The 72,089-nt window shown below is 38.6% G+C and overlaps 6 protein-coding genes across 6 annotated transcripts; 4 read left to right on the top strand and 2 right to left on the bottom strand.

Annotated features, from left to right (window-relative positions):
* Positions 1 to 14,446: 14,446 nt before the first annotated feature.
* Positions 14,447 to 17,189, top strand: LOC131690316 (trifunctional enzyme subunit beta, mitochondrial-like). Its single transcript, XM_058976007.1, has 5 exons — positions 14,447 to 14,688; positions 15,327 to 15,492; positions 15,553 to 16,450; positions 16,517 to 16,690; positions 16,763 to 17,189. The coding sequence occupies exons 1-5, from the start codon at positions 14,631 to 14,633 to the stop codon at positions 16,874 to 16,876; spliced, it is 1,410 nt and encodes a 469-aa protein (XP_058831990.1). The 5' UTR covers positions 14,447 to 14,630; the 3' UTR covers positions 16,877 to 17,189.
* Positions 17,190 to 17,759: 570 nt separating this feature from the next.
* LOC131690317 (small integral membrane protein 20-like) lies at positions 17,760 to 18,400 on the bottom strand. The gene is made up of 3 exons (XM_058976009.1): positions 18,102 to 18,400; positions 17,985 to 18,041; positions 17,760 to 17,915 (listed from the first exon to the last, which is right to left on the bottom strand). The coding sequence occupies exons 1-3, from the start codon at positions 18,220 to 18,222 to the stop codon at positions 17,863 to 17,865; spliced, it is 231 nt and encodes a 76-aa protein (XP_058831992.1). The 5' UTR covers positions 18,223 to 18,400; the 3' UTR covers positions 17,760 to 17,862.
* Positions 18,401 to 28,959: 10,559 nt separating this feature from the next.
* Positions 28,960 to 30,537, top strand: LOC131688898 (uncharacterized). Its single transcript, XM_058973511.1, has 3 exons — positions 28,960 to 29,306; positions 29,439 to 30,191; positions 30,245 to 30,537. Exons 1-3 carry the CDS (start codon positions 29,145 to 29,147, stop codon positions 30,488 to 30,490), a joined length of 1,161 nt encoding a protein of 386 aa, XP_058829494.1. The 5' UTR covers positions 28,960 to 29,144; the 3' UTR covers positions 30,491 to 30,537.
* On the bottom strand, positions 30,524 to 57,580 carry LOC131688902 (ADP-ribosylation factor-like protein 6). Its single transcript, XM_058973514.1, has 3 exons — positions 56,704 to 57,580; positions 30,926 to 31,054; positions 30,524 to 30,862 (listed from the first exon to the last, which is right to left on the bottom strand). Exons 1-3 carry the CDS (start codon positions 56,879 to 56,881, stop codon positions 30,591 to 30,593), a joined length of 579 nt encoding a protein of 192 aa, XP_058829497.1. The 5' UTR covers positions 56,882 to 57,580; the 3' UTR covers positions 30,524 to 30,590.
* On the top strand, positions 45,039 to 46,614 carry LOC131688901 (peroxiredoxin-6-like). Its single transcript, XM_058973513.1, has 6 exons — positions 45,039 to 45,211; positions 45,303 to 45,459; positions 45,534 to 45,691; positions 46,066 to 46,125; positions 46,210 to 46,285; positions 46,355 to 46,614. The coding sequence occupies exons 1-6, from the start codon at positions 45,129 to 45,131 to the stop codon at positions 46,484 to 46,486; spliced, it is 666 nt and encodes a 221-aa protein (XP_058829496.1). The 5' UTR covers positions 45,039 to 45,128; the 3' UTR covers positions 46,487 to 46,614.
* A 5,186-nt stretch (positions 57,581 to 62,766) lies between the features above and the next one.
* LOC131688899 (zinc finger protein 239-like) lies at positions 62,767 to 64,028 on the top strand. The gene is made up of 2 exons (XM_058973512.1): positions 62,767 to 62,849; positions 62,903 to 64,028. Exon 2 carries the CDS (start codon positions 62,918 to 62,920, stop codon positions 63,821 to 63,823), a length of 906 nt encoding a protein of 301 aa, XP_058829495.1. The 5' UTR covers positions 62,767 to 62,849; positions 62,903 to 62,917; the 3' UTR covers positions 63,824 to 64,028.
* Positions 64,029 to 72,089: the final 8,061 nt, after the last annotated feature.

Raw genomic sequence — 72,089 nt, 5'->3', positions numbered from 1 at the left:
GTGATGTTCGTGCTGTAGGTCCCGTCCCGTGTTTGTTGGCTCATTCGACAGAGATGTTTTGTGTCGCCTTGGAGTCGCATCAAACCATCGTGGGTGTATGGTACAGGTGGAAGAGTGCGCTTCTAAGAATGATAAGGAATATAAAGAGGGGCAGTTAAATTTGAATAGTGATGGTTTTTACGAAATGACATATAGAGGAGATCGCGGCTTGTCAGCACATCTCGAACCGGGACGTTGGTTGGACTTCCTCGGGCCCGCAGGGTATCCATTGGCCGGGACCTGGCGGAACTGTACTCGGTGCACGCTCAGACAATGTGCTCGATGTCGTGATTGTCGTCGCCACAAGCGCTGATACCACTATTCACGAGCCCAATGTGCATTCAGTGTATAATGGTTTGCCACGTGTCGGGACTTCACACGAATGAAGTCACGAACCACATCCATCCCCTTGAACAAAGGTTTCATCGACACCTTAGGGACTATCGAATGTAGCCACCTTCCCAGTTCACCATTGCTCCACGAAGTTTTCCAATTTTCGAGGGTTCTCTGATGTGTAATACTGAAAAATTCGTTGAAGCTAATAGGTCTTTCCTCAACGGATTGAAACAATGAGAAGGGACCCATACCAAGGTAATCTGGAAATATTTGTCAGATAAAGCACTCAGTAGCTCCCGTATTTTCCCCAAAAAATACGAGGAGTGCTTTCCATGGTTCATCGAGCGAATGGCTTCAATGGAACTGAGGCTATCCGAAACGATGAAGTAATGGTCTGCGGGTAATGTGTCAATGACTCCAAGGGTATACTGAATAGCAGCTAGTTCTGCGACGTAAACTGAAGCAGATTTATTGAGTTTGAATGAGGCGATGAGGTTTTGATTGAATATACCAAAGCCAGTGGAGCCGTCGAGACTTAACCCGTCGATGTAAAACATCTTGTTGCAGTGGACTTCTCGAAATTTACTATGAAAGATACTTGGGATCACCTGTGGACGTATGTGATCTAGTCTTCCACGAATCTCGTCTTTCGTGAATGTTTCGAAGAATACAGTTGAATCATAAGCATGAGGCAGATTGACACGGTTGGGGTAATATGAAGGATTGGTGTTTTGTGCAATGTAATCAAAGTACATGGACGTAAATCGGGTTTGAGAATTGAGCACGACAAGATATCGCATCGGATGAGCAATCGATATGAGAGGTCCCAAAATCGATTTTTCAGCTGAAGGACGCCCGCCAGCACTTCCAGACTCATCGTATGTGTCGAGTGCATGCAGCCCAAAGCAATACGCAAACAACAATATTGGATTCGCTCTAGTTTGATAAAATGTATGTTCGCAGCGGAGCGGAAACAGAAACTCCCATATTCCATCACCGAAAATATCGTTGTTTGTACGGATAAAGATGATCCTTTAATACTTCTGTTTGAGTTAGCTAATGTGACATCCTCAGGTACCTCTAGAGTCGAACCAGATTCCAAGATATTTGAAAGTTAAAAGCTGAGCAATAGTTTGATCCATTAATTGAAGTTTCTATTGTGCTGGTTCACGCTTCCTTGAAAATACGACTAGCTCAGTTTTCTCTTTGGAAAATTCGATGCCCAGTTGGAGGCCTCAGACAGACAAATTGTCCGAGGTATCTTGCAATGGTCCTTGCAAATCGACAGCTTTGGGAACCTGCAATGGAAACTACACCGTCATCTGCAAACTGCCTTAGCGTGCAGAAATTGACAAGTCATTCGTCAAAAGTATTCATGTAAAAATTACAGAGGAAAAGGGCTTAGACATGAGCAACGCAAGGCAATCGTTCGTCCCAGAAGCCAAATTGTGTATCTGACAGTAATCCATTTGCTTCGATCCAACTGTCGAAGCGAACAAGAACATTTTCTCGATTAACTTCCGAATACAGGACAGCATTGCAATCGGTCTGTACGAGTTGTCGTCGGAGGGTGGTTTTCCTGGTTTTTAGATGACGATAACACTGACTTGTCTCTCATCATGTGGGAAATTCAACAAGCGTCTTTTGGCGGAGTCTGGCAGATTCTTCAACAAGTTAAATTTGATTCTGTTTGGCGCTGGGGCTTTATTGTTACATGATAAGAGAGCAAGTGAGAACTTCACCATAGAAAGAGGCGTTTCGTTCGCGTTTTCCTCAGGGGACGCGGCGCGTTAGATATTCGGTGCCGTGGTGGAATTCGCACAAACCTTCCTGACGAAATCGAATATCCAATGGTTTGAATATTCCGCGCTCTTGTTAGTACTGTTTCGGATTCGCATACGTCGGGGCGTGCCCCAAAGAGTGCTCATCGATGTTTCTCTTGTTAACTCGTCGACAAACCGGCGCAACTGACTACGTCTCTTGGCTTTCATTTGCGCAAAACATTTGAGTTTTGCCCTTCAAAAAGCTGTCAAAAATTCATTTTACGTTCAAATCGCCTAAAATCTCGCAAAACATTTCTGATAGCTGATGCGATAAAAATACTAGCGAGACTATTGCATAATCTTCATATATACATTTATGTTCGGGCTCGTCCCACTGTGTATCAGCCTGTGCACGCTGGCGTGGCCGACTGGCGGGTCGGCGTGTGTTGACTTTCGCTGTGGGCCGTGTTTGCAAACATTGTTCCACAGTTTAATGGCAGTGTTGGGGAACACGGCTTGCAATGTCATTGTTTGTCGATTTATCTAACAGAATGCAATTATCGTTAATGGTAAATAAATATCATTTGCTAACATTTAGAGGAGTCAAGTAGTTTGATTGCATGTTACATGTGTTATTTTCTTCTACTTCACTGGTCTGCTTTTGTGGTAGTGTTAGTCTATTCTTGTTTTTCCACTACTCCTATATAGGGTGATGAGCCTATTTTCACCATACTAAGCAAGGTGCCTCACTAATTCGATAATTTCTTGCCTTACAATCAATAGAATGCGTAAAAATTGACATCAACCGCTTTGCTTCGGTGTTAAGAACCAATATAATAACACAAATGCGTTGAAAACAGTAAAATTCTCGTGTTTGAGCACAATGAAAACTCGAATCGAGTGCCCCTATTGTTGCGTTACCATTTGACTCAATGCGTTGAACAAAGATGGCAGACACTGCTCTAACCAACGGCTTCAAATGGGTAGGGTGATAATAGAAACATGGCGCAAATAGGCTCATCACCCTACCAAAAATAATATCGGTCAATTTATACGCTCCTGCTTAATCATTTTTTTATTTATTCGGCTTGTTATTTTTTCTATTATTACTATATCCTTAATGAGATTCATACCAACACTCACTAACACAGTCAATATTCTCTCATATACACTCACAATCTCTTATTACGAACGTACAAACGCCCTTGGCCTCCGCGATAACACAAGCCGTGTCACAAACTCGAACATGCAATTGAAATCATCCGCTCATGCACCTGCGATCTCACCTCGGTAATTAAGTGAACGTTTTTGCATCTATAAAATTACAAACCTTGTCTCAAGCATTAACCCACCACTGAATCAGTCACGTTCGGAAGTCTCTACCCCCGATCCTGGCCGTCTATACCCAAGCCTTCATTTGGACCAATCATGAAAATGACGCTCATATTCACTTAAAAACACGTTCCATGGCGACATGACCGCGAACTCTAGTGATGTGCAAGACCTCAGTTTCTTCTTCTAACATCTGAACCGTACACTGAAAATTAAGTAACAGATTCACGGTCTGTGTGATCATCCAAGAATATACGCGAATTTATACATGCTAGCACGCGAGACACACAAACTGTCGCGCGATCGAATACTTTAACCAAATACAAATTAAACATATTTGTATTTGCTTTAACACACAAACGCCCGTTTCTTTCGCGATGATACACAAAAACAAACAAGCAATCGCGATCATCGACGCAAACACAAAACTGCCCCGATAATTTAGTGAACGCTGTCACACTTATAATCTGATGAACGCGATCTCTAGCGCGCACATATAAATGCTCTTTTCCACGCGATAATAAAGTCTCTACACCCGCAGTTATTTGAATCGTACAATGAATATCACATTCAGAATCTGCAGTGTAGTCTGTAATAGTGAGTGACTTTGATGGGGAGCCCTGCCGAGACACTAGCTCTACAGCTCCAGTAGGACAACCCTCGAAAAAAAATTAACGCCACACTCATTCCCAAAAATATTTATTTTGTTCATTAAACCTTCATTCGCCTTCTCGGACACCAGTTAAATGCATTCTTCCAAACGAACCCATCGCCGAATACTGATAAAATATTTTGTTTCTTTTTTTTTATTTTAGAAAAAATGGATAAGAAAACGTACAACCGGTCAAAGAACTTTGGAGTTTCGGAAGAGGTAAGTGAATAGTAAGGTCAATCGTAAATTACAGAACATATTGATTTAATGCATCCATATTGTATGAACTAATTTTAGTTTTGTTTAATTGCTGCCGTTGTGGTGTATCACTTCCCGGTAGTTAGAGTTTGTACATATAAACAAGAGTTTCAATGAGTTTTAAAGTAATTTAATTGAATAATTCAGTAGTAAACGAGCTCGAGTTTGTTGTTCGGAGGTCGATTTTCGTTTTTTTTTATCTCAGGTGCTTAGTGCTCATTCATTTAATTTCGATACTTTTTTCGCAGGTTTAGGAACAGATCCTTTTCCCTTTCTTCAAGTGTGCGATCTTGTGTCCTATCAGATTCACTATTTCGGAATGTTTCTCTGGCTTACTCGACATTGACAGCACCGTTCTCAATTATTTTTCATGTAAGTGGAGAGTCATCGAGTGAGCGTCAAAATTGAAAGCATCCGCGTATCGATTGTACATACCAATAACACAATGCTTGTGCGCATTGCTGAACACATTTCGTCGGGTTCTGACCATTGGTGGATCCATGCAAGGAGTCGGTGTTTCGAATTACATATATACTCTAGGTTAAGCAATGATGAATAAGAATATACAAGCGGAACGATTGCTGTGTATAATTTATTTATATGAAATTCCTGGTAGTATAGTAAGGTTTCCATCAGCCATTAAATTGGTTTTTTAAAAACTTCTATTTATCGAATTCAATGCACTAATGAATGCAATATCATGTTTTCTAGCAAACTAATGTAATTTTTTACTATAATACCCCAAGGTAGTGGATTGCACTGGTGTTGCATTCTCTAGTCATAAAGCATGGACATGTTTTTTATATTTTATTTTGTATTTGATTATATTGTTTAGTTTGCATTACATTTCTAATTCAATATATTGGGTGTTCAGTAAGGGGTGAGTCGCTTAGAACAATATGCCATACACACTGTATCATCATTTCACTCGTTACCACAAAGAGGCAAACTTTTGACAACTCAAAAACTGTCAACAAAGTGTAGTTGAATAATAATAGCAACCATTGCTTTTGTTTTACTGAACACCATGGCACACCGTGGCACAAGCTACCACGCTGTTTGTTTGTGAGCACAATTCGATTTGTGCTAAGCGACTGACTTCTTGGTGTTCAGCCACAAGTGGTGACTTCATACCTATTGTTGACATGATTCGGTTAATTATTATTAAGATGTATGCTTTCCCAGTTAAGTGATTTTTGCAGTAAGAAGTTTTAAGCCTACTTGTCATGTGCACAAGAAGCTTAACAAATCCTATAACCACTAAACCAGGGCGGACTCTTCAAAAAAATCAATTGTGTTTTTGCAGCCTTAGCGGAAATTTTTCATTTTTTTTCAGTTAATCATTGAAAATATTCAAGCTTCGTTGCAGTCAACTGCAGATAATTTGAAGACTCCTACCTGTGGCAGAGATGCTAGTATCATCACAGAAAAGTGACCATTTACAGCCTGCGGATAGATTTGGGTGGTAGCGGTAAAAATAGGATTGGTGCAATGCTTGACCTCTGAGGAACGCCTGCTTTAACGAGGAGCTTATTAAATTTACTATTCTGATAAGATACTTGTAAGGCACGATGCGCAATATAATTTTTAAATATCTTTATTATGTAAATTGGAAAATTTATATCCCTTCCCTAATTTTAAATCCTTTCTGTCGAACACTGTCGAAAGCTTTTTCGATGTCTAGACGAGAAACTTTGAGATATTTGCCTTTATCATGTTAGCAAATATTGTATATTAACAATATCCCAGTCAAAAGGGGCAATTGCTGGCTAACGGGGGGCTATTTGCCAACTCGGATGCGCTAATTGCCCTTCAATTTGCCAGCAAATTGCTGGCAATTAGAGGGCTATTTCAAATGCAACATTTAGGCGATTTGCCGCTATTATTTTTTAGCCGCTCTACCCGCCCTTAAATCGCCCTTAATTGCCTAATATGAAAATTACAAATAATACTTATTTTCGGATTCATTATCTACTCACATAAACTTATCACTACACTAGGTAATCACCACCAAACTATAGGAAGAATCAATGGTGAAATTGGCATTGCACACCAAAACTTACAACAATCTGACTTTTATTAAGAGTTTAGGTCAGATATCTTGTTCCATTATATTTACACACGATTCCACAATTTCCCACATTCGTTGGCTAAATGAAGTGCACTAAACAAACAAAATTCAAGCGAGAACACGCCAATTGTTTCAAAAAACTATTTTAAGCTTAAGCCAAACATGAACCGCCATGTTTGAAAAACGCAAAAACAACCAAGTCCTTTTCAGCCGCCAGAACATTTATCTACCCAGTCAAAAAGGGCAAGTTGCTGGCGAACGGGGGGCTATTTGCCAACTCGGATGCGCTAATTCCCAGTCAAAAAGGGCAAGTTGCTGGCTAGCGGGGGGCTATTTGCCAACTCGGATGCGCTAATTGCCCTATTTTATATGCAACATTTGGGCGATTTGCCGCCGTCATTTTTTTGCCGCTTTACCCGCCCTTAAATCGGCCCTTAATCGCCCAGGGAACGCGCCATTTAATCGCCCTTAATTTCCTGATATGAAAATTAAAAATAATTATTTTCGGATTCATTATCTACTCACAGAAATTTATCGGTACACTAGGTAATCACCACCAGACTATAGGAAGAATCGATGGTGAAATTCGTATTGCGCACCAAAACTGACTTTCATTTAGACTCAGAGATCTTGTTCCACTATACATACACACGATTCCACAATTTTCCACATTCGTTGGCTAAATTAAGTGCACTAAACAAACAAAATACAAGCGGGAACACGCTAATTGTTTAAAAAAACAATTTTAAACTTAAGCCAAACATGAACCGCCATGTTTGAAAAACGCAAAAAACAACCAAATCCATTTCAGCCGCCAGAAAATTTGTCTAAGTATTGAAATTGCCTTTAAATCGCATTCGCAAATTGCATTTGTTCCTAGGGGCAATTAGCAGAGGCGAGTTGAGTTAAACGTCAAACTTTTTAAGTCGCCTGATCATGTTCGTCCGCATTTTTTTGACCGGGATTGTTGAAATGTAAATCCCATACGAATCATAAAGGACATCAATGTAGTGCCATCTGTAGACGAAAATGAATTCAAACCTCAACAAATAATCATTTAATTTTTGCGATTAACATGCGCTGCAGAATGAAATGTCAAACGCGTCCAAGAAGTAGAAGAGAAAGGGGGGCAAAATGTTCATTTCTCGCGTGTTTTTTTGAGAAGGGGCAATAAATAGGCTGTCAAAATTCACTTTGAGATAAAACCCCGGACAAACCTAGGGACAAACCGTAACTCGCCGAGAATGGATGTCAACATTTTACGAAAGAGAAATGTTTTCTTCTTCGTGCGTTGCTGTGATTTATAATCGTCGATTAATGATTTGTCCAGAATTTCCTCTTAAAGTGAATTTTGACAGTATGCTTTTTGGCCCTTCTCAAAAAACACGCGAGATTTCTTTACACATTATGACCCATCGAGACAATCTAGCATTTTGTCAAGTTCTTGCTATATGGGATACACTAGAGCACTCTAGTTAGAGTGTGGCCAAGAGGCCATGACGTATCCAAACGAGCATGGAATTTGACGTATACACAATAGATTTAAATTTAAATTTCATGTTCGTTTGGATACGTTATGGCCTCTTGGCCACACTCTAACGAGAGTGCTCTAGGATACACACGAGTGCGATCGAAACAAAAACAAACGTCAAAACGTTTTCTCACTCGCACTGATGCAAACTAGATGGGCGCGTAACTCAACGCACGGCCCGGTGGCGCATTGCTGAAAAGTCGCAATGTGGATTTAAGAAAAGATTCGCAATATGAAATTTCCTACGCAAAAATAACACATTTCTGGATCATACTTGTTCTACAATAAAGGCGTATTTAAACTTCTGGTCTTCTGTGAACGTTAATTAATACCCTATAATTTGTAATGTTCTTGTAATATTTGTAATAAGCTTTTTTTTATAAAACTCCATTGTGTTTTCGAATGTCAAAGTTGGACAAAATTCAAACCAAAACATGAACAATATATCATTCGTAATCGAGCGCCCTTTCAGTTTACACACGCGCGTTGTTTGTGTAACATTACCTTGAGTTAGGCGATATCGGTGAAGGTGGTTATCCCAGCAAGGGCTGGAGTATAAACATTATGAACGTTAAATTGCGTTAAGTAGTGCAGTTTAGTGCGGTACTAAACAGTTTTCTTGCCTGAAAGACGGCTTTTTTAGACGAGCTATACCAGCTCTCTACTGTGTGAAGGTCACGCGGGTGACGGACAGAAGAAACGAAGGATCAATTCACCTACCAGCTCGTCAGGAACCAACTGGTAAAGTTTTTTATATTTCTTATTGATTTTTTTATTATTGTTTTTGATTTTTTATTTTGACTTAAGTTAAATAGTGCGGTCGAGCGTGTTGCTCCCGCAACAAAATGGAACAAACAGAAGGATCACCCTCCGAAGATGAATATTATGGGAAAGAGGAGCGTGTATCTGATTCAGAGACAGATGATGTAATGGGCGATCCACTTCCCCCACTTTCCCCCAATGTCTCACAGCCCTCCCTGAGTCAAGGTTTAGCAGGATGGATCCGCTGGTCCTTGGGTGGTATACTTTCGGCCCAAAAATAAACCGTTAAACAGCATAACTGTTGCACGGGAGCTGACAAAACGTTACTCGGCCGTAACCGAGATTAAAAAGGTTCAGTCTTTACCCTGGAGTATCGCGTCTACATTCCTTCTCGTGATGTGGAGATCGACGGTGTGGTAAGTGATGCGGCTCTAACTGTCGATGATCTGATGAATGATGGGGTTGGTCGCTTTAAGGACCCTAACATTCAATCAGTTAAGATTTTGGAGTGCAAGCAATTGCATTCAAAGTCCATCGAAGATGGGAAATACTATCCATCAGACTCGTTTCGCGTAACCTTCGCCGGATCTGCACTTCCGAGCTACGTTGAAGTGGGAGGGGCTCGTCAACCTGTGCGTCTGTTTGTACCGCGGGTCATGAATTGTCTCAATTGCAAGCAGCTAGGTAACACGGCCACCTACTGTAGCAATAAGCAACGGTGCGGTAAATGTGGGGAACGCCATGTGGATGATACTTGCAGTAGGTCCGCTGAGAAATGTGTTTACTGTGGGGAGAGTCCGCATGAACTTTTGACATGCCCAACGTACAACCTTCGTGCGGGTAAACTGCAGCGATCCGCCGAAGATCGCTCCAGACGCTCTTACGCAGAAATGCTTAAAAGAGCTGTTCCACTTATCTCCGAAAACCCATTCGTTCTCTTGCCAACTGACGATAACGCCTCTAACGACCCTTGCGAGGGGCATTCTTTGGCTCTGCTTGGAAACTCTAGGAAAAGACCTAATCAAAACTCACCTGAACTTCCTCGTAAGGGTCCTAGGTTGTCCCAAACAAGGGTACAAAATAAAAATAATGCATCACCTGGAACTGCTGCAACAAATCCGAAGATGATACCTCCTGGTTGATTGAGATACAACCAGGAGTTCCCAGCACTCCCTGGGGCACCAAAAATCCCAAGTGCTCCCATTTTACAGTCAGAAATTCAACCTAAAACGGGATGTTTGTGAGAATGGCTATCACGACATCGAGCATGTTGTTTGGCTGTGCGCAGAGTACCGTGTTGCCAGGTCCCAACTAATAGATTCCCTTCGGGCCCGAGGTAGATCACCCTATGTGCCAGGCCGGGACGTCCTGGCAAGCAGTGACCACCCCTACATTTTTCTTATCTACATCTTTTTGAAAACTATTGATGTCCAAGTTTAATACATTTTCCCCTCTCATTCACAATAGAACCTCGTCAACCTCTCTCTGTATCTACAATATGGCATTGCTTCACGAGTCTACGATGCATACCTTTCTCGATAACCGTCCATCCAGAACATCATGACACATGTCACAAGAACATCATGACAGCATCGGAGTGCCAATAATCATCCGAAATATCAACCCTCCCCTCGCCCCTCCGATTTCAAGACGGAAACCACTACAATAAAGTGTACATATCCCCCACAATCATCAACCAGCCCACGAGAATGTCAATTTTACAAAATTTTACAATATGTATCCCACTTCCTACCTTTTTCCTTTACTAACATAAGAGGGGAGCAAGCCGCCCCTAAATACGGCTTTCTCTTCCCGAATAGAAATGTACAGTAACAAAACTATGATTTTCACTGTGACAGTACAGTAAGTTTTAGTGTTATGCTACAATACAAAAACAGAAAAAAAACGTTTTTACAGTAAATTTCAATGTAAAATAGACTTCACTCAAAAAAAGTAAACGTTATGCCTATTGATTTTACACAGATTTTTGCAATTAACGGAGGCATATAGACACTATTTGCTGGTACATAAACCCAATGTGTTCACATTTCATAACAATTAGGCACATAAAACCCCATTCTATAACAATATACACATATAACTTATGTGTGTGCATATATAGTTTATACGGTTGACACATAGAAGGTATGTGTGCGCGTGATAATATTAGCATTTCTTCTTCATATGAATTTTAAGCGGTTTGAAGCAAATAGAATTAACGTTTGGATTTTTTTCAGTGTTTTACAGTGAAAAAGGAGGGTGGTTATGTATCTTAACATTTAAAAAAATCAATTTTTCTCCAAACATGTTTTTCTCGAAAACTTTTTTTACGTCTCAAAAGGGTTATGGACATACTCAATGTGTTTCAAGCGTTAATTCAATTAGCTGGGTAGTTGAATGCATTGTCGTTCACAGAAAAAAAATGTTGGTAAAAATAAGAGTTTTTTACTCTTAGCAAAAAAAACCAATGCATACTCTTAGTTTGAAAATAAAACTTTTGTTTTGATTACTATTCTTCATTAGCTTAAAAGGAAAACTTTTATTTTGATTAATTCTTGATTATTTTAAAAGTTTTACTTTCAACCTAATAGTCAGCGTTGGTTGTTTTTTGCTAAGAGCGGAACACTCTTACTTTCACCAATATTTTTTTCTGTGTTTTTATATTTTGCATATTTCTTCGATGATTTGAGATTTTTAAAAAGAGAATACTAAAGAAAATGCTTTCTTATGATCTAAAGCACTCGATTATTAGAAATGATGTTTGATTGCGTTTGTCATTTTCAAACAAAAAAAGTAAAGGGCCAAAAAACCAAAACATAAATGTTTATTGGCAGTTTCCTCAAGTAAACGGCCAATGTATTATCGCACACCAAAGTAATATTGGCCGTTTACTCAATATAGCGATATGTTTTTCCATTATTTTTTATGGCGTTTGGGTTTTTACAGGTGATAATACTTTGAATAGAAATCCTGAATATGAAATAAAGCGAAAATCCCAAATTATGTTTATTGGCCCTTTTCAAAAAAAAGGCGAGATATACTTTATATTTACACGTAAAAATAAAACAACCTAGATTAAGTTCTTTCAACTTAATTTTGAGTTGTGTGTTGCTTTCGCACTTATTAGTGTTGTCAAAAACAACACGAGAGATTCGACTCATTCGAGGTCTTCCGTGTAGGAAGGTACTTTTAAGTTGTTTGGGGTATACTCAAAATTAGGTAAATTCAAATTAAATTTGAGTATAAAAACCTGTTTTAATCCACCTAAAGGTGCAATTGTGCCTTTCTCATTTATCCAAACTATGATTTAATAGCTGGTTCGTACAAGATAACATTATGGAAATGTCTATTACACTTGGTAAGCATATATAAGAGTACCTTTTTGCATTCATCGCGGTATCGGTTTGAATCGGAGTTTTCTATGTGATCGCACTCCACAACCCTTAACTCCGGAGCCGGAAGTCGGATGGAGATGGAATTTAATATCAGTTTCCGAGGACGCAACACCTTTCATTTGAGACTAAGTTGATCAAATCGGTCTAGCCATTTTTGAGAAACCGACATAACCGTTATTCTGAATTTGGATGCTTCCGCCGGGGCTTCCGGAGCTGTCGATGGTGGCCAGTGTGGCCAAAGAGACTTTGAATGACTGTTTGTGACCTAGATCTACAAATTCAAGCAGTTATGGTTACATTATGGAAAAAATTTCACCTTTTGACATCCATCGCAGAATTCGTTAGAATCGGGATTTGCTGCGTGATCGTACGTATCACCCTGTAATCAAGGAACCAGAACTCGGATCCACACAAAATTCATTAGCAGCTGATGGAAACGTTGTATCTTTCATTTAAAATCAAGTTTGTCAAAATCGGTTCAGAAAATTCCGAGAAACCGATGTGGACAAATCATAACAATTTTTTTTGTAACCATACTCTTCAACTCGTAATCCGGAACGAGATGTCGGGTCAAAATGAAATTCAATAGCAACCCATGGGAATATTATACCTTTCATTTGAATCTTAGTTTGTAAAAATCGGTTCAGCCATCTTCGAGAAACCGATGTGGACATTTTGTTAATAAATCCGCACATACATACATACATACATACATACATACATACACACATACATACACATATACATACACACAGACATTTTGCGATCTCGGCGAACTGAGCCGAATGTTATATGAGACTCGGCCCTCCGGGCCTCGGTTAGAAAGTCGGTTTTTGGAGCAATTGCATAACCTTTCTGTATGAGAAAGGCAAAAGAATAATATTTAATTAGCTTAATCAGCATGAGTTCAATGTTATCTTCATGTGATTATATTTTGAAATGTTGGTGGAATGGGTTTGAAAGTGGAGGGAATGGGGGGTTAGTAGAGTGGAAGTGGAGGATGCGTCAGAAATCCTTCATCTTATTTCGGTATACGGGGTTGATGAAGGAAATGCGGGCGTGAGGGTGGTCCAAGGGGAGGGGAGTGATGAAGGAGGAAGGTGTAAGGGCAAGGCGGGGGGGGGGGGGTCTAGGGGCAGCGACGCAATACTCAACTGCATAATTTGCCTTCCATTTGAGACTTGGTTTGAGAAAATCGGTTCAGTCATCACCGAAGAACCGATATGACTTTAATTGTGGAATATGCCCGGAATTCCGGAATCGTCGATAGTGGACAATATATTCAAAGAATGTTTGATTGGCAATCAGTGATCTAGATTTGGTGATCATTTCATTAGTTTTTAGCCTCTGAGGTATTACGATTGTACCGATTTATATGGGAAATTCCAGTGTATCCTTACTAACCAACCTGTAACTCCAGAAGCAAGAGTCCGAACCGAATGAAATTCAGCAGCAGTCAATGGCATTACTGTATCTTTCATTTGAAATCAAGTTTGTAAAAATCGGTAGAGAATTCGTTGGGGAATGGGTGTGATATTAGCTTAGGAACTTGGCGGGTTCCCCGGGGGCGTCATGAGCCGTCATAGGTGGCCAATGTGGTCAAAGCTGCTTTGATTGATCATTAGTGATCCAGACCCGCAAACTAGAGTAATGTTACATCTATTTTAATATGTTTTACATCATTTGAACATCATGGTGGTACCAGTTTATATGGGAATTTGCTGTGTGACCGCACTCTTCAACCCGTAACTTCGGAACCGGAAATCGGATCAACTAAAAATTCAATAGCAGCTTATGGGAGCGTTATACCTTTCAGATGAAACTAAGTTTGCGAAAATCGGTTCAGCCATCTCTGAGAAAATTGTGTGAGTTTAAATGACACACACACACATACACACACATACATACACACACACAGACATTTGCCGATCTCGACGAACTGAATCGAATGGTGTATGACACTCGGCCCTCGGTTAAAAAGTCGATTTTTACAGTGATTGCATAGCCTTTCTTTGTTTTTAAGTGTTATGTCTGTTAGTCTGTGGTTAAATGTAAACTACCATCACATTTTATTTAATTTTACCTTTCTCCACGATACCCCGAGATTGAGTCAAAAGAACTCAACTTAAGTTAGTTTTTCGTTTGCGTGTACCTTACTCCATTTTTTATACTTTGCTGAAATTTACCCAGTTTGTAAAGTTTTCTAGTTTTACCCAAACATGAAAAGCTCAAATGAAAGCTCTACCAAATGTCATCACAGTTCGTTTTTTCATTTTTCTCTTCGCGTTTTCCATTCCATTCATTGATGTCGACGCTTTTTGGAGAGGAGAGCCGCAGCAAAGTGATCTTCGTCATAGTAAATTGTAACGTTGTCTCGTGAAGTGATCAGTACCCGTAGCTCATCGAAAGGGCCTGCTGAAGTAATTGGATTTTATTTCTCTAATTTTTGTTATTCATTAGTACGGGATTACCCAAACGTGCAATATATACGATGGCATATCAGCTGACCAAATGTGGCTCCGTCCTATCCGGAAATCTGGCAAAAACGGGTGAGTATTGACGTTCCATTATAGGATAATTTAGATGACGATCGGTGAGATGAATCAGTTGACTTCGCTGATGGACTTTGGAATCAATGGCTAAAATCTGTTTAAAAGAAAAATATGTAATCGCAACCCGGTACGAGGTGAAAAGATTACGATAGTAGTAACGGGAAATGATACAGGAACAGTCTCGTAATGGAAATAAGGTGAGACTCATCGCCATCAGCGTAGAGTCCAAAGTCCATTTTGACTTGTTTTGAGCTGTAAAGCTGTATTATCAGTCTTTGTTGCTCACACACATACCTGTTTAAGCAGTTGCTGTTGCGCCAGGCTTAGCGGTGCTACCATATATTATGTCACGATTTTCCGATCGGTTTAGATATCAATCCTTACTGAACCATGGCAGTCAGTTCATATAATGAATTTTTGAATTTGAAATAAATTCAATAATACTTGCATGTAGAAAGGCTTCAAATCATGAAACCTACAATGTTTAATAAAGATCATCGTTATCAGTAGCTAAATCGGAAACGTTTATAATCACTATATGTAATAACACTATCACGTTTCTGCGCACATAGAAACGTGATCATCCATCCCGAGAATAGAAAGCGAAAAAATTACAAACTATATTCCACCCGCAGCTCTTAGAAGTATCAGCACGACCGGAGTCGTATGTGAGCCGAGGAAGCTTCCCGACAGAACCGGAAAGAATGTAGTCCTCGTGGACGGAGTTCGGACGCCTTTTCTTATGTCCGGAACCACCTATTCTAAGCTGATGCCCCATGAGCTGGCACGACATTCGCTACTGTGAGTGCTGAACCTAGCAATCCGAAAAAAAGATCCATTCTACTTGATCCATCTTTGCAGGAGCCTTCTTCGCAAGACCAAAATCGACAAAGAGGTCATCGATTACATCGTGTATGGTACCGTCATTCAGGAGGTCAAGACATCCAACATTGCCCGCGAGGCTGCCCTGGCGGCCGGTTTTAGCAACAAAACTCCCGCCCATACGGTTACGATGGCTTGCATTAGCTCGAATCAGGCCATCACTACCGGAATGGGACTGATTGCGACAGGAACGTATGATGCGATCGTAGCCGGAGGTGTTGAGTTTATGTCCGACGTACCGATCCGTCACAGTCGCAAAATGCGTTCGTTGATGCTACGCGCGAATAAGGCTAAATCCGCCGGACAGCGGTTGCAGCTGTTGGCTTCTATTCGACCGGATTTCTTCGTCCCAGAGCTACCAGCCGTGGCAGAGTTTTCCTCCGGCGAAACCATGGGCCACTCGGCTGATCGATTGGCTGCTTCCTTCAAGGCGAGTCGCCAGGAACAGGACGACTATGCGCTGCGATCCCACACCTTGGCAAAGGAGGCTCAGGATAAGGGATATTTTACGGATTTGGTTCCCTACAAGGTTGCCGGGGTGGATAAAACCGTCGACAAAGATAATGGGATTCGTGTCTCCACCAAGGAAGCCTTGGCTAAATTGAAGCCAGCTTTCGTTAAACCGTACGGAACGGTCACCGCTGCAAATGCTTCTTTCCTAACTGATGGTGCCTCCGCATGTATAATCATGACCGAAGCCAAGGCAAAGGAACTGGGTCTCCGTCCGAAGGCCTACCTGCGAGATTTCCTGTATGTTTCCCAGGATCCTATCGACCAGCTGCTGCTCGGGCCAGCCTACGGTATCCCGAAGCTGCTGAAGAAGGCTGGTCTCACGCTGAAGGATATTGATTCGTGGGAAATTCATGAAGCGTTTGCCGTAAGATGATATTGAGGAAAACTGCAAGAAAGTGTTTGCTTGATGTGAATTTTTTCATCTTTGTAGGGTCAAATTATCGCCAACTTGAAGGCCCTCGATTCCGACTACTTCTGCAAGACGTATCTCGGACTTAGTGAGAAGGTTGGCAATCCGGATCTGAGCAAGTGGAATAACTGGGGTGGTTCGCTCTCGATCGGTCATCCATTTGCGGCAACCGGGGTGCGTCTTTGCATGCATACGGTAAGTTACTACTTAGAGAAAAGACGGAATAAATTAAGTTCGATAACGTTTCGGCATTATTTCTTCCGATAGGCTAACCGGCTTGTACGCGAGAATGGACAACTCGGACTGGTGGCGGCCTGTGCCGCCGGTGGACAGGGTGTTGCTATGCTGCTCGAGAGGCACCCAGATGCCACTGCCGAGTAAGCGATTGCAATAGATACTTGGTTTGTTTTTTGTTTCCTTGTGCGAACGGGATGTATGATTTGATAAAGTAAGAGTGGTAAGGAATTTCCCCCCGGTTTCGTTGTGGTGATAAGTTCACGAGATATTTACTGGTCAGCTGGTGTGTATAATGTAACACCAGCGGATCCTGCACTTCCAAATGCTAAAACCGACTTTATTATACGACAATCACCTGTCTGTTTATTTTATTTCTATTCAGATTTGTTAATCTACTCTATGTAGTTCTCATTTTTATATTTTCATTACAAATGGTTATTCCTACTTTAGAAAGAAATTTGATGTTTGTATCCGAACCTCCAATTGGTGATAATGAGCTTAGGTACCGAAATGCATTTTTCTGAAGAATCTTACCATTATTGATAAGTGGTACGTGTGGTTTGTTAGACTTACGTCAACTCGCTGTTTTGTCGGGAAACCATCAGTCGCTACTACACAAAACTGAAATCTGCCTACAGTAGAGACCAGAATTATTTGTACACTCGCTCAGTTACTAACGCAGGAGCTGATAATACTCAGTTTTTAAATTGGTACAGATTAAATCTGTTCAATAAACGCTCTTCGAAATGATGAGATAGGAGCTGTGAATTATTGACGTCCAAAATCATGCGTTTGTCTAATAAAGTCCACACGATGACAGAGGAAAATTTTAATAGAAAAATACTGGAATAGGTAATATGCATCTTCGCTAGAGAACAAAAAGGATAAAAGATCAGGTTTTGTATTTCAAATTCCTCTCATCAGTAACCAACAGACCGGTTTGGCCCCGAGGCATTAAAACTTGACGTTTTGTTCCGTGGAGAAGAGCATAATATAGGCTTTTCTTTAATATAAAAAGCAGGTCCTGTAATTTTTTTCGGTTTAAATTTCTCTTAAAATGTATAGAACGTGCAAAAATACAACTAAAGACTGGATCTGCGAGCAGGAACGTTGAACTAAATACCACAGAATTATTTCGGTTGGTCCTCCCTAGGTTTGAATGGGTCGCTCCACACTCGCATGTCTGTGACGAATAAAACAAATCGTGTTAAATATTTAAAAGCTACAGCTAACTGCAGTCAAAAATACTCACTGCCGGGTTGGATCTGTTCCTGTTTTATAAAGGCACGATTCACCTGTTGTACTTTTTCTGCGAAAGAAACTTGGGATGAATTGTCTAAGCGGCAGTACTATAATATGAACTCCTTACTGTATTTTTCTGGATTCAGCATCGGATCAATGATGATTGGATAGCAAGCCAAACCGATCAGACCGACGATTCCACTGATGAACAAGGCATAATTGCGACCTTTTAGGATAATCGGGGCCATTGTTACGATTTCTGGTGATATTTGTAGGAACCACCTGATTTGAAGAGTACCAGCCAAATCTATAGATAATTCCGCTTAAAGATATTTTAAAGATGCGAAAACTATTACGCAAATACTGATTTTAAAGGTAATTTGCATATAAACATCTGATTTTGACAGTTCTTGTAAAATAACAAAATAAATTGTACACCCTGTGACTGCGGGTGCGTTTCCTTCAGCCTAACTGCTTTACCGACACGGTTAAATAAAACAACCTGCAGAAAAGTTCTTTTAACTTACTTTTGAGTTGTGCGTCGCTTTCGCACTTATTAGTGTTGTCAAAAACAAAAAGAGAGATTCGACTCAGTCGAGGTCTTCCGTGGAGGAAGGTACTTTTGAGTTGTTTGGGGTGAACTCAAAATTAGGTAAATTCAACTTAAATTTGAGTATGAAAAACCTATCAATGAGTTGTAATTTTTGCCGTGGTTAAATGGAAACTACCTTCAACACGGTTTACCTAATTTTAAGTTCCCCCACGATACCACGAGATTGAGTCAAAGGAACTCAATTTTAGGTAGTTTTTCGTTTCCGTGGATAAATGCATTTTTGCCGCAATTCGCAAGGATGCCAAATAAGTTAAAAAAACAATATTTTAAAAAGTCGAAATTTTCTGGATGACTTAAAATCTCTGCAAACATATGATTACGGCTTAAAAACCAACTGTCAAAATTCTCTTTGAAAGGAAATTCCATTCAAATCGTTACTGCCTAAACACAGTTCATAGCAGTTAATGAAAGAGAAAACTTTTCTCTTTTGTTTACTACAATCATCTGTGATTGGCGAGTAACGGTTTGACAGAAATTCCCTTTCAACGAGAATTTTGACCTAGGTGCAGATCACTTGTAATGCATTTGTAAAAATCAGCTAAATTAAATGCATTTCTTTCCATCAAAATAGAAATTCATAATGTATTTTGCGTTGTGTGTTAGACGTCAAAACCCTACAAAAAATTAGCCCTACATTCAACAAAACGTCAAACAAAGTGAATCAGCTTAGGACGTTTGTAAAAAAAAAATTCTGCTAGGGAGTGCAAAGTTGATGAAAAAATGGAAATTAAATGTTTTTTTTTTCTAATTTAATGCAAATTTGTTATACATTTCTAGAGTGATCTGCCCCTAGGTAAATGGCTCTAATTTTCATAACTTTCCCTACCCAGTAATCTCTAGCTAATTGAATGTCGTTAAAATGTAAAAACGAAAATGTGACTAACATAGTCGAAATTAAAAAGGAAAAAAGATACCCATAGATTTAAACTGTTGAGTGATTTATTTTGTTTTTGTGTAAATATATAATAATTTTATTTTGAATTTACAATCTTTGCTCTAGAGGTTACTTCAATCAGTCGAATTATTGGATCGAAAAGTGAAATAAAGAGCGAAAAATTGTGTAAATTGCATACCTGGAGGCAATTCCCTGCCCAATATTACGTCCCCAAAGAAAACAAAATTGACTGTATAGACACAAAATGTTTTCACCGAAATTTTCCAGGAATTGTTTTTTTGTTTGGATGATTTTCTTAAAGGGAATTTTCTTATCGTACAGTTACTGAAACAAGCTCTAATGGGCCAAAGTTTCCTCGTGGATCAAAGATACCCGCTTTACGTAATTTAAATGTGACTACTTAAGCAATAGCTTAACACATCAAGAGAGTGGCACTCGTTCACGCATTCTAGAAATTACAATTAGATACTTGGGGTAAATGGGTATAATACGCCCCACCGAGGCAAAATGCCCCTCTTCAATTCGCAGGATTCCCGAATTATCTAAAAAGTAAAAATGACTGACAACAGTATTGCTTCATGAAATCAACGTACTAAGTTTGTTTGGTATTTTTAATATGTTGCAAAACAGCAATATACACAAAAGAGCGACTTTGATGTAAGCTCCCACTTTTTCCAATAACATTCCAACCAATTAGAAACAGTCGGATTTGATAGAACTATTTCAAGTAGCTTACTAGAATATTATAGTTACTGTCTTAGTTTTCAGCTTGGCTTAAAACTTTGTGTGAGTGTAGAATGCAGGGAAACCAAGCCTTTTAAACTTTTCTATCGCAAGGGAGCAAGGCTCACTCGCGCTTTACAGAGAGCTGATATTCTCTCTGTTCTACAAAGATCTGCATCGGTAAAATCGTTTCCGAGCTTTATGGCCACGATTGCGCAAATGTCGTAATTCGGGTGTCCATCACAGCTGATTTTGGTTGAGAATTATCCAGCAACGTTTACGAGGTTCTCTTGAGTGCAGGATTTCAAAAAAGATTATCGTAGAAAATGGACGCTATATCATCTGTTACAGTGTCATGGAATAAACGATGACAAGCAGATCGGAATTAAGTGCATCAAAGTCGAATTTCAATAGATGTTCGCCAATATGACTAATGAATTCGAATTTCGCGTCAATTTTGACATTAAAAATGTCTTACTCCACTATCTGGGGCTAGGTGTCATTCTAAAATCTAAACTATCTCCCATGTAACGAAACTATGTAAGGTTTGCACGCTTATAACTCCGATATTACTAGATGGATTTTAATCATTCATACACCAACCGATTCAGAAACACCTAACTTAAATATTGGTAACAATTTAATATCTCCCCAATAAAAGTAGACTTTTGGAAAATGGTAAAATTAAAAAGTTCACGAAAAACGGGAAAATTACCATTCGTGAGGCAGATTTCTCAGACACAGCCGTCATAAGAGGGCAGCTTAGATGCTCAATGAAACACGAAAAGTCATAAATAGAAGCAACGCATGTCCGTTTAAATCAGTTGTTGCTTTTATTCCATAGGAGCAACATCGTCTCCGGGCGATGCAATAAGCGCTATCGATTTTCGGCAACGCTGGCATTCGCACACACTCGCACCTAAGTGACTAAACCATATACGGTTAGTTTATAAATAGAGGTGACGCGTACCCGTTTGAATCAGTTTTTGTTCTTATGTCGAACGGGTAAGAACATGGCTGCAGCGTCTGGGCACTACAATAAGCGGTAGACGCTATGCATTTTCGGCAGCGGTGGCCGTGTGCGGATTTTTCGGGTACCAGCACGGTGTCACAGAATGATTTGCAAAGTGGGTGGGCGGGGTGGTTTTGATTTAGTTCAATACGGTGTGTGCTGCTTAAGAGTGTTACGTTTGAAAAAAATATACATATGTATATATGTATTTATTTTTATGCATGCGTGTGCGTTGTAACTTGTTAATCCATGTTTACGGCGCTTTGTAGCTGCGTAGGGTAAAGAGCCTATTGGTTTTCATGTTTCATATATCGGTTATATGTTTTTTATCAGTAAGGCATCTGACAACGTGCTTCTGTAGCTATTGCACTGTTCAGCAGAGTAGTATTTTATATAGGAGAGTACACTCAGGTTTCTTTATGCGGATTTTGAAATTTACGCGGTTTTCATTAACGCGTTTTTTTTTAATTTACGCGGTTTTCATTTACACGGCCTGTATCCCCTGCGTGAAAAATCTGAGTGTAATTGTATCGGAAACAATCACATTCCCAGCAGAACTTTTTGTTTTATAATTTCAAACACTTTTGTTTCGTACTGCACACAACGGAAAATTTTAAAACAGAACTTACCGTCCCAGCAGCAGTTGAAGCGGGTGTTCTTTTTCGATTCAAATTCAAGCCATGTCTTAAGCGTTACTGGACTTAAAATTGTTTCCCAGTTTATCCAGTCAGAATATCTGTCCTACCCTATGTATTTAAAACACAGTTCTAATTGCGTTTTAAAGTATACAACAAATAGAACGGTTGGGTATACTACTTTAAATTTTAAAATAAATCTGTTTTAAATTATGAAACAAACCGCTGTACTGAAGATAAAATTATGTCAGTCCTATTACCACATAAAACACCTATATAACATAAAACGCTGCAGAATTGGTTTAATAATACAATGTTTGCACTACAGAGTTATAACACGTTTTTATAATTAGCAACAAGAAAAATGTCACCAAGATAGCATAAAAACCCGTTTTAACTGGTAGTGCGAACGTTGCATGACAATGTAATTTATCAAATAATTTCATTTTTTCCACCACTAATCGATCAAGAAATACATAAACTTAAGATTGTTTACTTAAGTTCATTAGTACATTATTGAAAATTTAAATGGAAAATGAAATTTCATATTTCATGGAGAATCTGTATATTTCCGTTGGCGGCGTGGGCTTCCTCATCACAGCTCTCAATATGGAACTTTTCTTTTGAATATATTTTCTGGACAGACCAACCTATTTTTACTAGATGGATCAGCCAAATAATGCCAATCACCTAGTGAGATACTTGATTAATAGATACCGTTAAAAGACCTTCAATAAATTATGTTTTGATGGGGAGGGTATATAGCAAATTGTAACATATGAAAACAGGCGAGTGAACAAGAACGTGAGTCGATATGTGTGATAGATAAAATTCATTTGCACGCTCTTGAAAAAAGCTGCATTTTTAATGTCACCGTGGTCGTGTCCTGTACACAACCCATTAATTTTTTTTAAAACAAATGTTGCTAGTCAATTTTTAAAATAGATTATGGCGGATCGATCAGCTCAATGCTAGGCTCATTCACAAAGACACCATTTATTTCATGTAAACCAAATTCGGCAAGAGAAAGTTCTTGCTCTGATGATGCATTCACCGGAAGGATTCCATTCACATCTTCATCCAATGTCCAACGAAGCTTATAATCACCTAAAACAATAATTTAAACTCCAACATTAACAGAATCAACAAGTTGTTACACGGCGCTTAAATGTGCAGCATGTAAATCTGGGTTTGAATTCGGTCTTAGCTATTTCCCACAGATGAAAAGAGATTGCCGAAGGAGTGAAATTTGTACAATTACTTGTTCCAAGTGGTCATATTTATTAAAACGCCGTACCCACGATTTAAATTACTGGTATAAGTGAGCTTCGATCACAGCGGACAATTGTGTAGTTCGCGGATAGATCGGAATTGCGTATGTCGAGTCACAACTAGGGGCAGATCTCTCTAGAAATGTATAACAAATTTGCATCAAATTAGAAAAAAATGCATTTAATTTCCATTTTTGCTTCAACTTTGCACTCCCTCGCAGAAAAGTTTGTTTAACAAACGTCCTACGCTGATTCACTTTGTTTGACGTTTTGTCGAATGTAGGACTAGTTTTTTCGTACACTCAAAAAAAAGTAAACGTTATGCCTATTGATTTTACACATAGATTTTTGCAATTAACGGAGGCATATAGACACTATTTGCTGGCACATAAACCTAATGTGTGTATTTACAAGAAATATTAATCTTACATTCACATTTCATAACTATTAGGCACATAAAACCCCATTCTATACCAATATGCACATATAACTTATGTGTATGCATACATAGTTTATACAGTTGACACATAGAAGGAATGTGTGCGCGTGATAACAATAGCATTTCTTCTTCATATGAATTTTAAGCGGTTTGAAGCAAATAGAATTAACGTTTGGATTTTTTTCAGTGTAGGGTTTTGACGTCTTACACGCAACGCAAAATACATGATGAATTTCTATTTTTCGCATTTAGCTGATTTTTAAAAATGCATCACAAGTGATCTGCTCCTAGGGTCACAACCATGTTTCAGACGACGTACGACGATGTCATACTCACAGTTAACCCTTTGCGACGCAGTGGGACGTATACGTGCCACCTATTTTTTCTAAGTTTTTATTGGATTCCTAGCTAGCGTTGACATATAAATACGAGTTTTAGTCAACTCGTAGGGATGTAAGGAGTACAACTAGCACAAAAAATATGTTAATTTGTTAATTACTTATTAGTTATAAACAATTAAAACTTGAAAATCTCGATTTTTACATTAAATTCGGCTGTGTTTGAACTAAAAGTCCCAAAGATCTATTTTTTTGCATATATTATATATACATTGAACTAAATAATAGATTTTTCGCAGAATTTTTCGTAGGCCAGTTTTTTTCGAAAAAAAATTATCAAAATATGCAAAAATGGAGTTTACAAAATGGCAACCATTTTTGGCAAATATTGTTACAGTCAGTATAAAACTGAATAAAAGAAACGCCGGTTCTTCGGTTACACCAACGTTGGTTACACGATCAACAGTGTGGATTAGTTGATCAGTGAAATTTGAGTGTTCCTGGGGAAAAAATGGTTGTGGTTGCCGCAATAGAGTACTTGACAATCTGTAACTGTATTAGTGTGTTCGACGATTTGTTTTCCTCCACCTGTCATAGATGGAGAAAAACAAATCGAAAATAACTTTTTAGTCAGATTATTTTCGTGATGGAACCTGACTAACCGGCATTGAACGTTTTCGGAATGACTTTTACAGCGACAAAGAACATTTCAGCACCATTATAAAGACTTTATGCGAGCTATTTGTAATGATTAAATTGGCTGACAGTTTTACATATGACAGCTGGAGGAAAACAAACCACTCAAGTGGTGTGTGTAGAATGATTTGCCTAGAACTCTACACCGAGCAAAATTTACTTTGAATTTCCATAAAAACGTCTTATGACTTTCAGACATAAGGATTTTAAATGGATTTTATAAGTCTGTCTTATGATTTGGAGGGGAAATTTTCCAAATCCATCTCTTATTATTTTCATGAGACACTCTTATGAAATTTATGAAAATGTCCGAATGAACGCCATAGGTGCCCATTTATGAAAATTGCTGACATTTATAAGCAGAGAACATAGCAGTAATAATGATTTCCATAGAACAGTCTTATGAAATTCATCACAATGATCGAATGAATGCCATAAGTTTTTTTATGGATATTATTGTGCATTTATATAAAAAATAGAACATGGCTGATATTTCTCGAGCATTTTTAGTAGACAAAAAATCAACAGTAAAAATCAACCTTTAGATGATATTAGGTTTTACACCAACCGACATAACCCCAAAATGAGCCGGATGAACTTCGTTTGACAATTTTCGGTGGTTTGTTCACGTGGGAGTTACGTGAGTTTGAATGTAACAGATGGGCACCTTTTGCACTCGAACTCACGCAACTGACAAAGTAAACAAACCACCGAGAATTGTAAAACATGAGCGTAATTCATAATGAGTTCATTCGTGTTGTCATCTTGTAGAACTAAATTCGGGACAAATGAACCGCCAAGTGTAGATGCCTTCAGAAGATTGAAGAGAAAACTCCCATTAAATATTAAAATTTGTACATAATGAGCAACGCTTCGTCAATATTTCCTGGGGAACTGGGCTTAGACAACTGGGAAACGACTTGACAAACTGAATGATAATGATTCTTACTTCTCAAATGATTTTGATAATTATGAAATACGTGTCAGACACTAATTATATGCACAACAGATTTCATTTCAAAATATTGGATATCTTCTGAAAAATCATAACCATGGAAACTGATTTAATGCTCACAGTAATTTATTGAATAATATAAAAAACAATTATTTTAAATTTTGTTGCAATTTGACTAAAATTTCAACTCGTTTGTTTCAAACAGCGGTAACCAAACAGTGCTGGCCTGAAACTATTAGCTCCTTTGGACGTCCAGGCCAATACTGAATTCATAAGAAACAATTATGAACTTTTCACAAAAGTGACGTTTATGAAAAACAATATAATTTTATAGAATCAATAACAGATCTCATATGAGTTTCATGAGAAAAACTTATGAAATTCTTAAACGCATATATTGGAGCAAAATCATAAGACTGTTTTATGAAATACATTATTTGTACGTCTATGGAGTGCATGAATAAAGATAAATGAATTCATAAGCCTACCTATGACATTCTAAAGCGTTCAATGGCATCGTCAGAAGGCTGGTTCATATGCCGAGACTTATGAAATTCTCAAATGCTTTTTGCTCGGTGTATGAAGAAGGCCATTTTAGCGTAAGTTTTCGCTATGGCTTAAATGAGAAAAAAAGTGAGCTGAGCTGTCGTTTTAAATGAAGAATGGCTCGGCAAAAGTGAAGTAAATGTTTAGGCTAATCAGTGGAAGCAGTTCATTTTGTTGGAATTAAGTGGTTCGCCATAGGCGAAATATTATTTTTGGGGCTGCATTGGTGTTGGTGTATTCCAGGCTTTTTATGCGGTCGTGGCCCAATAAGTGAAAAGTGAGTTACGTGTTAATAGCCCCAAGTAACCATAAGCATTAAGCCATTGCACTATATTGGCTATACATTTGCACTAATGTTGCATTGAAACTCCATTACAGCATTAACAACGCAATAAAGCTCTTTATTAGCATCAATAATGCATAACTGCACAGCCGACATATAGCATTATAGCTTGCTCTATATGCGTATATAAAGCTGATATAACGCGTACATGCTTCAAGGATCTTTAAAGCATGTAAGCTTTACAAGTGCATTTAATGCCATTATAGAGCCTATAAAAAGCTGATATAATGCTATTGTAATGCTGTGGGTTTATTTGTTATGCAACTCTTCTTGAAGATTATATTCGGCATATTTCATTTCAATCGAACATATGCAATATAGTCCAGGAAGCAAACGCAGCGCACTTACCGTGAAGGACGAGGCAAGGTACCTCAGTTCGAGACTTACTAAAGGTAATTTTCGTAAACATTCATATCGTGTGAGAACGAAAACCCATTAAGGATATTCATTACAATGCATTAGATAGAACAGAGTCAATTACGGTTTTAAACAGAATATTTTATTTTAAAATTTTTCCTTTTTGCTCATCATACCGAAAGGAAACATAAGAAATGGTTTTAAAACCATGGCGGACAATGACAACCAACTGAAGCTTTTTAATAGCATTAGTAGTGCCAATATAAGGCTTTGAAATTTGACATTTGTACGCTTTTGCTATATAATAGCATTAGTACTGCAGAAACGAGCTGTCAATCTCCGCACAGTAATAGCACTATATTTCGCCTTTTCTGGCATAATATCAGCATTAAATAAGTATTTAGGGCTTCACGGCTTTATAGGACAGCTTTATATGTGGATCTAAAGCAGATATTAGGCTACGTTATAATGCTTATTGGTTACTTGGGAGGTGTGAATAGCGTGAACATAGAGAGATTTTATGTAGTGATTTTATCGTCTCATTAACATTGCAATGCATACGCGTGAATATAACCACCAAAAACACATCCGTAGCGTAGCGGCATCTATAAATGACTAGTTGATGCAACGATTTCACTGATGATGGAGGATAATTCTTGCACCCTAATTAATTGAGAGCAGGTGAAATTGTTTAATGTTGTTTTTTCAATGTTTATATATTTTATCTAAATAATTTTCTTATTGTAAATACGGATAAAACTAGGTAAGTTACATCCATGTTGCACTGAAATGTTGTTGAATAAGCTCATCATAAATAACCTACCCTACTAACACAATCTCCTATTCCTGAAACATCTATGAAAGTAGTATGGGTTCCCTGCACTTTCGCAAGTACATGTTGAACTAACATTCCTTCCCTTCCTCGACGATTGTAAGGACGTGGCCAGGTGTACGCTGTGATGCTTGTTCCACTATGAAGAAAAAGCGTTAATCCTAAATGTTTTTTTTTCCTTGTGACACGATATGGTGGATATCTTGGTGAATATTAGCTGATCATTGCACAGCCACCCACGATTTGTGCAATCGTATATGCTATGCTATGCTAATAATAAGAGATGCATACTGAAAATGTGTGTCATATTGATGTTGTAAGTTTCGCATCAATTTTAATTTATTAATTCCATTTAATATTCGAAATAAAACGATTTTTGCGTCAAATGATCGGTGAGTGGTACCCGATCGACGGATGGGCTCTGTACGGTACTTAAAAATTCAATATCAATTCTTCAAAAGGGCTAAGAGATTTTTATAAAACAACTTATTTCACTCATTATTCCGCAGTCGAGTTGAATTTCATGAAATATATACATGAATCAACATCTTTACCCTTGGTAAAATCAATTTCAAATCTTTTCTGTGTTGAAATTATAACAAATTTAGAGAATTCAGCAAAACAAAAGTTTGTTTACAAATCTTATTAGCTCTATTCAAAAGTTTATATTGAATTAGACTATCACATACACTGAGAAACAAAAATCAGCATAGTTAGCATACTTTCTATTCCTGGCTCTTTTCTTCTGTGATGTTTATGCATTTTAATGCATATACTTCTAGTAAGCATTCAATGAGTGGATAGACCGAATATGTCCAATGCATAAAACTTGCAGCAGAAGAAACAAGAAGCAGCTAGAAAAGTATGCTATCGACGCATAAATAAAATTCTGCGTGTGCAAAATATTGTTCGGTAAAATGTTTAGACGACGCATAATAATGTGGAAATATCCTGAAAAAACTGTAAAATTGGCAACTGTTTCGCATTGTACACGGAAACGAAAAACTACCTAAAATTGAGTTCCTTTGACTCAATCTCGTGGTATCGTGGGGGAACTTAAAATTAGGTAAACCGTGTTGAAGGTAGTTTCCATTTAACCACGGCAAAAATTACAACTCATTGATAGGTTTTTTATACTCAAATTTAAGTTGAATTTACCTAATTTTGAGTTCACCCCAAACAACTCAAAAGTACCTTCCTCCACGGAAGACCTCGACTGAGTCGAACCTCTCGTTTTGTTTTTGACAACACTAATAAGTGCGAAGGCGACGCACAACTCAAAAGTAAGTTAAAAGAACTTATTCTGCAGGTTGTTTTATTTAACCGTGTAAGGTAAATGCACTGTCGGTACCAAAAGCAGAATGTCAACATTAGTCTATCCGTTTGCAATTTCCTGTTTTCTTCATAAAAATACAAAGTTCTGATAAAGTTTCGCGTTATAATTAGTAATTTGTCAGTGGAACGAGTGTCTGGTGGATTAATCGTTTGTCAGGACATTGTGAAAGCACATTACGAATGACGAACGTCACGGTGGTGTTCGAGTATGAGGAACCGGAATACTGCCGACTGTGTCTAGCGGAGGCGACAGACGATAACGAACTTTCGACAATCGGAGAATCTTGTATCAGCGATGAGGATGACATCACTCAGGTGATTCGAACCTTGCTGCAGATTGAGGTCAGTTTTTTTAGGAGGTGGCCGTTTTTGCTTGATGCAGTAATTGAATCAGCTACCGATCCTTAGAAGCTTACTCGGTCAAATACGAACTTAATAATGCTTACTGGTATAAATCATATGTATATATTTCAGCTGGATCCAGCGAAGGATGCCAACTCGTTTATTTGTTCGACCTGCTTGGAGAGTCTGGAAGAATTTTACCGATACCGTTCCCAGTGTCGGCAGCACAATGTTACGCTTAAAAAGGAAGCAATAGAACGAAAGCAGAAGCAAATCGATCTGGCGAAGAATGCAATTGAAAACACTAACGTGCTGGATCAGGTTTGCGAAGGGGAACCTATAAAGGTGATTATTCGGATGAACAGTGAGGGGAAGGCTTCTGTTCGTATCCAGGTGCAGTCGAAGGCACACGATAATCCCAGCAAGGACAACGAAAAGACTAATGCTGTTGATGTCGGTACCAAATCTAAAAATGAACCAACCATTTCGTTGATTGAAAAACAGTCACCTAAAACAGCACCAACACAGTCAGAAACAGCCACAAATGTAGAAAATGTGAAGAATCCACCTGGTAAGCTTATTCGTTTGCCGTCGCATCAGTTTTATTTTTACAAAACGAACGAAGGTTTTGGGTTGATTTATGGTGGTTATCGATATTATTGCTCCATTCCACGTAAAAGCCGCACCTATTGGGTGTGTGAGCAGCGAAACACGCACAATTGTCAAACTTTGTTTCTGGCAGACAAAGCATACGTTGTGTTCCATTTAAATTGGGGCCACAACCACGATCCACCTAAGGTTCGCGATAATCTGATAATTTACAAATCCTGTGACGTTTTGCACAAGGTTATACAACGAGATCGAGTTCGAGAACAGGAGATCAACGTAGGTACATTACGTTTGGTTTGTAGGAAGTCACTTTATTTTCCACATTTTAGAAAACTCAGCAGATGAAATCGAACACAGCAATAGAACCAGATTCGCAAGTAAAACAAGAAACGTCTGACTCTGAAGATGACGAATCTCAGGACGTGCTATCTGACGTTGATGCTGACGAAGTCCTGTCGATGGAAGTAGAAGTCAAAGAAGAACCAGGCTTGAATGAACAGTCACAATCGTCAGACTCTTCACATGTTCAGATCGATGCAGGTGAGAATATGTACTTTATTCAAGAACTGACCTAACTCGGGTGTACTGCAAATATCAATAAACAAAGCTACACACAAGACATAGTCAAAATTTATTTGTTCATATTTTTATCGTAATTTCGGTTCTACAAAGTCTTTAATTGCCGTTCTTAGAGCTAGCGACACACTCCCTAATCTGATGCACCATCCATTGGACACCGTCCTGCAGGCCCTCACCCGTGAGTGCATTGCTGGAGCTTATGTGCCACGGTTTGTCCTTGATTTTCTCCAAGCCTAGGCCAGCGGCAATCTTCACACTACTCAAGGCATCAGTACAGTCCATCTTGTTGGCGAAGAACAGAATCGGTACCCGTCGGTTGGCGATGTCTGGATGCTGTATCAGAATCTCCAATTCGTCCTTGACTACCACTGTAATGGGTAAAACATATTTCACAAATCGCCCAGCGCAAAACAGTATCTTCCATTATATACCTAATCGCATCCGGTCGCTGGAATCGATAACGAAAACGATGCCCTGGCAAGATTTGAAATGGTGTTCCCAAAGACTTCGGTAGCGGGTGGCACCGGACATGTCGAATGCAGTGAAGAAGACTCCTTGATCTGTGGGCAAACAGAGAGTACCGATTATATATGTTTAAGTTTTAGATGTGGATTTGGAACTCATTGTTATGGGAGGGCTTATGACGACTGTACCGCCGCTAGAAGCATAATTGTCCCATGTGTATAGGGATTCCCATAGTACATGGGACAGTTATGCTTCTAGAGGCAGTGTAACAGTCGTGCTAACGATAATTGCCTGTTATTTCTTTGTGATATTGCATATTTTTAGGTATTCATTGGATGCAAAAAACATCCTTCTTTAGGTGTTGGGGTCAATGAACTTTCAAAATGCCATAACTTTTGAAGTTTTTACAGAATACTAATAATTAACACAACCAAAACAAAAATAGGAATGTACATATCAGTTTTGTACATGATCTTGGACGTTCCGCATTACGCTTCCGATGCTGATTCCGGCCATACCGTAGTATTTCTCATAATACTGAACAAGTGACAACGTGGTCAATCAATGAAACTGATCCCAATGTTTTGAATTATTCTTGAAAGCTTATATAAAATCCCATTTAAAATGATAGTGATTCTTTGATTCAAATACTTGATTCCACGTGAAAATCGACCGGAAAATCCGGAACATCCATAGAACTGACTGTCTAATTCATTAATCTACTTATAGAACTCTGCAGCTTTGTCGAAAACATTCATTCACGTTACATTGGCTTAAATTTCTAGCTCCAAGTGAAAAATTGACAGTATTCGTCACATAATGACCATCCGGGAAATCTGGAACATTCGCTGAACTGATATGAATTATAAAGCTGGTCTTAGAACCATGCGTTTTAGTGTTTCTGGAATTCTCATTTGAACGAGACCTACTCATGTTTTTTTGGCTACATAATGATCTTCCGGAAGATCTCGAACACCAGTGAAACTGACCAATTCATGAACCTTGTTCTAGAGTTCTAAGATTTTTTGGAATATCATTCGCATAAATTCGTACTTGTGAACCTGTTCGTATCGTTCCGGAAGATCCGAAACTGGCTCTAGAAGTCTATGATTTCCTCGAAAATTTTGTTTAGAATTATTATTGCAAAAAAATTGTATTTGTGACCGGAACAAAGACCCTATTTGTGAACTGGCCAATTTTACGCCGGATCATCGAATCGAGATCTCCGTGTATATGGACGATCGAAAAATCGAGGTACGGTTACATTCCCTGGCACCGCGTTGGTGCAATGTGCCATTGAGAAATTATTGTCGTGATTCGGAGAAGTTTCGGTTGATTGAGTTTGTGTTAATGCAAATGACCCTTTCTAGTTGTTCTGAGTTTGAAAAGTTCATCCAGAATATGGTAAACAGTTTTTCCGAAATACTGCATGTGTAGGGGAGCCCGGGACTAGTTGGCAGTTGGGATAAGTTAGCAGAGTCCCTTTTTCTCCGTGTCCATTAGTCATATGGCGCTGTCTCTCGTTGTGTGCCTGAAGTAATGTAAAATACATTTTACAATGTGTTTATGTCGCATAGCATTTTTTTTTAAATTGTGGGCGATGTTGTGTTTTCGAGGATACTAAGTAAATTTTTCTAATGTTAAGGTCATTTTCAATCTATTCAATGTGTTACCGAGTAAGCAAACATCGAAGATCCCCCCGAACATGGGATCAGATTCACAAAATTCATCGTAGGTAGGAATGATCAAACTGGCGAAAAGAAGTGAGCAACAAAGCGAACACGTTATCACTTGCGAGACCAATTATATAACTTGTTTTATAAAATTAATAATTATATCATTATTTGAAATGTAAGTAACTGAATTTATTAGCACTAATAGTTAACTCACGGTTATTTGATCTGTAGTTCTTCAAATCGTCAATCAATCTATTATTGAGAGTATTTGGAAAGGTGAGGTTAGTTTAAATGTAAGTAACCATATTTATTATATTGAAACGGAAAATTAATAAAACAAACGTAGCTTTTAGCGAGATTTCATCACACATATACATTCTGTTCTGCTAAAAAGACTTTCCGTCCCAACACCACGGATGATTATTCTTTTCGGTAGTGCGTGAAAAGATCTTTCAGACCGGGGTAAGTTGGTGGGTTTTCCACGTAAAATATTTTGGCCAATAGATATAAAGACAATGCAACAAATACATTGAAAAAAATCGCAGATATCGCCAACAATCTGTCCTTTCATGCAACGTGCTCAATTTACACGGTCTACATAAATAAAAGCGGAAAAAATGGAAACTGAAAACACCGCCAACTTGCCCCGGATTCCCCTACAACAAACAACTACGCAGCAATCCTAAGTATCTCAGAACATGTTCATCACAGAGTCTTGGTGTCTTCGAAAGAATTGTTTAGAATGATTTTCGGAAGTACATGATCCAAGTGGGTAAGTGAAATAAAATCGATTAGATTAATCTAGCAGTGCGTTTGGACCTTTCAGGTATCATTTATCACAAGTGATACGTAAAGAAGCCGTCATTTGTTCGAATCATGGTAAGAAACGATTTTCAGTACCAGAAGAAGTATCTAAAGCTTACATGAGAAATATTAGCTTGTTAATTGTTTTAGGTTCCTTCATAAAAATTGTTGAACGACTAAATTTATTGATTCTATTAATACTAAGAAAAATTTCTTATCGGAACTCGAACAAATAATGACTATTGATCGAGCAAATGAATACAATACATGAGATGCATAGTATCAGAATGGTTCGATCTTACTGTTAGGTGAAAAATCCTATCAAGTTACTGTTTTTCGAAAGGCTAATCTGGACTACTTTTTCTGCATTATCTGAAGAACAAAGGAATCGTTTATGCTCGCCGTGGTGATCAATCGAGAGGAATGATTGGCAGCAGCAAAACGTGGTGCTCCGGACAAATTCGGTGGTCATTGACTATACGTGTTGTATTAGATCGAGTATTCATGATGTGGGTCAATTATTAATGATGCAAATGTAGCTTAGGTTGGTGGTACTCTCCTATATTCAATTTCACCATATCAACAACACAGTACTGAACATTTCAACAACAGCTCTCGAAACGAGATCTCCGTGTATATGGACGATCGAAAAATCGAGGTACGGTTACCCAAGCAACCAAAAGTTCGTATAAGAGAGCTGCATAAGCTTCTCGCTTTAAGTAATTTTGCAATACGTTTTATGTTAAAAAAGCGGCTTAAGCAGCTTTCAAGTTCCATTAAAGCTTATGCTTGAGAGTTCGCTAAGAACTTTATGTGAACTTTAAAGTGTGCTTTTTAAGTATTATCCGAACTTTTTGTTGCTTGGGTACATTCCCTGGCACCGCGTTGGTGCAATATGCCACTGAGAAATTATTGTCGTAATTCGGAGAAATTTCGGATGATACTTCTGCCAGAAACTACTATCCAAATGTCCTCAATGATGTTTTTGTCGTGAGAATGAGGTTGGACGACCCATTCCTTCCCACGTCAATCTGGAAAATAACACACAATGCGGTACCACTAAACAGACTACTCTTTGTACATGTAAAGGGCTACTTATTACGTATTAGTTCTGTGATCAGACGGCACATTACGGAACACTATGTTCAGAAATCACTAAGGAAAATCCGTTCACGTAAAAATGACATCCGCAATAACTGCATCCAGTACGCCAAAATCAACAGCATGCACCAACAATAACAATCAAGGCAACATTAACGATGGCAGTATTAGCGTGCATCAAGGCAGTATAAATGATGAAGATATTAACGTGTTTGACAAATCTCCGATTGGAATGGCAAGTTGCGCGTAAGTAGATCTAATGGACAGCCAATAATATTCGTTTATTTTTTCAATCTTGAATGTACAAAAGACTCACGCCTCTGGTAATCTAACGAATTGTGCCGAGTCAAACATAAAATATAAAAAAATTGTTTATTTAAAAGTTTGAATTCGTACAATTTCCCTAATTCATACTAAAATGAGAAGTCGTATATAGTAGGGCCCATCAGTAATTAAGGTCCCGGGGCCCGGCGCGGCTCTCGACGGCTCTATATAAGACTCGAAAAGAAGAGATAAAAGACAAAAGATGAGAGATGCAATAGATTAGACAGGTACATGATACAGCTGAAGCTATGATCATCACATGACAAATATACATTAGTACTTCAAACTCTACTAATATTTGAACAGCCAACCACATAGCACATACTTTCTCAATCATCTATTTGTTATTGGTTGATTGTTGGTTGTGAGCTGGTAACGAACGGAAAAGTATAGAACCGAAAAAGGCTCTCATCAGCCCTCCCGCCCCTTTCGATACATCGCTATCGAGGCGTATTGTAATCAACATCTTGAAGCGGGCTTCTTATATAAATCAAATCCTGAGTAGTTATAATGATTGGTGAATTAGTAGCATGAGAATTAATGAACCTCTAGTAGTAGAACTTGGTGCAAATAAAAACTAAAAAGGTATTTATATTTAGATAACTCTATTGAATCTATTGTGGCTTAATGATATTTACAATATCGTCAATCCCATTAACCTGCGAGAGGGGAGTCGCTTGACGATAATTTTGAATAGAAATGTTATTGAAATGATACATTATAATGTAAAAAAGTTTTGATCAATTTACTTTACCCAAAATTGCAACAAATTTATTTTTCTACTTTTAAAATTGTTTATTTAAAAGTTTGAATTCGTACAATTTCCCTAATTCATACTAAAATGAGAAGTCGTATATAGTAGGGCCCATCAGTAATTAAGGTCCCGGGGCCCGGCGCGGCTCTCGACGGCTCTATATAAGACTCGAAAAGAAGAGATAAAAGACAAAAGATGAGAGATGCAATAGATTAGACAGGTACATGATACAGCTGAAGCTATGATCATCACATGACAAATATACATTAGTACTTCAAACTCTACTAATATTTGAACAGCCAACCACATAGCACATACTTTCTCAATCATCTATTTGTTATTGGTTGATTGTTGGTTGTGAGCTGGTAACGAACGGAAAAGTATAGAACCGAAAAAGGCTCTCATCAGCCCTCCCGCCCCTTTCGATACATCGCTATCGAGGCGTATTGTAATCAACATCTTGAAGCGGGCTTCTTATATAAATCAAATCCTGAGTAGTTATAATGATTGGTGAATTAGTAGCATGAGAATTAATGAACCTCTAGTAGTAGAACTTGGTGCAAATAAAAACTAAAAAGGTATTTATATTTAGATAACTCTATTGAATCTATTGTGGCTTAATGATATTTACAATATCGTCAATCCCATTAACCTGCGAGAGGGGAGTCGCTTGACGATAATTTTGAATAGAAATGTTATTGAAATGATACATTATAATGTAAAAAAGTTTTGATCAATTTACTTTACCCAAAATTGCAACAAATTTATTTTTCTACCCTCTCCCACAGCCACCCACCCCCCCCCCCCCCCCCCCACCACTTTAAGCGAAATATAAACACATTTGGGTGTTAACCATCCTATCTCTCATCAGCTGGTAGTGATTTACAGAAAAAAGATGTATTTAAATATATTCATCAAAAAACTTGGTTCATGGATTTTGGTAGGTAGGTTAGCTCAATTGACTTTCCGATTACCCATTTCGGGTACAGCGCAAGACTTGTTCCGTTGTCATCGTTCCATCAACCAGCCCCGCCTTAATGTAATATTTGTATCAATAGAATTTTAACATTATATCAGAGGCGACGCGTGGTTCCACCGTCAACCTGTTCAATATACCGCAAAGGCCATGAAATGCCACCATCATTTTCATCATTTTTGGATCATCTGCTTCTTTCTTGTTTATCTCTTCTAATGTTACTTGGGTGGGTTCGACGTTTGACAAAATCATCGATTCCATCCAATATCTTACGAATAGGACCAATGAACGATGTTCGTCGATGGGTTTTTCTGTGCGTAAGAGTTGAGCAAAACAAATTTGTTGTCAAAACCCACCGATGAATTGTCAAACAAACGTCTGGTAGAATGCTTAAGAGAGCAAAAATACACTGAAAGAATAGGTTTCGTACAGAAAACTTTCGTAAAATATGCGAATTTTTCGTGCATATCATGAATCATTCGTACTTCTACGAATACGTTTTTTTATCTTAAATACGTTTATTTAGGCCCAAATGCTGTAGCTTAACGAAGCCGATAATTCATTTTTTTTTATTACATGTCACATGTTAGTGGGGGAAGGGAAAGCCGTATTTAGGGGCGGCTTTCTCCCCTCTTATGTAAGTAAAGGAAAAAGGTGGGAAGTGGGATACATATTGTGTAATTGACATCGTCGTTTGCTGATTGGTCATTGTGGCGGATATGCACACTTTGTTGTTGTGTTGTAGTTTCCAGTCTGTAATCGCAGGGGCGAGGGGAGGGTCGATATTTCGGATAATTATTGGCACTCTATATAATCTGCAAGTGAGGTATGTCATGATGTTCTGGATAGACGGTTATCAAGAAGGGTATGCACCGAAGACTCGTGGAACAATGCCATATTGTAGATATAGGGATAGGTTGGTGAGATTCTACTGTGAATGAGAGAGGGGAAAATGTATTAAACTTGGACATCAATACTTTTCAAAAAGAAAAATATAGGGGTGGTCCCGGACTGGCACATAGGGTGATCTACCTCGGGCCCGAAGGGAATCTATTAGTTGGGACCTGGCAACACAGTACTCTGCGCACAGCCAAACAACATGCTCGATGTCGTGATAGCCGTTCTCACAAACACAATGATTACTTTCAGCAAGCCCTATACGACGGAGATGCGCGTCAAACGAGTAATGGTTGGACATGATCCTTGACATCGTACGAATAAAGTCCCGGTTCACATCCAACCCCTTAAACCAAGCATTCGTTGATACCTTCGGGATAATGGAATGTAGCCACCGTCCCAGATGCCCATTGCTCCATGAGGTTTGCAAACTATCGAGCGTCCTCTGACGAGAGATACTGAAAAATTCATTGAAGCAAATTGGTCTTTCGTAAGTGTCGCCTTCTAATGCGCCCACCTTGGCTAAAGAGTCCGCCTTCTCATTGCCCGCAATAGAACAATGTGACGGGACCCAAACCAAGGTAATCTGGTAAGATTTTTCAAATAAAGCACTCAGATATTCCCGTATTTTCCCCAGGAAATACGGTGAGTGCTTTCCAGGCTTCGCCGCACGGATGGCCTCAATGGAGCTGAGACTATCCGAAACGATGAAGTAATGGTCTGAGGGCAGGGTGTCAATGATCCCGAGAGCATACTGAATGGCAGCTAATTCTGCTACGTAAATTGAAGCAGGATCATTGAGTTTGAATGAGGCAGCAAGATTTTCGTTGAAGATACCGAAGCCTGTGGACCCGTCGAGAATTGATCCGTCAGTGTAGAACATTTTGGCGCAGTCGACTTGATGGTATTTGTTATAGAAAATATTTGGGACCACTTGTGGGCGAATATGATCCGGAATTCCACAAATCTCTTCCTTCATGGATGTATCGAAAAATACAGTTGGATCAGAAGTATCTAAGAGATGAGCACGGTTGACGTTATACGTATATGAATTGATGTTCTGTGCCATGTAATCGAAGTACAAGGACATGAATCGGGTCTGAGAATTAAGCTCGACAAGCCTTTCGCAATTTGCAATCACCAATGGGTTCAGAATATCGCATCGAATGAGCAATCGATATGAGAGGTCCCAGAATCGATTTTTCAGCGGAAGAACGCCCGCCAGCACTTCGAGACTCATCGTATGGGTCGAGTGCATGCAACCCAAGGCAATACGCAAGCAACGATACTGGATTCGCTCCAGTTTGATGAAGTGTATGTTCGCAGCGGAGCGAAAGCAGAAACATCCGTACTCCAACACTGATAATATCGTTGTTTGGTACAGCCTGATTAGGTCTCCTGGATGGGCGCCCCACCATGTTCCAGTTATTGTACGGAAAAAGTTGATCCTTTGTTGGCACTTCTGTTTCAGATACCTAATGTGACATCCCCAGGTACCTTTAGAGTCGAACCATACCCCGAGATATTTGAATGTTGAAGCCTGAGCAATAGCTTGCTCCATTAATTTAAGCTGTAGTTGCGCTGGTTCACGCTTTCTAGAAAATACGAAAAGCTCAGTTTTCTCCGTGGAGAACTCGACACCCAGCTGGAGAGCCCAAGAAGGCAAATTGTCCAAGGTATCTTGCAGTGGTCCTTGCAAGTCGACGGCTTTAGGGCCTGTAATAGAGACCACACCGCCATCTGCAAGCAGCCTTAGCGTGCAGAAATTGACAAGACATTCGTCAATGTCATTCACGTGAAAATTGTAGAGGAGAGGGCTTAGACATGACCTCTGGGGAAGGCCCATGTAGCTAAATCGTGATGTCGATAAATCGCCATGTGAGAAATGCATTTGTTTTTCAGACAACAGGTTTAGCAAAAAGATATTTAAAATTGGCGAAAGACCATGCTGGTGCAACTTCTCATAAAGAATGTTGATCGAAACTGAATCGAAAGCCCCCTTAACATCCAAGAATACTGATGCCATCTGCTCTTTGTTAGCATATGCCATTTGAATTTATGTTGAGAGCAACGCAAGGCAATCGTTCGTCCCTTTGCCTTTGCGGAAGCCAAATTGTGTATCTGACAGTAAGCCATTTGTTTCGACCCAATTATCGAGGCGAAACGAGATCATTTTTTCGAATAACTTCCGGATACAGGACAGCATTGCAATCGGACGATACGAATTGTGGTCGGAGGCTGGTTTTCCTGGTTTTTGGATGGCGATGACCCTCACCTGTCTCCAGTCATGTGGGACAATGTTACCCTCAAGAAACCTATTAAATAAATTCAACAAGCGTCTTTTGGCAGAGTCTGGCAGATTCTTCAACAAGTTGAATTAGATTCTATCTGGCCCCGGGGCTTTATTGTTACATGATAAGAGAGCAAGTGAGAACTCCACCATCGTAAACGGTGTTTCGTTCGCGGTATTGTAAGGCGACGCGGCGCGGTAGATTTTCTGTGCCGGGGCGGAATCCGGACAAACCTTCTTGGCGAAATCGAATATCCAACGGTTTGAATATTCCACGCTCTCGTTAGTACTGTTTCGGTTTCGTATACGTCGGGCCGTGCCCCAAAGAGTGCTCATCGATGTTTCTCTTGTTAACCCGTCGACAAACCGGCGCCAGTAACTGCGTTTCTTAGCTTTCATTAAATTTTTCATTCGCTTTTCTAATATCGCGTACACTCGGTAACTAGCAACTAACCCGTCGTTCCGGAAGGTTTTATACGCGGCAGCTTTCTCCGCGTACACGTCTGAGCACTCTATGTCCCACCACGGGTTGGGAGAACGTTTTTGGGTGTTCACGTCGGGTACTCGTTTCGTCTGAGTTTGAATCGCGGTATCGAGAATCGAGTTGGACAAAAACTTATATTCTTCCTCCGGGGGAAGTACCTGTGTTGAATCGATAGTTTTGGATATCTCAGCAGCGTATTCCAATCAATGTTTCGTGTGAGGTCATAGGGAACATTGATTGGTGCCGATGGTCTTGAACCAGTGGTGATTGCAATTACAATTGGTAAGTGGTCACTACCGTGGGGATCAGATATTACCTTCCACTTGCAATCTAACCGTAGTGATGTCGAGCATAAAGATATGTCCAGTGCACTTGCTTGCGCAGGGGGTCTAGGAATCCGTGTCATTTCCCCTGTGTTCAGAATTGTCATATTGAAGTTGTCACAAAGGTCTTGAATTGTCGAAGATCGATTAGCGTCGTATAGACAGCCCCACCCCGTACCGTGAGAGTTAAATTCTCCAAGAAGCAGGCGGGGCGAGGGAAGGTGTTTAATCACGTTAGAGAGTCTTCGATATCCCATCATGGCCCTAGGAGGAATGTAAATAGAAGCAATGCAAAGATCTTTGCCTTTGATTGTTGTTTGACAAGCGACAACTTCAATGCCTGGCGTCGAAGGGAGATTGATTCGATTGAAGGAGTAGCACTTTTTGATCCCTAAAAGTACCCCTCCATATGAGTCTTATCGATCCAAGCGGATAATGTTAAAATCGTGGAAGTTGAGGTTTATATTAGAAGTTAGCCATGTTTCACATAGGGAAAATGCATCACAATGATTGTAATTTAGCAAGTGTTTTAATGAATCAATTTTGGGGACAATACTTCTGCAGTTCCACTGTAAAACAGTGATCAGATCCTTGATTCCGTCTAATAAGTTAGCCATCGAAGGATACGATCGCTGTAAGGAGGGGCCATTGTTCAGACAACTGTTTAAAAAATGTTCTTACTGTTGGTAGAATAGCAACCAGCAAGCTTTTCAGAGGATCGGTAATGTTGAAAGCTGTGAATATCCAGTTCACAATGTCAGAAAATTTAAGGAATCCCGTTTTAGGTTGAGTTTCTGACTGTAAAATTGGAGCACTTGGGATTTTTGGTTCCCCGGGGAGTGCTGGGAACTCCTGGTTGTATCTCAATTTCCCAAAACCAGGAGGTATTATCTTCGGATTTGTACCAGCACTTCCGGTTGATGAATTATTTTTATTTTGTACCCTTGTTTGGGACAACCTAGGACCCTTACGAGGAAGTTCAGGTGAGTTTTGATTAGGTCTTTTCCTAGAGTTTCCAAGCGGAGCCAAAGAATGCCCCTCGCAAGGGTCGTTAGAGGCGTTATCGTCAGTTGGCAAGAGAACGAATGGGTTTTCGGAGATAAGTGGAACAGCTCTTTTAAGCATTTCTGCGTAAGAGCGTCTGGAGCGATCTTTGGCGGATCGCTTCAGTTTATCCGCGCGAAGTTTGTACGTTGGGCATGTCAAAAGTGCATGCGGATCCTCCCCACAGTAAACGCACTTCTCAGCGGGCCTACTGCAAGTTTCATCCGCATGGCGTTCCCCACATTTACCGCACCGTTTCTTGTTGCTACAGTAGGTGGCCGTGTGACCTAGCTGCTTGCAATTGGAACAATTCATGACCCGCGGTACAAACAGGCGGACAGGTAGACGAGCTCCTCCCACTTCAACGTAGCTCGGAAGTGCAGATCTGGCGAAGGTTACGCGAAACGAGTCTGATGGATAGTAATTCCCATCTTCGATGGACTTTGAGTGCAATTGCTTGCACTCCAAAATCTTAACTGATTGAAGGTTAGGGTCTTTAAAGCGGCCAGCCCCATCATGCATCAGATCATCGACAGTTAGACCCGCATCACTTACCACACCGTCGATCTCCACATCACGAGAAGGGATGTAGATGCGATACTCCAGCGTAAAGAGGCTATTTCTAACGATATCATTGGCCTGTTTCAAGTCAGTAACGACTACGCGCAGTTTATCTGACTGAACCTTTTTAATCTCGGTTACGGCCGAGTAATGTTTTGTCAGCTCCCGTGCAACAGGTATGCTGTTTAACGGTTTATTTTTGGGCCGAAAGTATACCACCCAAGGACCAGCGGATCCATCCTGGTAAACCTTGACTCGGGGGGTGGGGGGGCTGTGAGACATTGGGGGAAAGTGGGGGAAGTGGATCGACCATAACATTATCTGTCTCAGTATCAGATATACGTTCTTCTTCCTCATAATATTCGTCTTCGGAAGGTGATCCTTCTGTTTGTTCCATTTTGTTGCGGGAGCAACGCGCTCGACCGCACTATTTAATTTAAATCAAAATAAAAAATCAAAAACAATAATAAAAAAAATCGATAAGAAAAGTAAAAAACGAAACACTTCACCAGTTTGTTCCTGACGAGCTGGTAGGTGAATTGATCCTTCGTTTGTTTTATCCGTCACCCGCGTGACCTTCACACAGTAGAGAGCTGATATAGCTCGTCTAAACAAAGCCGTCTTGCAGGCAAGAAAACTGTTTAGTAACGCACTTCACTGCACTACCTTCACCGATATCGCAGGTAATAATTATCACTCGCGGGACTGTTTATTAGTAATGCTTTACTGCAGCCTCTGCCACAGCAAGCACCTTCGTACTACCGAAAAAACTAAACCACACCGGAGAGAACAAAAAGCACTTGTTTCTCGGTACACGTTCGGTTACGAATGAGCTACGAATACGTTTTTATTTTCATTACGAGTTTTTCGTAAAAACCACGAAATGACTTTCGTAGGCTTATTACATTACATTATTCCAACGAATTGTTTGATTAAAATACAAGGATATCTTTATATTATTTTATTATAGCATCTTTCGTAATAAGGACGATTTTTTCCGAAGAATCCCCAACATAAATATGCACCAAAAATTCATATCGCTGAACGCCGTTATTCGTTAATCTGCTAAAAATAGATAAGATGCTATCATTTCGTGAACTACCAAAAATATGGCGACTTGATGAACGAAATTTTTTTTCGTAATTTTTAATATTTAGTATACATTTAACAAAATTCATCGTGGATAACAAAATTCGTTTAAATCATGGTATGATATGAATTAATTAAATGAAATGTAGAATCATATGTTCCATACACCAAGAAATATTCGTATAAGATAGATCGAAACACTTACAACTGGTTTAAAGTCATCCCTCAATTCTTTCAAATGGGAAAGAAATTTGGATGTTTCTCGTGCGATTCATTGAAGTCAGAAAAATAAGCTTTCTCCTAAATCTCGTAGGCATGAGATATTTAACATCAACCCGTTTATTATTACAATACAACGCAAGACCATTCGAACAACCCCTGGTTTGAGTTTATGTTCATTTTACACTCTCAGTAGACAATTTTCTACATGTAAATGCAAAGAGCAAATAATTTCTTTGAAGCAAAAGCAGACAGTTCATTATTGTCGTTGTACCAACCAAATACATACACGCCTAAAACCACCATGCCCCAAGAAAGCGTTCGACAGACTGTTATGAACGTACGGCGACGCGGGCTCGAAAATTATAAATCCCTCTCGTTTGCACACAACTCTAACACCTCCATATGAACACCGCCCCAATGCACGCTGGTTCAATATTTGACTTGAACCGGTGCAAAAGGTAATAGAAAAAGCCGTCGCCCATGATACTCACGCTGTTGTTCCAGCCGTCGCTCTTGCAGCTGCTCTATCCAGTATGAGATATGCGGTGAGAGTATGAGATGCGTGCATGTTAGAGGTTGAACCAGTCATGGGAAGACTGAAAATTTTTTAAATAAAACTAATAATAATAAAACTGGTTTCGGGTCGTCAGATTTTGCTTACCTGTTCAATGAACAGGTTGAACGTACTGACGTGTCGCCTCTGCATTATATTACTTAAAGCGAAATATAAACACATATACTAAGACTCTTTCTGAGTGAATAAAGGGGCACGTGCCTCCTCGTGCACCCCTATCTGTGACTTGAAGTTGCTAGATGCCCATTGAAAATTTCGTCAAATTTGTTCCATTTGCTTGACTACATTTTTACAAAATCAACAAAAAAATAATTGTAGTTGTACGTGCTATCGAGGCAAAATGTACGCACTTATTGAAGTGGTTCGTTACGTAATGTGGACAACCTATATTGACTCAAATCATAGAACGATTGGAATATGATACTCATAATTGTTTTGACACTTGGAGTATTACTTTTACAACTACCGCAAAGACATGCGTAAATCTAGGTCAGAAGAAAAAAACAAAGTTGTTTTCAAATTCATCCGAAGCCTTGGTAACCAACAAATTCGGGTGAACATCCTGTGTCTACAAGATTGCACCGTTAATGATTGAGTTTCATCAGCAACCCTATGCCGGCGCGTGTCCGATAATCGCATTTCTTCCTGTTATCCGCATTGTCATTGTTTTCTTTCGCCGCTTGGCAGCAACCGGTTTTACAAATTATGTACACGCAGCAATTGATGTCTGAAAGTGTCTCATATTAGGTAAACCCCTTATCAGATCGGTCCCACACGTAAATTATGAAGTGATTGTAAGATCAACAGGACCAACGCATACATTGCAAACGGTCATGGACCTTTAGCTTCTCGATAACGTATACCTACCATCTATATGTATCAGCAGCCGAGCCCACCGATGCACACATAGAAACGCACGCCTTTCGCGCGTATCATCCATGCTTATTTAAATTGGGCTGAGTGCATCTGGCTGAGATCAGTAAGCGCAAAGCGTTCAAAGAAGTAACCTGTTTCAATTGTCGTGCAGTGATTTAATCAACTACCGCCAAAATGCGTATTGGAGCCATTATTCCAAACTTCAAGTCTGAAACCACCCAGGGTCCGATCAGTTTCTACGAGTGGCTCGGAGATTCGTTAGTATCAACGTCAAAATTTACGGGATTGTTTGGAGATACTATTTAAAATTATTTATTTCTTCGTTTCGATTCGATGGAAATGTACCAGATGGTGTGTCCTGTTCTCACATCCAGCGGATTTCACCCCCGTCTGTACGACCGAACTGGGTCGAATCGCCGTCCACCGGGAGCACTTTGCCAAGCGAAATGTGAAGGTATTGGCCCACTCGGTTGATGACCTAAAGTGCCACGTGGATTGGGTTAATGTGAGTGAAAAATAGTGACCCTATGTGCTGTCGTGATTGTGATCGTGAATTTTTTTCATTCTTATCGTAAATAGGATATCAAATCTTATTGCCCGGATATTATCGGAAACTTCCCATACCCAATTTTGGCAGATCCCAATCGGGAGCTGGCCGTTCGATTCGGCATGCTGGATGAGAAGGATCAGAATAATCCGGAGTTGGCGCACACCGTTCGGGCACTATTCATCATCAGGTAAATAGTGTAAATCAATCAACATTAAACGTCACCTGTAGAGATAATTTTTTTTTTGCGTGGCCTGCTGCTAAAAGCCACGACCGGGTTCCTTTTCGAAAGTGTAATTTTAGAGCCAGACAAGTGTCTTGACACGATGTCATTGCTTTGAAATTGGGATTATGAGCTGAAAGATGTTAGATTTAAAAACTACTCACTCAATTATTAACAGATCCGATTTCTGCTCGTGAAGCATTTTTTTTAAATTTATCGAGCAAAGCGACAAGTGTGTGTTGGTGATCTGTAATATAAATATTTTTCAAGAATCTAGATAATGTTATAGAAAGATACCAAGGTAATTAAAATAAATCATATAACGTTTGTCACTGTTTCAGTCCTGATCACCGAGTTCGGTTGACGATGCACTACCCTACATCCACCGGTAGAAACGTTGAGTAAGTGCCGATTCATTCCCATTGACTAGTTTAAATTATTAAAATCCATTCTCTGCTCTACTATTTCTTATGACTCTATCACAGTGAAATTCTACGAGTCATTGATTCGCTTCAGCTAACGGATCGTTTGAAGGTGATCGCGACCCCCGCAAACTGGACGGTATGAGTTACTTTTTTTCTTTGAACGAACATATTTTAGTAATGTTTTATTCTGTCTTTCTACAAATAGCCCGGAACCAAGGTGATGATTCTGCCCGAAGTCTCTGAAGCAGACGCAGACAAACTTTTCCCCAACGGCATCGAGCGAGTCTCAATGCCGTCGGGACATGTATACGTTCGTACGACTACCGATTACATGTGAGAGGCCCTCTTGCGAAGAAGACATTGTCGATCGCGTACGGAAGTTTATTTGTTTTCTGAAGTGATTTAATAAAACAATATTTGTTATACATACTTGTTATTGCTGAATACATTACATTGTATTCCCGATGTGTTGTTGTGATGTAAAAAGATTGCGCCCGTACTCATAGGCAAATTGTCGTTATTTATTATGTATTAAAATTTAACCAAACCCGGTGATGTCGCCGGGTGAGGTCTGGCGGTTGTAAATAGAATAAGGAATTACAGGTTGGTAAACAAGTTTGCCGCCCTTCGCCAATTGTGTTTATTATTTGCGAGTTGTGGGTATCAGTTTACCTGTTTCATGACGGGCGCGGAAAGTTTTCAAGATGAACAAGTGCGCTTAGCGCGGAGCTAAAGAAGCATCACGTTTCATTTATGAGTTGCAATCACTTGATTCTGTTGTCTGAACAGAGAGTGCAGCAACTTGGGTAAAGATTGTGTAATCAAAGAAGACGTATTGTTGTCTATGGAAATTTACTTGAACGCGAATATTGGATAATAAATTTTGTAGGCTTGTTTGCTTGATTTTAATTTTAAATTCTCCACGTAAGATCTTGATTCACTATAATAATACAATCTCATTAAAATTTAACACAATACTCCATAAGACTCGGTTCAACAACTACTGGCTTGTCGTCCCGTTCCAAAAACTCTCGAACGATCGCGCAGATGTTGAGAATCGACGTCTTCTAGCTACCAGCCATCTCCTTGATTCTTAGCTCCTCTTTCAATAGCATAATCGAAACGACTCCAGCAAATCAAAAGCATCATAGGGACAATTCTTAAAACCTACTCCAACCATCGCATACTAATCGACACTACAGCAATTTCGCCGCTATCGATGTCTATCAAAATATGATCCAGTGGACAACTATGTCGATTACGGTAACACGGTGTCGCACAGTGGCGGATCTTCGTACAAAAGGCGGTCAAAACCAAAAATGTTGCCTGATTCTGCTGAAAATCACAATTAAAGCTAGTTTTGAGGTGCTGAGCTCATTTTTGGTGTCAAAAGTCGTAAAATAGTAGATGCCTTTTTCCATACAGTGTCATTGAACCGTTCTTATGACTATGATCCCATTTTAATGATAGATTTTCCGTTACTGTTCATCAATATCAACAATATCATAAAAAACCGATTTAATCCACCTAGCAGTGAGATGAGACATTTCTTACGCATGTCACTGCTGAATCAGTTTCGAATCTGTCACTAATAAAACCTTAAACTGAATAAATAACGGTTCCGACAGCATGAAGTAACAAGTTACTTTACACTCGTCCGAACATGCCGCAGACTCAGGTGATTCGCATTTCTAATGCCAAAAGATCCTGACTCCTGCGGTAGCAGACAAAAGTTTAAGTCGCCGGTAAACTCTAAGCTTGGTCATATGACCCTTTCCCACGCTTTTCTAAACTTTCTTCCTTCAATTCCTTGCTCTCCCTTGAGTACTATGGCTCTTAATATTGAAAAAACATACTTCATTTTCCAGTCCCTTGCCAATTGAATGTCGTTAGAAAAACAAAAAAATAACAGAAAAACAATAAAACAAATCAAATTAAAAGATTAATAAGTCAAAAAAGGAATAAAAGTTATCAAGTTAATTAAAATAAATAAAAATGAGATGAGTAGAATGATTAATATAAATCGAATTAAAAAATAAATAAATCATATTAGTTCAACTAATCGAATGCAAAATTAGACAATATTGAAAAAAAAAACTGTTTTAATCCACCTAGCGGTGCAATTGTGCCTTTCTCATTTCTCTAAACTTTGGCTCGGAGGCTTTTTATGTTCAACATAATTGTGGAAATGTCCATTACATTCTTAGTACACTTTGCACTTCTACACAATGGCTTGCCAGCCAAGAACTTGATGAGCTACACGTCGACGGTGAAACACTTGAAACAAAAAATATCGTGCTTCATTAGCCTAATCAGCATTAGATCAATGTTATTTGCTTGCTAACTCATTTTGTCATGCGGGGGTGGGTATGTGAGGAGGGCGAAAGTCTCATGAACAAACGACTCTCCAGCTTAAAGCACTATTTACACCTATCCGATTCGTTTCAGTGACGGTTCAGTACCGTGCACGGACTCCAATATTCTTTCATACAAATCAAATACGAGCATTCACACTTGTCCTGCACGGCACCGACCCAGACAAGTGTGAATGCTCGCATTTGATTTGCATGAAATAATATTGGCGTCCGCGCACGGTACTGAACCGTCACTGAATCGGAACGGAAAGGTGAAAATTTGGCTTAAATTGGTATGCTTTGTGATATAGTGGTGGTTTAAAGATGATGGGGTTGAAGGGAAGGGGTATGAGGGCTGGATGGGGTGGTGGTCTGAGGGGTGATTTAAGAAGATTTTTAAGGGAGGGGAGTGAACAGTAGAGGGGGGGGGGTAACCCCTCTCCTTAAACCATCAACTACGCCCCTGTTAAAATCCAGAAACCTTATGCGAGTCAAAAAAAAAAATTAGGGATTAGGTTGACGTTTTTCAGAGTGATTGCATAACCTTTTTATATGAGAACGGCAAAAAAGTGCCAAAGCCAAGTGAATAGTCGTCAAATTTTTTTTTTCGAGTTTGCATCAAATCTCGACGTTTCATGCTCCTTAAAGACATTTAGCATCAAAAATAAAAATTCTATTTTTAATTTTTCCTATAGCTTATATGAGAAATTTCTGTGTGGCCGCACTCTTAAACCCGTAATTCCGGAACCAGAATTCCGATCGATCCAAAATTCAATAGCAGCCGATGGGAAGGTTGCACCTTTCATTTGAGACTAAGTTTGGGCAAATCGGTCCAGCCATATCTGAGAAAAATGAGTGACATTATTTGACACATACGCACATACATACACACACATGCAGGCTTTTTCCGATCTCGACGAACTGAGTCGAATGGGATATGACACTCGGCCCTCCGGGCCGGAGTTAGGTTGACGTTTTTCAGAGTGATTGCATAACCTTTCTATATGAGAAAGGCAAAACTGTTTTAATCCACCTAGTGGTGCAATTGTGCCTATCTCATTTATCAAAGCTACAGTTTAAAGCTGGTTACGTTCAATATAACATTGTGGAAATATCTATTGCATTCTTATTGCACTTGGTAAGCATATATGGGTGCACGTCTGCCACGAACCTGATAAGCAACATTTCGACGTTGACACAGATGAAACAAACAAAAATATAATATTTAATTAGTTTAATCAGCTTGAGTTCAATGTTATCTTCATGTTAGCATATTTTAACATGCGAGTTGGTGTGGGGGGGGGCTAGGGGTAGGGGGATATTTATTAGGAGAAGAGGATGCGTTGGGGACAACCTACGAGTGCAACAGTCAACTTCATATACCTTCCATTTGAGACTTCACCATCACCGAATTGACTTTAGTTCTGGAATATGTTCGGAACCAGCAACTTCCGAAATTATCGATAGTGGACAATTTATCCCAAAAATCTTTGATTTTCCATCAGTTATCTAGGTCAGCGAAGTTATTTGATGTTCATATCAATGGACTTTTAACCTATGAGATAATACAATTGTACCGGTTTATATGAGAAATTTCCAAGTGACCGTAATAACCCCCTTGTAACTCCGGAACCAAAAATCAGTACTGAATGAAGTTCAATAGCAGTCAATCGAAATATTATATCTTTCATTTGAAATTAAGCTTATAAAAAATCAGTTTTGAGTTCGCTGAAAAACAGGTGTGACATTAGCTTAGGAACTTGGTGAGTTTCTCGGGGGCCTATAGAACCGTTGTTATGAGTTCACGACGAGCAGTAGTTGAATCAGATAGGGAGCGGCTAAACTTCTTTCAGCAGCTATTTTCACACGGTATTGTGTAGGTCAGCTAAAGCTAGAAACATTTATTTATTTCATATCGTTTCTATTGATTTTACATGTATTTACTTACAACTTTTTAGTGCTCGATATAATTCTGATTCCTAACTCGGTAACTTCATGTGTCATCGGCAAAGCCGGATTGCATATAGGATTATAGCAATTATAATAATTTTCTAAAGACACTTTAGGAATACTGTGTTGCGGTTGATTTCAACATGTGTTCCGTACCTAATCTTCTATCCTTCTCCGGTTTATTGTTCTTGAATCAAACAAAAATAGTAATCTATATCCATTATAGCCCCTACCGAGAATAGACGGGCTAATTCTGTCGCAACATAGGCGGCCAATGTGGTCAAAGCTACTTTGATTAGTCATTAGTGATCTAGACCCTCAAATTCAAGTAATGTTGAACCTATTAGAATATGTATCGTTCGGACACCATGGTTTATAATGGAATTTGCTGTGTGACAGTACTCTTCAACCAGTAGCTCCGAAACCTAGACTTGGATCAACTAAATTCAATAGCAGCTTGTGGGAGCGTTATACCGTTCATTTGACACTAGATTTGAGCAAATTGGTTCAGCCATCTCTGAGAAAATTGATTGACGTTATTTGACACACACTTTGCGATCTCGACGAACTGAATCGAATGGTGTAAGAGACTCGACCCTGCGGGCCTCGGTTACAAGGTCGAAATTCTCGCTCGATAGCTTAACTTTTCTCTATTTTTCTCATTTTTTTGGGCAAACTAAATCTCGACGTTTCATGCATTTTAAGGACATTTGGCATCAAAAATTTCTTATGTGACCGGACGATTCATTCTATATTTCCGGAACCATATAACCGATCCGTACGACATTTCATAGCACTCTATAGGAATCATATTCCTTACGTTTGAAACTAAGTTTATGAAAATCGGCCCAACCATCTCCTAGAAACTGATGTGAGTTTTTTAATTTTGAATTTTCCATTTTTCCATTTTCCCGAGACTTCTTGAACCGTCTACGGTGGTCAATGTGGCCAACAAGATTTTGATAGGCCGCCAGTAACAGAGAACTGCAAATGACAAAGTTGCTCCTATTTTAGCAAAAAAAATGCTTTCATCGTGGTATCGGTTTAAATAGGAGTTTTCTCTGTAACCAAGTTTAGAAGACTTTGTATAACTAAATATTATGTCCCAGGCCGAATGACGGCGCCGGTGGTTGAGTGGTAAGCGTGACCGCCACTCATTCCAGTTGGCCTGGGTTCAATTCCAGCCGAGGTCGTTGAGATTTTTCTGAGGTGAAAAAATCTGTGGTCACACGTCTTCCTTCGGAAGGGAAGTAAAGTCGTTGTTCCCCGGTCCATGAAATTGGTGGATCGATATCTAGTCCAGGTAGTGGAATCACCTCTCTGGCGTCGGTAAAGAAGAAGTATATCCAACTTCTATACTCTACTAACAAAAATATCCTCCTCCCGTGATACTTGTGGAGTGCGCAGTAGTATATACGGCCTCTAGCAAAAGCAAGTATCGGACTAACAATTCCTTCCCTTTCCTTCCGCGATCTACGTTCGGGCCTGGCCGGCGCCGGTATTGATCAGAAACACTTTAGGATTAGCAGGAGTTGCACATTGAAAGATGTTTCGCTAATCCCAAGCATGATTATCTACTGATTCCCTGTGCAACTTCAGCTAGTCCCGATCGATAACGGAGTGGCAGCCAGGGGTGGTCGCACAAGCTCAAGCTCAATATTATGTCCCAGGCCGAAGAACTACGACTTTATATTAATCCAGTAATCGATGTTCGAAGTAAGAAAGGGGTACTGAACGTAAGATCATTTGATAATCGGTAGAAAAAACTAACCTAACATTTCTCTACATGATTTGTAATCACTCGCATACTGAATTAAAGAGGATTAAAAAAAACGGAAACACTTTTCTTTTTCTGTTGATAGTTTCAACATAAGTATTGTTCCCATTTAGAGAAATTTCGAATTATCATTAGGTTTGCTGCGACTATGTGCTCGATCATCTCAAATCGTAAACACTATTAAAATTACATATTGTATTTTTAGCCCCTCCTGAAACAAAATGCTGGCTGCGGGCCTGGGTTCTCAAACCAAACAAATAAACCTAATAAACGTCTTCAAAGCTTGCAACAGTTTTTATTTAAAATTTTTGGGAAAAGTCCCATGTATGTTCAACTGAATCCTTTATTAATAGGGTAAACAAATCGTGTTACTTGAAAATATTCGTAGTCTTCAGAGTTATTTTGAAATATTACAGCTTAGCGTAGCTTAGCTTAGGTATACTACTCGTAGTTGCACTTCGTGATTGACCAGATGATCATGCATGAACCATGATGCTTGGGAGGAGCAAATCATTCTCACTGTGCATGTTTCACTGACTCAAAACATTCATAAAAATGGTCAATTACGACGCCAACCACGACCAATGCTGTTCTACCGAGGAAGGAAAGGAATGTTAGTTCGACACTCGCTGTTGATAGAGACCGAGACTACCTCTGCATCTCCACGAGCATCACGGGAAAGGAATTAGCGCGTTAATAGGAAAGGGAAAAGATCAGGGAATATGTCTTGGTACTTTAGAATTATTTTGAAATATTACAACTCAGAAATTATTTTCGACAAAATTTTATCATTATGGTATTAAGGAAAATTATTTGAATCGAATCTTACACCAGTTTGATTTTGATTTATCGTTATTAAGAACACAAATCACATTCGTTCTAAAAAGCGATTTGTCCTAATACAGAGTAGGCTGATTAACAAAAAATAATATGCGCAACAATATAAGGGCGATTAATTGCCTTCTTACCGCATCATCTGACCGTGCATCTACATGCTTCGAATTCGATTAGCGAACGATGATTGAAGAATTTAGCACAAAAATGCATATGGGACTTATATAAGTTCCCAATATACGATTAGGTCTCTTAGGTGCACCATATTGACGCCTGAAATAGACTGTCGGGATTTCTTTCGAAAGTTTTTGCGTTATTCATAGAAGTCATAATACATAATTCAAAGTTTAATTGAAAACTATTTTTCCAACTGATTAGATCAAATATAATGTAATTCCGGTCAGTACATTTAAAGTAACTAATGTTCAACTTTTCCTCCTATTTTTCTGAAAATATTCAAAAATGGCTATATTGAAAGGTAAGTCGTAGTTACGACAAAAGAATATGAAAAACTTGGATCAGATTCGCAAAATGTTACTAGCAATGATTGCATTCTTTTTGATAAATGCATGATTCTTGTGAATTTAGCTGGCTACAGCTGCTTTGATTGCACAGGATCAGATCGAAAAAAATCTGATTTGACAAGCGATCTATTTCTTGCCACAGGACCACCGTCGCCGTTCTAAGAACCAAATGTAATTAATAGAACTGGACTCGCGTGGACGCATGATGGTGGGTTGCCATGAACATCGATGGCTCACGGCCACAGCTACGGATTTCCTGCCAGATCAACAACTTACAGCAACTCCCGGTAACTTCTGTCTTGGAAGCTGCTTGAAACCCAATTTGGCATACGTTTCATCATCCATAAGGATGCATCCGTTTGATCTCGTCGGTACCTGATCATATAGCTTTTGGCCGTACTGGGGCCCTATTCTCACAGTCCCGTCACTTGGTGACTAGAAGGAAATTTTCTTCTAGTCACTAGATGACGTGACTGTGAGAATAGGGCCCCTGTTTTGCGCCGGCCCAGAAATCTTTCTGAATGCGCATATTTCGAACTGCACAGTACAGAATTTGTTGACCACAACCACGTCCGACGCCTTGATTACATCATCCGGGAAACAGTCGTTCCTTGAAATGTTTCAGAACTACTTACACGGTGGATTTGGCTATTTTCAAATCCTTTGCGATCCTCGTACCCGTCCATGTCGTGATTCCATTGCTTTTGGGCAGAAGTAATTTGTTCTTCTTCCATCACATGGCAATTCGAGAAAATACCAACCACTAGAATCACTTCACCGGTCAAAAACAACGGACCGATTCTAAATATGCCAAGCTGTATTCAGGTTAGGTATTCCTTACATAGAATGTGTTTGCAAAGTTTTTTAATGGGAGTTAACACAGCAAATCGCGTTTTTTTTCGAGAGACGTCCTACGAAAAGCTTCGTCACCGCGTGGCTTGTCGATATTTTTGCTTTTTAATGTACAAAAGTTTTGATCAATTTGCTTCAGACAAACTTTTTTTTTTTTTTTTTTTTTGAGGTCGCTAGCCGTGCATTGAAGAATGCCTAAAACTCTGAACTAGGCTCCGTCGAGTCCAGTCCGTCATCTGTCCGTCTCGTCCTGTCGTGTCTGGGGCTTCCAGGTTACATGCATTCACCAGACGAGACTAGCTTATGTCAGCTTAATTGTGCACTGGTTTCGTAGAATCGAGGCGATCATCGAAATGATAGATCCTACGAGTGAATGCACTTGGCCCAGTCACCTGTCGAGCATTTGTATATTTGCGTGTGTGAATGTTTACGTGTGTATGGGAAGTGTTGCATGTTGAGATATGTGTGTTACCTGTAAATAATATGTTAATACAAATATGCATGATGTTAAAATAAGACATGTGTAATATGCTACTTACAGTTTGTTGTTCATTCCTACTTATTTGATTCAATTGAGTATGAAAGTACATCTCAATTTTTCTAAAACCTGGCGACGTCTGATGGCAGCAAATAGTCATTGTTGACAGCAATGTTGCCCTTTTATGTTAAATTATCTCGGAGAAGTCATCAGAGGAATATGACGCATGAGATCGAAAATAAATAAAATAAAATAAAGAGTAGAGTTAGTACTGTTATTGAATATTAATTGAACAACACATGTACCATTCAATAAAACTACTTGGAATCGTCCAAATGCCAGAAAATGATATATATACACACACACACACATATATATATATATATATATATATATATATATATATATATATATATATATATATATATATATATATATATATATATATATATATATATATATATATATATATATATATATATATATATATATATATATATATATATATATATATATATATATATATATATATATATATATATATATATATATATATATATATATATATATATATATATATATATATATATATATATATATATATATATATATATATATATATATATATATATATATATATATATATATATATACATATCTACCATTAACGACAATTAACTCCGTTAGAAGTTTCTCATGCTATGCTGGACGGGAACGGATCATTGACGTGCATCGGTAAATCAATCGTACCTTCATTTATCCAATCCGAATGAATCGAATCGAATGCACGAATTGAACACCAGTAAAAAGTTACCAACGAATCCCAAGAAGGATCACCCACTATTCCATCGTATAAGTCAGTTCTGCATCCATTCCCTGGTCCACATGTCACAAATACTCAGACGCCCACATACACAGATAGACACACGGCCAGCACACAACTGTACACTAGTACCACAATTATTACAACACAACACAACTAATAGGGTTCCACTGTTATTTTTTTTTTAATGCGCCTGTGCACGTTGCCGAGGTCGACCGATAAATCGACACACAATGACTTCCACTGCGAGCCGTGCTCACAAAGACTGCCGTTAAGCTGTTGAACAATGTCTGCAAACACAGCCCACAGAAAAAGTTAATCCACGGCGACCCGCCAATCGATCACGCCAGTGTGCACAGGCTCTTAGTTGACTGTTAGTTTGGACTGGTGCAGAGTATGAAAAAACACAAAACATAAAAAAGGTCCATAAGCCCTCTCGGTCTCCTCGATGCACTACTATCGAGGCGCAATGCAATAACCATCCTAAAGCAGGTGTCTGCTCAAATATGCTTGAAGATGTTTGCAATACCGTCAAACCCGTCAACCTAGGAGAGGGAATTTGCTTCAGACAAACTTCTAAAAAAAAAAAAAAAATCGCGGGAATGGTTTTCTTTTCCATTGAAACCCCCATACCCCAACCACCCTTATTAGAGATCGTCTTGAATTATAAGTGGCGTAATTGATGTGTGATCCCTAAAAAAGGGATATTGACTAAACAATAGACACGCCGTCCTAAGATATACAATAATAAGTTCGTGATTCGAATGTTAAAATCGATAAACCTTGAGCACCCAGCTGATACGTCGCGCCCAGAAAAGACATTGCATAATAACTTCCCACATGGTGTCCATCAGATACGTCTCGTTAGGTATGTGATTGCGAAACTACTGCATGTCACGCAAAGAAGACTGCCCGGCCCATATGAATAGTTCCGCATCTCGTTAATTTGCATAAATACTTACTCTGAAATCGCTCAACGCTGAAACCAACCGTTGGCACTATTATCGAGTTTCGCTCATCTGGATTCTTGAAGTGATTCACAATGGTCGATTTGCCACTGTTGTTCAGTCCTACCACCAGTATATTGATCTGTTCCTTTTTAATCTTCAACATATTGGCCAGTTTGTCGAAGAGACCCATGGCGCTGACTGCTTCTGTCCGGAAGCGTGTACACTTTCGGTAGAATATACACGAACACCTACCGTCTGGTTGACACAAAAATCTGGCCCAAGGCCGTTGATTGACGGTGCAGATAATTTGGTTATGGCAGGTGCCTAAACGTAGCAAGGATTATTTCCAAATTCAGAACAACTGCGTGACCGACCATGGCTGGTACTCTGTAGTTATTGATCACACATGCCCTTGTATGTTGCGGAGATGGTAGAGGGTTTTACTGCACCCGACGCGACGTGTCCTTCGCCTTCCGTTCCGATACACTTCTAACTATTGGTTGTTCCTAATGGCAGCGGAAATTGTTTTTTGCAAGTATGCAGTAAACACAGTCATGCTCATATATATGAATAAGTTCTAGAATGTTTGCACAAACAGAGAAGTTGTAAACTACACGGGTGCAGATTTATTCATGCTTGTCCCGATTACACACGATAGGGAAGTAACGCGCCTCAGGCTCTATACATAATGTATGGATGAGGGTGGCAATTACATGTCGTTAAACACTTCACTTTATATTTTTGCTATTAAAGTGGAAAACTGACGTACAATTTATATTTCTGAAGTAGCACCATATTGGCGGACGGTACGTTAACGACTGGGTGCCTGACGTTCGAAATGGTGAGGGCTTGTTTGAGTTCCGATCGCCTTGGTAACGGTTGGGTGTTGGAATGTTATACACGAAAATGTTAAGAATTAACACATTCGAATGAGCGGAACTTTGAAAGCTAGCGTTTGGGACCAACTGGCATCAACAGATTTGATAACATACTTTTAAGTTCAAACGTTTCCAGCGGGAACGGAAGCACGGAATACTGGTTGAAGGGAAAAATCATAACAATTATTGATGTTGTGAACAGAAAAAGACGAACGTATTCCATTTAATTTTGCAATTCCTTCAAACAACTATGAAGATGTATTTTTTTGTTTTTGATACAAGATGCGTATCATTCTGCTAGACAAAAACCGGAACAGGTAGCCAAATCAAATCAATGTTTGCTAAATTTAGAACAAACTTCACGGAAACGTGACCTGCCAAGTATTCAAAGGATATTGAAATCATATCTTTTCATAAAAAGCTGTCAAATGTGAAATAAATATCATAAAAACCAAAATCGGCATTCATGTCTGTCACTGATGTTAAATTCACTGCAATAAGTGGGTATCAGGTCAAAATGGCTTAATCGCAACGGCTGTTTGAAAATAAAATGTCTTAGTGGGTAAAATGTAGTGGGGGCAATATGAACAATTTTGCCACTCCAAGTACCAAGCCTCAAAATCAGTCGGAACGCTCACTTCAAGTTGCTATATCTTCACTGTTGTCCAACATATCCTAAAAATTTAAACACCCATGGATTATCTCAAGATTGTAGATTTGTTTCGATGTCATAGGATTGTAAATTGGTTAAAATTACGTCATGAAAATTCAATTTTTCCGTGACAAGTATTTTTTTGTCCACAAAACTCCCTGTGTGTTATGCAAAGCTCATGATTCGCTGGGACATCAGCATTGTTCGGAAAATGCTTCCCAACGCTAAGCATTGCATACATACAGGACATTTTGCAAGTTACCAGAAGCTGTTCAGTTTATCGCCACCAAATTTTCATTTTACCCACTTGCTATAAACATGTTTCATTTTGGGACATGTTTTGAAATCAAGAAAAATGTTTGAAAAAATATGTTTATGTCGATTTATTTTCTCCTAATATGTACAAAACATTCCTAACAAGAAACATATAAGGTGATTGTAATATCTTATTCACTTATTCAGGGGCGGCGAAACACTTTACGCCCGAGTGGGTAGAAAGCATAGGGTGAGGGGTCCATTAGTAAGGATTTTTATCCCTTTTCGCAATGCACACGCTTACATTACATTCACATTAAATCACGTTCGTTTATGCAAATGGAATTGTGGTACATCGATGTTTTCAAATGTGTGTAGTGCGAGATACATGCGTTGCACATCTAAATTTTTTGAAATGGTTCAAAATTTCGAGTGGGTAATTGCCCACTCGGTTATTTTCGAGTGGGTAGTACTACCCATACTACACACGCTTTCCACCGGCCCTGCACTTATTAGGTAGAAAATAATGACTTTGCTTAACGTGTTCATTTTACCACCAGTTCCCCTATATGTTTACGATTTGTTACTGAATGTTGTACGGATTTTTTTTGTTAGATTTGATCAGCTTACCCATATGTAATAGGAATAAAACAGCCGAATCTGAGAAGTTGTGTAGAAAATTGTATCGATAGTGAGCTGTATATTTTTAAATTGTTGGAAAATGAAGAATTCCTTAAATTAGTTATGGAATTTGCGTTTCGACTTCGTATCATCAGAATCCGACACTAACTTAGTGACAGGACTGAGCTAGCGGGGGATTGACGCCAGCTCCAAAAAATGAGTTTCTGGGCAAACCCATAGTCCTGCATGATGTCCCTCAAGAAAAGGAGTTCTGATTAGGCTGATGAGAATTAATGAAATCGAAACTTGGTTTGTTTTAGCAAGTCAATGCAATATGCAGTATACTATTTTTCTTCCTAGTGGAGAAAACTGTATATCTTCACTAAAGAGAAAATTGTTTTGAACAACATTTGCGTATTATGAGCGCAAAACCCATAATTAAATTAGCTATGGTATTTTTTAGATTTCGTCTCATCAGAATCCGACACTAATTTCATAGAGAAAGTAAGGATCACAAACTGGTAGTGGACATGTAAAGGAACAAGAGGACTTAGAAGTTTAATTGTAAAACTTTTTTTTTAACTGATGTGATCATTGGTGTACATTCGTTTCAATCTATCATTTCAAGTAAAAGTATCGCCACTTCTATTGGCGATTCTACGTTGAAACCGCTCGCAGATAGCGCTGGAAGGAAAGTGTTGCTGATTTTATTTTGTTCTGTCATAGTGCATATATTTTCTGTAAACATTGGTAAAAAATGACTTTTAAACACCAAATTACCGATCAATTTGTTGATAATTGTTTATGAAAATGGAGGAAAATCATCATTTTATCAGATGATGAGTAAACATCTTGCGAAAAGAGTGTAAAACATAGTTGTTTCTAATATTATTCGCAGAGCTATATGCGCGCTGTTTCGAAATGTAATTTGTTGAGCACCGTAGCCGCCGCAACAGCATTTCCCGTTCGTCCTAAGTTAAGCTAAACCTTCATGAGATGGTGTAAATTCATGAAACTCTCCAGATCACGCGAGGAAAGAATATATCCGGCTAATAGGAAAGTGTCAGCTTTGTATCATGCACAGCCGATCCTTCTCTCCGATAGTCTTCACTGAATCTCCTACGTAGTTCAAATTATAAAGGAGTTTGACATTGGTGCTGATTGGGTCTCGGTTTCGAGTTGGAACTTTATTTATGGAACGATTTTTTATAACCACAATAATACCCCGATTACATTTCGAAGAAATGTATGAGTCAAATAGTTGCAAATGGCTGTACTTTCAGAATGCAAATAAAACTAAATTTCTTACTCGTTTCATTCATATTTTGGCAGTGGTTAGCTTTTTCCGAGAAGATAATGAAGATTTTGTTGTAAGCTACGACTCACTTACGGGTGAAAAAAAGCAAATTGTATCACTTTGCCAGTTCATGAGCTGAATCATAGGTGTCGCATGACTAATTTTGGTTTTGCCGCAAATCGCCAATACACGGGGATGATTTGTCAACGGAGTCAATAAATCGGTGTTTGGTGAGTAAAGTGGAATGGAAATTTTTCACCACAAATTTCGCATCAGTAGCTAACAGTATTTGATACAGATTGAACGAACTCTTTTTCAAGCGGTGTGTCAGTCATTAATTTGGTTTGCTCTACCTTTATCTGTGCAGATTCCACCTGTTCGATCTCTACATTAGATTTTAGAACTCGTTTCTCCTTGGGGTCACGCTACACGAAAAAAAATATCATCAAACGTTTGATGAGCTAGCTACTTTCTAAAGCTGAACTTTATAAATAAAAAGATGTAATACATTTTAGAATAAAGTATTCAACTATTGATTCCGAAATATATTTACCATTGTACGATAAAGCAGATACAGCGCAAAAGTCACCAAATCTATGTTTGTGAACGTAGATGTTTACCAGATCTGAATGACTCTAATCGATGCGGTCGTAGTGCTTTTGTAGAAATCAACTGGTATATTATAATTTTTCACCTCCATAGTAGAAAACAGAATTATTCGCCATATCACCGGCAAATAAAATTGGTAAACATGGCATAGAAATGAGAATTCATGTCTGATAAACACAATCTGACAGTTCATTTGCAACTACAAATAGTGTTGCCACATGTTCAGTATTCTCTATTAGGGTACACATTGTTGGAGTTTGTGTATTTGTTAGTGGAGAAAAGAGAGTTAAGGACATTATACAAGCAAGCCACAACATAGCTCCTACGCCGCACACACCCCTCTCCCCTGCCTAACCATGTATCTGACATGAGCAAATGTAAAAATACGTTTTTCAATACACTTACATTGCCGGTGTACCACGAAACTGCTACTTGAGGAAGCTAGAATATTTTCCTATACAATTAAACCCGAGTATTTGACGGAATTACATCTGTAGCTCTTATTTTGTGCGAAAATATCAATTCCCTTGGGGTTTCTTTTCGAAACACTCTTATTTTTCTTCTTCTCATTTTCAGTGCACTTTTTCAAATGCACTTTAATCACACACCACTGCAAAAAAACACCCGCGAAACTATAATCGTTTACTAACAAAATTTCAAATTTTCTGCCAATGTGTTGCAGGTGACCGAAGGAAAATGTCCGAAAACTCCCAATTGTGCGTTTGAATTTTCACTTCGAATTCCATTTTTTCTCAATGCAAACAAGCGCGTCGGTGCCTAGCACATATCTTCACCTTAATCGAAGATAAGTTGATCCCGTACTACCCATAATCGCATATTTGTCCCGTTTTCTATGTGATATCCTATCTGAATGGGACTGATATGCGATCATAGGCAGTGTAGGTTTCGCGAGTGGAATCATAGTTCACAAAATGGAGCACTTTTTATCTAAAACAACAAACTGTTTATGATCCATGGGTGTGTACATGTATTATGTGACTTAATTTTGTATTGGTTTCCTGCACGGAAAGCCTCAGTTGGATGAAAAGGACTTAATATGTGGTTCTTTTCTGGAAACATGCACTCTTATTCTGTGTAGCGACTGACGTTAGATGGCTGATCTAACCTCACTATACAAGACTTTTCTCATTCGATTCTGAGGAGTATCTTCGGGTGAGGTGATATGCTCATTTAATTCTTACGTCACACGTCGCGCAGATTATGGGTGATGTTCTTATTTGATCTCATTATCTCTGTTCAACGTAGTAGCTCTAATAGTAGGGAAAAAGAAGGGGTATTCGTTTCGCTCAAGCACGAATATTTATCACACTGCACGCCAATTTTGTTATTGCACTGCTTCTTAGAAATTAAGCATATTTTCGATACCGATGGAAGCCTTCTAACTTCTTGTTAAAAATGAAATTGATATATATATATATATATATATATATATATATATATATATATATATATATATATATATATATATATATATATATATATATATATATATATATATATATATATATATATATATATATATATATATATATATATATATATATATATATATATATATATATATATATATATATATATATATATATATATATATATATATATATATATATATTTGAAAACTCTTTGCAAGATATTTTAACCCTTTTTAAGGCGGTGGAAACTATATTGTCACTTTTTCGTTTCGTTCATAACCCAGGAATATGAAGTGAAAAGTACTGGCAGCACTGCAATGATATCTGTCAGTTTACCAAAACCGAATAAAAAGAGAAGAGCAATGCATCTCGAATTTAATGCAAGATTATTTTAAGGCTCCTGTGCTATTAAGGTAAATTAATTTCAAATTAATACATGGATAACTCATCACGTCGAGTTTTTCAGGTGTTCACCTTCACCATGGATCCGCAAAACTTAAATTCGGATGAGAGCCAATTAGTGGTCGAATTGAATGACTTTGAGGAGATAAAAGTGGAAACAACCCAAATAATAGAAACAACGGTTGAACCGGAGTACAAACACCCTATAGAAGAAGTAGTTAATCGGCAATTTTTCCAATGCGAGATTTGTGGCATACAATTTCCGTTTTATTCCAAGCTCAACGAACACCGAATCTCTCACACTGTGGACAAATCAATCGAAAAGGATTTGAGTAGCAACACGAATGAAAAGCCTTTGACCAATGGTTTGTGCGGGAAACGGCCTAAACGTCACCAATGTCCAGTGTGTGGAAAGCTATGTCCAGTGCCTAGTAAGCTCAGAAAACACATGAAAGTTCACTCAAACGATAAACGGTATAGCTGCGAACGGTGTACTAAAAGATTTCATTTGCGCAGCCTTCTCGAGGTACACATGCGCATCCATAGCGGACCCCACGACTGCGATGTATGTGGAAAACGACTTTCGTCAAACAGCAGACTTAAATCCCACCGGCTTATTCATACAGACGAAAGACCCTTCAAATGTGACGTCTGTAAAAAAAGTTTTCGACAGCTCATCAATCTCACGGTACATGCCTCTGTTCACACAAATCAGAAAGATTACAACTGTGAAGTGTGTGGAATCCAATTTAAATCTCACTGGAGCGTCGTACGTCATTCTCGATCCCATTCAAATGTAAAAATGCATCAATGTGAAGTCTGTGGCAAAGAATTTTGGGAGAGTGCCACCCTCAGAAATCATATGCATATTCACACCGGTGAGAAACCTTTCAACTGTCAGGTGTGTGGAAGAAATTTTAGGTTTAAATATAGCCTCACACGGCATAAACAGGAAGTGTGTGGGAAAAATATGAGCAAGAAATAATTACTTAAATATACACAAATACAACATTTACACAAAGTAAATTCTAGTTTCTACTCTTCGTAGTATGAAGAGTAGATTAGGTCAACAAATTTGTCTCGACTTTATCTCATCCGTATAAAATACAAGCAAATCATTCTCTCCTTAGGTAGGCCCAATTCACCGAATAGCATGGAGAACGTGCCAATCGAGCCAATATATTCTGGAATAACACACCACTTCCACAGTTTCTAAAGATATATGAGAAAGCCATAGTAACAAGTAATTAAAAGTTTAGTTAATGGTTCACACCACTGTAGAGCACGAACAAAAAGCAGGGTTGTTACGGTCGCGCAGATTGTGCGGTTTTCGCGGGTTTGGCGCGAATTCAATTCTGGACTGAGTTTCAGTGTTATCAGAATCTTCCTAACATTTAATATGTTGTTCACGATAAATGTATGCTATTATAATATGAAAAAGGTTCCAGTAATGGTTTTTGAAATTGAAATTCATTTCGAAAATGTTAATACTACTGGAGACTGTGGTTCCAATCTGCAGTATCCGTCCAATACTTCGTTATGGTACGGAACTGGGGAGAATTTAGTGACTACTGTGTAGCGGTTCAATTTGTTTGCTATTTTGGCACGAGAATCGACTGACCTTTCAATTGATCGAAGTAGGCTTTGAGAAAAGTTGGACGCGTTTTCCTCAAATGTCGCATTTTTTGCCGAAAAATCAATCCTTTGTGCTGCAATTTTGTTTTTTCTCTTGCCGTTCATTTCGTAAACTTAAAAGTGGTTTTGCACGTACGAGTGCGTATGAACGTTTTGTGTACAAAAGCCCGTGATCTTTTATACATGGTCGTTTGGTAGAAACGTTAGTTACAGTCATCGGTATCGATTTGCTACGGATTATGGAATGTTGTCCTTCGGAAGCAGTATTCGTCGATATGAAGTGTTTGGATCGTTAAATGTCCGTTTGCAACACATCACTTGTAATGAGGACCAGTGAAGAGGAAGAGCTGCAGCATGTAAGCGGATGCATTGGCGTGAAACAGCGACAGCTGGCTTGAGTGCAGTTTACGAAAAAAATTGCACGTCCGACTTGGCATACAGTTGTCAACACCACCAGCGAAATACTAGAAGGAGGTGGTTGAACGGTGGTGTCTGGAACCATTACCTTTTCCAGCCCAGCCAAACAAATCTGGTGAGATCAATCTAATTTATTTGTTTATTATCAATTATGTTGCTTATTATATAAATCACCCCAAACCCAAATCCCATTTTCCTATCCTACTAACCAAATCTAACATCCGTAATGCCTATGGAGATTGCGTGGGTTCCCCGCATCTTCTTAAATAGGTATTCAACTAACATTTCCTTCCCTTTGGCGATCGTAAGGACATGGCCAGGTGTGCAGTGAACTATATTATTGTATAAAAAGATTTCACTGTATCAGCCACCCATGATGTGTGCGGTCGTATATGCTATGCTATGCTATGCTATGAGAATCGACTGACCTTTCAATTCTTTCCCTTCGAAACGCTTCCTTCTTTGGTGATCCTCGGGCACGTTTTGAGGCTCTGAGAAAATATTAGCGCTAGTTTAACCGTCCTGAATCAGTATCCGGTAGTCAGGCTTGGCCAATAGGGTCAAAACGGATACACTTCGTGTATTCACAAGCAACTAATCGCAAATCGCAATTGAATTATTTGCAACACTCCATGCATGTTAAACTGGAATCGACTACTACACAACTCTTATCTTTGTGAGCCGATACGTAGATATGGTACAGTCGTGATTCGCTGGTTGTTCACTGTTCAACTGGACCGCTTTTTAGTTGGACCTCCGCTAGTTGGAACATTGTACAACTAAAAAGCAAATCTAAATGTCAAAATCTTGTGTCAAATTCACTTTGACAATCAAACTGACATTAATTAGAGCTGTTAGCAGATGCATTTTCGGTCCAACTAGCGAATCAAATCCGTTAATTGGATACATGGTGTGGCCCAACCAGCGAGTCACGACTGTACTCTTTCGCAAGGATCTTGTCTCAACAATATTATTTGATCGCTTCAGACACAAAACCATACCAGTTACGTCTGCCTATCGTTTAGTCAGATCTTTCGAAAGCTTAGGAATACTACGCCTTGTCTTTGGGTCGGAAAATCTTCACGAGCCCTATTTTCACAGCCAAGTCATCCAGTTACTAAAAGGAAATTCGCTTCTAATCACTAGGTGATTAGTGTATCGGAATTCGTCATTCATTTGACCATCACAATCGACCATTTCTATCGAACGATTGCCCTTTATGTAAAGAATACGAAAAGAGAGACAGGAATTATAAGCAATATGTGAAACTATAAAATATCTTTACACGATATACACAGGGCCGCCCCTAGGTCTTCTGACGCCCTAGACGGAGTCCCAGTTTTGCACCCCTTTGGTATTTGCCTTGGCTCCTTTTTAGTTCGACTTTCAAACAATAGTACCAAATTGAGTGTAAACAAGGAAATGACACACTTATTTTAACTTATTTTATGCTATAAAGCTGATCAAGATTTCAGTGCTCTTGTAATGCTAATGCGGTTGCAAATCCGGCCAACTGCATGCCAACTACGGGCCTGGACATGTGACATGAAATTGTCGAATGTTGCGGCATTTGTCATCGTTGGAACCTGTGTACATTTTTCGCGACATGTCAAGCCACCCGTACATTCACGCTCTGCTGAAAATGTCTCATGTCTCAAACAGGTTAGCTTCCAAGCCTCGATGGTTGGTCTCGTGACATGTCATGGAATTTAAATGCGTCATCGGTCTTGAGACTGGTCATGAGGATAATTTACCTGTCGCGCGTAAGGCGATACCAGTCACACAGTTTACGAACCTGTACAAAGATGAACATTTTGTTATGGTTTGCTTGTTTGACCTGTATCTTATTCTTGATCGTTTAAGTACCGTGCAGTGGCAGATAAACGGAATGGTAGACGCTATATAAATTGAATTATTTTGAACTTTTTCAACTTTTTGATAGTAAATGTAACGAGTTACGAGGAGTTAAAAATCAATAGTTTTAGAAATTTTAAACGCACACTGGGAAGTAAATGCGTCAAAATTGAAAATTTTTCATCTTTTCACAGATAAATATTGTTCGTTATTGCAAGCTACGAGGAGTTGAAAATCAATTGTTTTAGACATTTTAAACGCACACTGGGAAGTAAATGCATCAAAATCGAAAATTTTTCAACTTTTCACAGGTCAATATTTTTTGTTATTGCGAGTTACGAGGTTTTGAAAATCAATAGTTTTAGACATTTTAAACGCACACTGGGAAGTAAATGCGTCAAAATTTGAAAATTTTCATCTCTTCACAGATAAATATTGTTCGTTGGTGCAAGCTACGAGGAGTTGAAAATCAATTGTTTTAGACATTTTAAACGCACACTGGGAAATAAATGCGTCAAAATCGAAAATTTTACAACTTTTCACAGATAAATATTGCTTGTTATTGCGAGTTGCGAGGAGTAGAAAATCAATAGTTTTAGACATTTTAAACGTACACTTGAAAGTAAATGCGTCAAAGTCGAAAAATTTTCAACTTTTCACAGATAAATATTGTTTGTTATTGCGAGTTACGAGGATTTGAAAATCAATAGTTTTAGACATTTTAAACGCACACTTGAAAGTAAATGCGTCATGATGAAAAAAAATCTACTTTCACACAATTTTTTTTTGTTATTGCTAGTTACGTGAAGTTGAAAAACGATAGTTTTGGACTTTTTAGACACACATTAAATGCGTCAAAATGGAAATTTTTTCAACTTTTCGCTATTTTTGTTTTGTTTTTCGAGTTACAGTAAGATTCCGTTTTGGCACGTTCCGTTGTTGGCATGCTCCCATTTTGGCACACTCCGATTTTGGCAACAAATGGGTTCCGTTTTTGTCAACATTCTTGTTGTACATAATAAATCTTTTAAAAATGTGCAATAGATATTTTTTGTATCAATTGACATTGCATTTGACTTTATTTCCACACATGGGAGTCATATTAATCCTCAAAAGCCCAAATAATTTTTTTTTTAATTTTGTTAAAATTGTCTTACAGTTTCAATACTTTACTGTGATAATTTTGTGGTGTTTTTCGCAATGTTGTTTTAAAAAAGCGTTATGCATTTAAAGGTTAAGGTGAAGATATGCGGAAGCCACGTTGCTAGGCACCGATTCGCTTGTTTACATTCGGAAAAACTGAAATCTGAAGTGAAAATTCAAACGCACAAATGAGAGTTTCCGAACATTTTCCTTTGGTCATCTGCACATTGGCAGAAAATTTGAAGTTTTGTTAGTAAACGATTAAAGTTTCGCGAGTGTTTTTGCAGTGGTGTGTGAAAAAAGTGCATTTGAAAAAGTGCAATGAAAACGAGAAGTGTTTCGAAAAGAAACCCCAAGTGAAGAGGGGCGATATTTTCGCACAAAATAGGAGCTACAGATGGCATTCCGTCAAAAACTCGGATTGATTGTATAGGAAAATATTCTAGCTTCCTTAAGTAGCAGTTTCGTGGCACACCAGCAAGGTTAGTGTGTTGAAAAACGTATTTTTATATTTGCTCATGTCAGATACATGGTTAGGCAGGGGAGAGGGGTGTGTGTGGCGCAGCAGCTATGTTGTGGCTCGCATGTATAATGTCCTTAACTATGTTTTACACTATATGTGTCGTATTTAATGATAACAATAAGTATAGAAATGTATTGTTTATGTATAATACAAGTGGTAGCAGTGTAACTAGTGTTAGACGGAATCAATTTTTATAGTCGAATGCAGATGAATGCGCTACACCGCATAATACAACGTCACTACAAAACTTGGCACCAAATTTGCAATACATATCGAAAGCCCGTATTTGGGAATACAAAACTGATAGCTCCCAAATAGTTTACGATGTCTTTTTGAAAATGCATTTTCAGATATAGTGCACTTTATATTCGTAAATGTTGATTTTGCAAACCTCCATAGGTGTCAAAATTTTCGGGTAAAAAGAAATAATAAATTAACACCATGAATTCAGCGACGTAAAATTACCCCAATGTGAAGTTTTTATCAAATTCGTATCCCTTTTGAGGTTTTGACCGACTTTTTTATGGAAGGTGATCACTGTGCGAAGACTGAATTTGATAAACATATGAATAAAATTGAATTTTCTTATTTTTTCCTTTCATCTAATTCCATTTCACACATGGTTAAAAGTCCTTGAAACATTTTTGAAGTCGTAAATTGAAAATCCAAACTTTAAAAATAAGGTTCAATTTTTGGCACGGTTCCGGTTTTGGCAACAGCAAAAAATAAAATTGTTGTCATAAACGGAATCCTACTGTACTAGGATATGAAAATCACTAGTTTTGAACATTTAAACGCATATGGGGAAGTAAATGCGTCAAAATCGCAAAATTCACTTTTTACTGATGAATGTTGCTTGTTTTTCCGAGTTATTAGGACTTGAAAATCAAAAGTTTTGAACATTTGAAATGCACAACGGGAAGTAATTTCGACAAAATGGAAATTTAAAAATGCGTTTAAAATAAGAGGTGTGCCCAGCGCCGCCGCGCCGGGCCGCGCCGACGGTTGCAGGTAAAAATAGTAAACAACTCGTAATAACAAACAATGTTTATCTGCGAAAAGTTGAAAATTTTTCGATTTCGATGCATTTACTTCCCAATGTGCGTTTAAAATGTCTAAAACTATTGATTTTCAACACCTAGTAACTCGCAATAACAAACAATGTTTATCTGTGAAAAGTTGAAAATTTTTCGATTTTGACGCATTTACTTCCCAGTGTGCGTTTAAAATGTCTAAAACTATTGATTTTCAACATCTCTTAACTCGCAATAACAAACAATGTTTATCTGTGAAAAGTTGAATTTTTTTCGATTTTGACGCATTTACTTCCTAATGTGCATTTAAAATGTCTAAAACTATTGATTTTCAACACCTCTTAACTCGCAATAACAAACAATGTTTATCTGTGGAAAGTTGATTTTTTTTTCGATTTTAACGCATTTACTTCCTAATGTGCGTTTAAAATGTCTAAAACTATTGATTTTCAACACCTCTTAACTCACAATAACAAACAATATTTATCTGTGAAAAGTTGAATTTTTTTCGATTTTGACGCATTTACTTCCTAATGTACGTTTAAAATGTCTAATACTATTGATTTTCAACACCTCGTAACTCGCAATAACAAACAAAAGTTGAATTTTTTCGATTTTGACGCATTTACTGCCTAGTGTGCGTTTAAAATGTCTAAAACAATTGATTTTAAACACCTCTTAACTCGCAATAACAAGCAATGTTTATCTGTGAAAAGTTGAAAATTTTTCGATTTTGACGCATTTACTTCCCAGTGTGCGTTTAAAATGTCTAAAACTATTTATTTTCAACACCTCTTAACTCGCAATAACAAACAATGTTTATCTGTGAAAAGATGAATTTTTTTTCGATTTTGACGCATTTACTTCCCAGTGTGCGTTTAAAATGTCTGAAACTATTGATTTTCAACACCTCTAAACCGCAATAACAAACAATATTTATTTGTGAAATGTTGAAAGAAATACAATTCTCATTTTCTATATTTCCAATTATCCGCCAAAGTACGGTATCCAATATTTTACCCATTTTCAATACCGGTTCATTGTCGACATGTCACATAACAAGCAAACCTGTTTTTCTATTGTCGCGACCGTTCGCAAACGAACATACATGTCACAGTTCAGTAAATGTACAGCCGCTTGACAAACCAGTTTTGTTTTGAAACATGTACAAATTTTATGACATGTCACGGGGAAAATGTATCGTGTCATAGTACACGCGCTTGTGTCACATGTCGCAAGAATCCGCAACTTGTACATGTCACGAGCAAACATGCGACCAGTCACCAGATGACTGGTCATAACCATGACATTTTCCAGCTATGGTCGCTAGCTGCATTGTCAGCGAATATGTCGCGTTGTATGTGAAATTATGTGTCTGTAAGGCAATCAAACCGGTAAGTAATGCATGATTGCCCCGTTGACAATTGTATTCAACAGTTCCCTTAGACCAGTGTTGTTATCCTTCCAGTTGGAAAAAGTCAATTATGTTTCCTGTGTTTAAAAAAGGAGATCAACGAGATGTTGAAAATTATCGAGGAATTACATCGTTGTGCGCTTGTTCCAAGGTATTTAAAATCGTAATGAACGATTTACTTTTTGTATCCAGTCAAAGCTACATGTCCCCTGACTAACATGGATTCAACCCGAGAAGATTGATTTCTACACTGAAAAAAAAAACGTTAATTCTAATTGCTTCAAACCACTTAAAAGCCATATGAAGAAATGCTAATGTTATCACGCGCACACATGCCTTCTATGTGTCTATGTTCTATATGTCGCGCACACATGCCTTCTATGTATGCGCACACATAAGTTATATGTGCGTATTGTTATAGAATCGGGTTTTATGTGCCCTATAGTTATGAAATGTGAATGTAAGATTAATATGTCTTATAAATACACACATTAGGTTTATGTGCCAGCAAATAGTGTCTATCTGCCTCCGCTAATTGCAAAAATCTATGTGTAAAATCAATAGGCATAACGTTTACATTTTTTGAGTGTACGAATCTCGTTCAATTCGCCTCATTCTGCTTACGAAATACGGACGCTGGTGCTCAGATCGATACGGTATATACTGACTTGAAATCAGTGTTTGACAGAGTTAACCACGGAATACTTTTGGAAAGATTGAAATTAATAGGCGTTTCTATTGATCTGTCTCGTTGGCTCGAATCGTATATGAGTGATCGTCAACTTATACTGAAAATTGGATTGGAAAAGACTCCGACTACTTGTTCAGCATAATACACACTAAACTCAACTGGACCATATTTGAACTTCTCTCGGATCAAATCCACTAAGTATTCTAAAGATTTCGAAGATAAGCTCAGTACTGTAATATCCTATCTAAAGCAAACAAGACAATACTGGTGACGAGTATTTTATAAAAGACTAGCGCGTCTACATCCCGCACATAAAGTTGAGATGGACGGCGTCGTGACCTATTCCAATTTCTTAGCGTAGCTCAACTAAAGCACGGGGTTTGTTGTTTCAAGGACCTCTTGTTCCAGTAAGTGAAGATTTTGAATAGCAAAGGCCCGATGTGGTAGGTGCGTAGAGAATCATTTGGAGTGGAATCTGTTGTGTTAGGTGGGTAGGTGTTACTCGTTTCAATTCCGATGACCCATTTCGTATACAGGGCA

The sequence above is a fragment of the Topomyia yanbarensis genome, chromosome 3 (genome assembly GCF_030247195.1).
Source record: "Topomyia yanbarensis strain Yona2022 chromosome 3, ASM3024719v1, whole genome shotgun sequence".
NCBI lineage: Eukaryota > Metazoa > Arthropoda > Insecta > Diptera > Culicidae > Topomyia > Topomyia yanbarensis.
The sequence above is the reverse complement of the archived record's forward strand: the minus strand, read 5'-3'. Positions and strand labels throughout refer to the sequence as shown.

Bases quoted from the DNA above. Each gene is read 5' to 3' on its own strand.
- LOC131688901 (XM_058973513.1), top strand. From the start codon at position 45,129: ATGCGTATTGGAGCCATTATTCCAAACTTCAAGTCTGAAACCACCCAG. The intron at 45,460-45,533 runs GTGAGTGAAAAA...TATCGTAAATAG, and splicing joins GCCACGTGGATTGGGTTAAT to GATATCAAATCTTATTGCCC. The intron at 45,692-46,065 runs GTAAATAGTGTA...TCACTGTTTCAG, and splicing joins CGGGCACTATTCATCATCAG to TCCTGATCACCGAGTTCGGT.
- LOC131688899 (XM_058973512.1), top strand. From the start codon at position 62,918: ATGGATCCGCAAAACTTAAATTCGGATGAGAGCCAATTAGTGGTCGAA.
- LOC131688902 (XM_058973514.1), bottom strand. From the start codon at position 56,881: ATGGGTCTCTTCGACAAACTGGCCAATATGTTGAAGATTAAAAAGGAA. The intron at 31,055-56,703 runs GTAAGTATTTAT...GTTTGCCCACAG, and splicing joins CAGCGTTGAGCGATTTCAGA to ATCAAGGAGTCTTCTTCACT. The intron at 30,863-30,925 runs GTATATAATGGA...TACCCATTACAG, and splicing joins CAGCGACCGGATGCGATTAG to TGGTAGTCAAGGACGAATTG.
- LOC131688898 (XM_058973511.1), top strand. From the start codon at position 29,145: ATGACGAACGTCACGGTGGTGTTCGAGTATGAGGAACCGGAATACTGC. The intron at 29,307-29,438 runs GTCAGTTTTTTT...TATATATTTCAG, and splicing joins GAACCTTGCTGCAGATTGAG to CTGGATCCAGCGAAGGATGC. The intron at 30,192-30,244 runs GTAGGTACATTA...TCCACATTTTAG, and splicing joins TTCGAGAACAGGAGATCAAC to AAAACTCAGCAGATGAAATC.
- LOC131690316 (XM_058976007.1), top strand. From the start codon at position 14,631: ATGGCATATCAGCTGACCAAATGTGGCTCCGTCCTATCCGGAAATCTG. The intron at 15,493-15,552 runs GTGAGTGCTGAA...CCATCTTTGCAG, and splicing joins CTGGCACGACATTCGCTACT to GAGCCTTCTTCGCAAGACCA. The intron at 16,691-16,762 runs GTAAGTTACTAC...TTCTTCCGATAG, and splicing joins TGCGTCTTTGCATGCATACG to GCTAACCGGCTTGTACGCGA.
- LOC131690317 (XM_058976009.1), bottom strand. From the start codon at position 18,222: ATGGCCCCGATTATCCTAAAAGGTCGCAATTATGCCTTGTTCATCAGT. The intron at 18,042-18,101 runs GTAAGGAGTTCA...TTTCTTTCGCAG, and splicing joins GCTGAATCCAGAAAAATACA to AAAAAGTACAACAGGTGAAT. The intron at 17,916-17,984 runs GTGAGTATTTTT...TATTCGTCACAG, and splicing joins GGAACAGATCCAACCCGGCA to ACATGCGAGTGTGGAGCGAC.